Source organism: Macrotis lagotis, chromosome X (genome assembly GCF_037893015.1).
Source record: "Macrotis lagotis isolate mMagLag1 chromosome X, bilby.v1.9.chrom.fasta, whole genome shotgun sequence".
Lineage (NCBI taxonomy): Eukaryota > Metazoa > Chordata > Mammalia > Peramelemorphia > Peramelidae > Macrotis > Macrotis lagotis.
In genome coordinates, this window is record NC_133666.1 from 70,678,692 (window position 1) to 70,750,780 (window position 72,089).

Consider the following 72,089-nt stretch of genomic DNA (forward strand, 5'->3'; position numbering starts at 1 on the left):
TCTAAAGCAATTTATATATGTTATCATCTTTCACTCTAAAAACTCCCCTGTGAGCTCTGTCCTCTGGTTATCATTGTCCTCATTTTTCAAATGAGGACACTGAGGCATAAAAAAGGCAAGTAACTTGTCCATAGTCACTCAGCTAGTAAGATTGTTAAGACTGACTTTGAAACTGAGTTTTCTTGAGTGGGTTTCAGCTCCACTGTCACTCCTTTGCATAGCAGTCTAATTACTTTATGAAATATGCACATCCTCTCCATTGGAAGATTTGGATTGTTTTGTCCATGAGAAGCAGTGTGACAGGGACTGGAGTTCTGGAATGGCAGTCAGGAAGACCTGGATTCAGATTTTACTGCAGTAGTAGTTGTGTTCCCCTGGATAAGAGATTGTATTTGTTTGCAACTCCATTTTATCATCCAAGCTCATGAGGGGTTGCAGTCCAGTGCTTCCCACATGGGCAGAAATACAGACTCCATCCACGGAGTGTCTTTTTCCTTTTTCTCCCAGCTCGTTTCCCAGTTTTTGCTGCTGATTGTTCTCCTTCACAACTTTCTCTTGTGTGGTCTCTGTTTGAATCTGCAAACAGAGATGGTGGCCTCTCTGATCTCATCATAACTGGTTGTGCAGTCCATGATTCATAGCACAGTTCAACTCCACTCCCGTAGAGATGGGTGTCTCTGCTCCAGTCCCCTGTCACCATAGCAGTGGGAGGAGAGGCTCAGCACACGGGCACGCACACACACAGCCACACCCTCCACCACACACAGACACAGACACAGAGTCACTCACACACACTCAGGCTCACCAAACATGCCAGACATACACTGGCCCCCACACACACGTAACACATTCACTCATATACACACTCAGACACACACTTACACAATGATGTGCAGCTGCTTTTGATTTCCCTGATTTCCTAAATGGTGAATGTCTTTCCTTTAGAGAATTCCATTCACAAAGGTCTCCTGGTGCCAAAGACAAGACCAGGCTGAGAATGTGCACTTTATCATGAACTTGCTGTGTGATTTGAGGTAAATCAATGCTCCTCTGTTTTCTGCAGAGTATTATTTGTATAGAGTTTTTGTGAGAACCATGACCTCCATAGAAAGTCAAGTACACAAAGCATAGGGATGGGCTCCTGTGGGAAAGACTTGAGGATGTTCATGGCCCTTTTGCCTCCACTGGGATATAGGGCAACCTGAAAGACTACTGTGATCAGAAACGTCAACAAGAATGGAAGTGTCCAAAACAGGGAAGGCCAGAGTTCCCCTATTGTCTTCTGCCTTGGTGAGAGCATATCTGGAGACCTGGGACAGTTCTGGGTACCAGATTTTAGGGAGGACATCGATGATCTGGAGACTGTCAAGGTAGGCTACTGAAGACCCTGGGCAATTGAAGGCATGTGAAGGAGTTGGGACTATTTTACATGAAAAAGGGAGGAGGGTTGTGATTTGAGCTATCTGAAGGAGGGCCATGTCTAGGAGGCCTTAGCTTTCTTCTTTGTCTCCTCAAAAAGCAGAACTAGATTCAATGGGTGGAGGTTCCAGGGAGGCCAACTTTATTTTAGGGCAAGGGAATCTGGTTCTATTTATTCAAGCATGACATCCCTGGCCCCTGTCACTGGAGATTGGCTGGGCACCTGTCTAGGAAGAACTTGGACTCTGCGGACTCTGAAACCTTTCTTAAATTCAGCATCTCAGCTTTTAGGAATTCTTGCTAAAAACTTTTCACAAGATTATCCCTGATAATGAGAGTGTGGCATCGATAGCTAGAGCATTTTAAGTGTTCACTGTATTCTAGGCACTGTGCTAAACCCTGAGTGTAGCAATATAGGTGTTCTAGATAATCCTTGTTTTCAATGGGGACAACAACACATAAAAGAGAACTAGAAAGAGAGGGAACATGCATGTGATGGCATGGCTTGGGGTTACTCAGAGAGAGCCCATGTGGAGAAGCAGTGTGGTGTTGGAAAGAGCATGGAACTGGAGGTCAGAAGCTTTGGGTTCTAGTCCTGAACCTAATATCCATCAACTGGGTGGTCTTGGGTTAGTCCATTAAAGAAGAAATGATTGAAAAAGCTTTCAAGTGCCTATAGTGTGTGCCAGACAAAGCAAATACAAAGCAGAATCAGTCCTTGTACTCAAAGAGCTTCCATCTTGTCATGGGAAACAAGGTGTACATAAATAGATTGAAAATAAATACAAGTCAATTTTGTGAGAGAGGGCACAAGTAATTGGAAGAGTAGAAAAAGCCTCTTTAGAGAGGGTGTCATGGAGGAAACTGGGGATACTAAGAGGAGAGTGGAAAGAGTATATTCCAGACAAAGTCATTAAATAGGAGATAGACTGTTGTGCGTGTGGTGAATACTCTAACCTTGTTCTCTCATTGCAAGACTGGCTACTTCTCTCTCCAAAGGGGTGTCCCAATGCTTCTGAGGAGTTGGGCCTGTAATGCTATTGTATTTTATTTACATAGTGTAATACTTTTGACTCAAGCCCCCATTTTGATGTGTTTCCTCCATACTGACCCCACTAGTGACTAGAGCTTCAATTCCATTTAAGCAACTATTATTAGATTTTACCAAAGAATATTTGCTCTGAAAATATAGGAAGAACAGAAACACAAACATTTATTTCCCCCTCAACACCTCAGAGGGTGCAATTTCCCCTCTGATATTCTCTGTCTAATATCCTCTCTCAGTCTCTGGGGTGATTTTGAGAGGAAAGATGGGGAGTTCTCTTTTGGCCTTGTTGAGCTTGAGAGCTGTTATAGACTGTATCCAATAGGAAATTGGTGGTGTAGGAGAGAATGGAGTAGGATATAGAGATCTGGGCATCAAGACCATAAAGGAGAGGGAAAGAAAAGCGAGGGATGAAAAGGAGAGGAGAGCAATAGGGAGGAGGAAGAAGAGGAGTCTGGAGAGAGTTGGGGGGAATTAGGTGAAGCATGGCTGAGGAGGAGCAGGTCTATAGCTGTACCCCCCTCATTTTGAGAAGGGCAGTTCCACCTAGTTCTGAGAAAGGGGCACTTGACTGCCTGGGCTGGGCAAAGTTGAGGTCTAATCAGACATAGTGAGAGCGATTCTCACTGCCCACACCCCCTGTCAAATGAAAACAACAGCTTGGGAGGATGGTTTTGTTATCACTCTTTTTAAAAACCCCTTTGTATTCTAGTCAATTACATTATGAACTTAACAAACATGAACCAAAATCTGAGATGAAGCTAAGCTTCTCCCCTTCATACAATTTGTTGTTTCTTTTTTTGAGGGGAGTATCCCCCCGCCCCCGGCCCTTCTTCCTTTCTGCCCTCCTTTTCTCTTCTGTTTCTTGTTCATCAATTTGTTCATGGTCTTTCCCTTCTTTTCCTCCTTTTTTCGTATCCTTCTTACTCCTGGGCCCAACTCTCTGGGTTCCCTAAAAGAGAACAAACCCTCCTTTGTTATAAATAAGCAGAATCATTCTAACCAAGGGCACTCATTGGTCTCATCTGAAACTGGCAGTCTCCTCCTGCCCTGCTGCCTGGGGGGGCATTGTTCTTCAAAGAGATCCTTAGGTTCTGCTCCCAGCAGTCCTTTGAACCCTGACCAAGGTTTCAGTGTACAAACAGAGTACACTCAAGGGGAAGACTTGCGCAAAGGGAAACACTTTGATCTAGCGCTGGCAGACCCATCACCTCACTCTCTGCTCCAAGAGCCAACCTCTTTCTAAGTTAGGTGAGAATTGATTTCTCTGCTTCTTTCGAGTAACGCCTTGAGTAGCTGAGGGCAGAGCCCTCTGGAAAGGGTAGGGAAGGTCCTGCCCTAGGAGACAGGTGGTCCCATCGGTAGAGACTGGCCTCCAGCATCTTGGTTTCAGCTCACTCTAGAAGCCAGTGAGCTCTTGGAGTGGCTTGTCATGGAAGAATCAACAGACTGACTGTGCCAAAGGAGAGATAACCCTCCCACAAAGAGGCTGGAGAACCTGGTCTGTAATTGTAAGTGACTTTGGGGACAGCTAAAGGAGAACCATGGACGGTATTGTCTATTTTTAATATAAATATTTTAGTTGTTTTCCAATTATATACATTTGTAGTTTCTACCAATCATTTTTTGACAAAGTTTTGCATTTTACAATTGTTCCCCCCCCTCCTGACCCCCACCTCCCAACAGAAGGCAGTCTGATAGTCTTTACATTTGTTTACATGATATGCATATATCAAAACTGAATGTTGAGACAGTATTGTCTTTTTTGTGTGTGTATGTGTGGAAGGGGTAGCCAGAGAAGAGGAAGACTTTTCCATTCAATGGGGTATATCTTTCCCAGATTTTTGAGTGGGGGGCTCAAGCCAGGAGGATTTCGCACATCCCAGTAACTCCAATCCTCTGTCCAAAGTGACTATGCATGAGATGAAATGATCTTACAGGGCTGCTTAGATTCATTCTAACTTGAAAGTCTTCATTATTGGGGATGTGTCAGTCTAAGTGAAGAAATTGGTGTCCTAACTTAGGTGGAAAGCAGGAGCACTAGAGGTTCTATTTGGTCAAAGACTCTCTCTCCTTGCCCTGTCCCTCAAATAAAATGGAGGACAGATTCTCTTCCTGGAAGTTCTGGGCAGGGATGAAATTTCAGAATGAAAGAAAGGAATCCACTCAGGTGAATTTAGCAAGAGGATGGGCATGCTTAGCCAGGCCACATAGGGAATTTATGGTAAGGAAGACTAAGAAAACTCCCACATTAATAAAGACAGCTGACCCAACACTGCTCTCCAAAACTGAAAAATCTCTCCCAAAGGATATGTCGAAGTCCCCAAACAGCACCAAACCATCACTTTGAAATCAAGTCAAACTGTGATTGCCAGTGTGTCCATGAAGTACCTTCAGGGACAAAGTCATATTTACCCATAGCCCACACCAGAAAAACACCGTCCTGTCAAGGCTGCTCTGCCCTTTTAGGGCCGAGTTTATCAAATTAGGGCACACCCAACATTTTTATGTTAATATTTGTTTTAATACAGTTTGTTTCTCTTAGCCTTATGAGGAAGAGTTTTCTTGTGGCAGCAGATTCCCAGGCTCCTCCAGTTTATGCTACTGGATTCTGTTGGATTAGAAGAGTGTTGTTTGTGAGGTTGGCCGAGAAACCTGAAAGAGAAACTATCAGATCACTAGCCAAACAGACTTTTTAATTTGCAGTTCAGGGGAGATGCCCAGAGAGAGACCTCTCTAAGTACAGTCAGTATGATTTTCCTTGAGGCCTTCTCCACAGAAGAAGCAACAAAATCAAAGGAAAAGCTTACTCTGTTTGTATTGGCTACCCTAACAAGATACAGGAAGACAGAAAAGTATAGAAAAACAAATTTATAGCTAAGAAAAACCCAAAGAATTTTTGCAAAAAAAATTTTTCACTGCAGCCTTGCAGAGTTGTGGATATAATGTTAGACCCAGAGTCAGGTCTACCTCAATTACCTCTGTAAAAGAGTAAAAAATGTAAACCCCATTTTTAACATGCATACCCTGGGTAAATCTCTTAATCTATCTCCAGCCTCACTTTCTCTCCTCTGTAGTAAAATGAGATGGATAGCATGGATCTCACAGAGCACCTCCTTGTCGCAATCAAATAAAGTGCATTTGTCAAGAACTTTGCAAACTCTTAAGTTCAAATGTTAGTTATTGTTTTCATCATTAACAGTTTCTAGGTGCCATGTGATCCAAGTAATTAAAGTGGGATACACATGCTATATAGATCAGGCCATTTACTATAATTAAGAAAATCTGTTCAACATTGTACACCCTAGCAGCAACATGGGGGCAATGATCAACCTTGATGGACTTGCTCATTCCATCATTGTACCAATCAGGTACAATTTTGGTGTAGCTGTGATGGAGAATACCATCTATATTCAAGATATCTATTTTTTTGCAAGGCAAATGAGGTTAAGTGGCTTGCCCAAGGCCACACAGCCAGGTAATTATGAAGTGTCTGAGGTTGGATTTGAACCCAGGTGCTCCTGACTCCAGGGTGGGTGCTCTATCCACTGCACCACCTAGCTGCCCCCACCATCTTTATTCAGAGAAAGAATTGTGGAGTTTGTTATCTAATTATATAATTCTGCTATCACTTAGACTTTATTTTTCTTCCTTAAGGATATGATTTCTCTCTTATCACATTCAACTGAGATCAGTGGTATACCATGGAAACAATGGAAACAGACTAACAGACTGCCTTCTGGGGGGGGTAGGGAAGTGAGATTAGGGGAAAATTGTAAAATTCAAAATAAATAAATTTTTAAAAATCTGTTCAAATAGCATATAGAGGACATTTTCACAGGAAAACATTCTATTTTTTGCTTTGACTAGAGTTGTCTGATAATTTTTTAAAATTTTTTTAAAAGTTATTTAAGGCGGGTGGCTAGGTTACACAGTGGATAAAGCACCAGCTCTGGAGTCAGGAGCACCTGGGTTCAAATCCCATCTCATACACTTCATAATTACCTAGCTGTGTGGCCTTGGGCAAACCACTTAACCTCATTTGCCTTGCAAAAACCTAAAAAATAGTTATTTAAGGCAATGGGCTTAAGTGACTTGCCCAAGGTCACACAGCTAGGCCAATATTAAGTGTCTGAGGTCGGATTTTGAACTCAAGTCCTTCTGACTCCAGGGCCGGTGCTCTGTCCACAGCACCACCTAGCTGCTTTCCTGATTATTTTCAATGAAGATTGAGTTATTCAGGTATAAACTCCATTTCAATATTTTGCATAGGCCCAGACTGTCAATGATTTCTATTTTATAATCAGAGTCATTGCGGATGGGATAGAAGAGGGTGGCAAAAATGTTTTTCTCAGGGTCCCCCCTCCAAATTCAGATAGTTTTGGGTTTGCTGGCCCTCACCACCCTAGTTTTAGTTAATGCAGTCTGGTCTTCTGCAGATGGCATCTTTCAAGGATCCTTCTGGGAAAGGAAGTTATGGAGGAAGTAGGCACTTTCTAGAGGGAGAAAAACAGAATTGGTCTTGCCCAAAGCCTCAGGTGGGTGATGGAGTCAAGCTCCTGGCTCTGGTGTCGGGCGGTGGCAAGAAGCTAGCCTTGACAGGTTAGAGATGGAAGCTTTTCTGGCACCAGGGTTGCTCTCTCCACCCTTTCTGCCTCTCTTATGTTTTTCTTGCTGGTTTCAGCATACAGCAGATTAGGAAAATCTGTTTCTTATCATGTGATTTGTTCAATTTGTTAAGTAAGGTTGCACATTCACTGCCCTTAATTTGTCACTCATTCTATAGCTACTATGTCCTTTTGGTTATGGTTTTCTCACTTCAGGATCAAAACAGCCTCATCCTGTCAGTCCTGAAAGGTTTACTTGGTTTAAATGGTAAGCTCAAATATAAGAATAAACTAACAACAGGCCTTTACTTAGTTCCTTTAAACTGGCCAAATCTCACTTGTGGCTCACAGTCAACCTGGGAGATGAATGCTGTTGTGATCACCAATTTGAGATGAGGAAACTGAGGCAGATTAAGTGTAACCAGCAGAAACTTGAGTGTGAAAGCTAGAACCTGAACCTAGAGCTTCTAGCCTTAAGGTCTTTCAGGGCTCTATTCACTGTGACTATTCATCTGAGGGTGGAGGAATAGTAAGCTAGCAGGGTCCTGGGGATGTGATAAAGCATAAATCCATGCCCTAGGAACCTGAGTAGCTGCTGCCACAGTGTTTCAGAATAGAAGCCCTGGGGTTTTGGGTGGGTAGGCCTGTCACAGCCATTCTGCCTTCAGGAAGGAAAACAATAAAGAAACACTCTAGAATTTGGCATCTGAAGACCTGGATGTGAGGTCCACCTTATAGCTGGGTGAAGGACACCAAAATATTTGACTTTGACAGCCCTCAGTTTCCTCCAATATAAAGTGAGGTAGCATATGGAATGTCTAGAAATCTGAACTGGCAGTTGAGAAAAATTTGGATTCAAACTACATTTTTATCCCTTTTACCTGGGCAAGTCAATCTCTTTGTAGCCTTACTTCGTCCCCGAAGTAGTAAAATGAGGCTATCATCTCCCACATGGGGAGGGTGTGGCTGCTATAGAAATGTCAGCTATTTTATTATCATTGTTAGGACACTGAGGGCCTTCTTTGACTTCTACTCCAGTGCCTTCTTGACATGGCTTGGACGTGACCCTGGCCCATACCAGGGGAGCATATGCTCTGGTAGGTTATCACAAGCCTGGAAGCCTCTGGGTCTACGCCTAGCAAGAGTCTGCTTTCTGAGGACTTCATCATCTGGGTCCAGAAAAGCATCGCTGGCTTCCTGACTGCATGTTGAGGAAATTTTGGTGCATGGAAAGCCATGAAATCCAGAAGAATACAATATGACCCTTCTATAATGACAGTGGCAGAGTGGTGGGAAGGGAGCCAAAGGAATGAATTACTTTTAGGTGACAAATCAACAATAACTTAGATGTTGGTATTGTCCGTGTGAGATTCTTGTCATCCAATGACAAACAAACAGACACACGCTACTGCAGAAACTCAGTTGCATTGATTCTGATATAGTTGCCTAATAGAGACTACTATGGGTCCATTATCCCAGAGCCAGGCTACTGCTCCATTTCCTTTTTTAGGGTTCTAGAGATACCCTGATGGATTAAGGTGTCTTTTCTTGATTATCATTAGTTCAGGTTCTTCCAATTCCCCTTCCTATTTGCTAGGAGTGACTAGCAGTATAGTTCCATGTAACAATAGCAGCTAGTTTTCAAAAGTGAGTATTCAAAGGCATGGCAGAAATCGAAGTACAGAAATTCCTTTCCAATACCTTAGGACTACTTTCTCCCCTGTACCATTTTGGTTTCTAGTCATAGTTGACTTAGACTTAGCACAGTTTCTAAGTAGCTTTGATTCTACCAAGTTCATGTACAAATGTAGCATCACTGCCAGATGAGTTCTTGTCTTCTTCATTCAGGACAATAAGATGCTTAATTGATGATGCAAAATTTGGATTCGACTGATCTTTAAAGACTCATGAAATTGAAGCCTCCATGTTAATGTCCTTCACCTATAACAAAAGTATAAATATTGAGCTAATGATCTAAGGCCATTTCCTCAGACCTGGATGGGGAGGGACTTTCAGTGAGGAAGTCAGATCTCATAGAAAGACTGAGGCTCCATTTCTGATTCCACAACTATAGCCAATCAGAGTCTCTCTTTCCTCATGTCATTAGTAGACTGTAACCAGTTACAGAATGTCTGCACATACTTCAGAGTCTCTTCAAAGCATTCCCATTCCACAAGGTCATGCCTCTCCTAGAAACAGCTTCCCCATGATGCAATGGCTAGAGTGTTGGAAGCAAGAGTCAGAAGACCTGAGATCAAGTCCTGCCTCAGATACTTACTATCTATGTGACCCTGGACAGATCACTTTACCTCTTTCAGCCTCAGTTTTCTCATCTGTAAATTTAGAATAATAATAGCACCTATCTCACAAAGGGTTTGTGAGATCAAATGTGATAACCTAAAGGATTTACAAACCTTAGAGCACTGTATAAATGCTGCTGCTTCCCTTTTGTTATCCGAGGGAAAAAATGAACTAAATTTCCCAGAACATTTAGTCAACTTGAATCCCCATGTCGAGGATGAAGAGGTAGAGAAATGTCATGAAAAAATTGACAAGGCTCATCAAATGAAATCATCAAATAATTTGATGTTTGGAGACTTGAATGAAAAGGTGAGGATGGTAAGAAGTGAATTGGAAAATGTGAATCAGGAAGGAACAACAAGAGAGGATACAGACTACTCAGAAGCTTGCATCTAAATGTCTAAGAAGAGAATGAGAAGGGACTGGATCAAGAGAATATTTAAATAACATCATAAAAAGAATTTGATTACTTCTTAGCAGGCAAGAAAGAATTCATTATTGGAAAAGAAATATGAGAAAATTTACAGCATGCAATTATAACAAGTCCATCCTGACCTATGTAAAGAAGTTATTGATCTTGAAAAATGGGATATGATTGGAAGAAAAGACATCGGAACAAACTATAATTTCACACAGAAGTTGAAACCAAAGCAAAACTTTTGAATGAATCAAAAATTAAGCACCTACTATGTGTAAACTCTCGTCAAATGCAAATGCTCCAAATCAAAGAGTCAGACAGTTCTCGCTCTTATGAAGTTCAGATTGTAATGGAGGAGTTAGTAAATATTGAACATTTTAGTTAACAAGTAAATTGGAAAGATTCCATGATCCTTAGGTTAAAGCAGCTGTAGCAGGTGATCAGGCCTGTTCTTTAATGTCACTTCCACTGCTAAAGTGACAAAAGTTTCTGATGTTAAAATATTTGACAGGATTTTAGTACAAGGGTATACCTAGCAGGCAAATAGAGATATGGTCTGAAAACTCGGAGAGAGAATAGACCTCAATGTCTAGATCTGGAAGGCATTGGGTCAAGACAATAATTGAAACCAAGAGAATAGAGATAATCATGAGGAAAGAGGGTAGAGAGAGAAAAGAGAGCCCAAAACAGGAGAGAGCAGTGTTATTGGTAAGAGGGCCTGGGGACGGGTGGGGTTTGATAGTGTCCAAAGCCGCAGAAAGATCAAGAAGGATGGTTACTAAGGGGAAAAAGGATCTGATTTAGGGGTTGAAATCATTGGTAAAATGAGAAGAGTTTCACAAGAGTGGTGGCATCAGAAGCCAGTTTTCAAGGAATTGAAAAGAGAGTGAGTTGTAAAGAAGTGGAGCCAAGTGGAGATAACAACTTTCGAAGTTTGACAGGGAATGGGAAGAGGCTAGCTTGTAGAAATGACAGGATCGAGTAAAGGGTTTTTAAGGATGCCATAGACCTGAGCATCTTTGTAGGGCTAGTGGTGGGAGAGGATGGAAGGGGAGAGGTGAAAAGGAGTCAGTAGATAATAAGGCTAAGGATTTCATTTTAGCAGAGTACTCACCTATGGAGTCATAGGGAGATACAATTTGATTGCCAACTCTGAGAAAAGGGCCTGGGCTATTTTTCATTTGTGTATGTCCCTCAGCACTTGGTACTAGATAGATATTGCATCTGGCAAGTGTTTGTCAGATTGAGCTGAAACAGCTCACAAATAGATCAGCTGGTATGGAAACCAAATGACAGATTCTGGAAACCAAAGACAAGATGGTGTCCTTGGGAGTGATATCTTGAAGTACAGTGTGGATGGACATAAGAATGACCTCCCAGAGAAAAGCACAAAGAGACCAACCACAAGGGACTGAAAAATTTGTTTCCAAGAAGATATTGGGGCTAGTCTTTCATGTAGTTTGAGTGGTCATGTGGCCTGGGGGACGCGCTTTGGAAAGCCTCCCCCCACCAAACTTCCTCTATTGGAATGTTCCATTGTTGGAAATGCCAGATTCATAATAGTAGCTCATATGTACAGGGAACTTAAAAATGTACAAAGCTTTAGTTTGGACTTCTGGCTTGCTCACAATAGTTCAGCACTCTCCCTTTGCCATCATGCCAGGACCTGTGGCTTAAGGAACTGAGTCTCCATATGGTCCTTGTTGGGCAACACTTTAGGACTTTGGGCTGCCAATGACTTGTTTATCTACATCAGTGCAAGTTGTTTCTATTGTGGGAGTTTCCTAGGTCAAAGAAAGCCTAGGTCCAGATAAAAAAGACAAACTTCTTGTTAATTTTGTCTAAATTTCTTGCAAACAAGCCTTTAGAAATTTTAGCAATTTTTATTCCAGGAATCGAAGCTCATATTGCTGTTTTTCATTCAAGTTTTATTGAAGCCTTTTGTTTTTCCATCATAACCATTTTCACATTCCAGTGTCCCTCTTCCTCCCCTCTGTTAATTTGTGAACCTTCCATTGTGATAATAAAAATTATGTGACATAAACAACACAACCACATCTGCCAGTCTGTTCTCTGCTCCCATAGTCCTGCAGTGATCCAAGGAAAGGGGAGGGATAGATTTCCATATTTCTTCTCCTGGGCCAGCTAAGATTACATATCTACATATACACAGCATTTGGCTTCATTTAAACATTTATTTTGCAGTGGTTCTATAAACTTAGCCATGGAATGTTGGCATTGGAAGGAATCAGTGCCCCTCATTATAGGGTGGATGCTCCTGAGAAGTGACATGGTTTGTTCAAGGAAACTAGGCCTGGGATCCAGATCTTCTTGCCTATTACTTTTTACAATGAAACATTCAATCCATCAGGTCATTGATTGGAGATCCCATATATGCTCTGAAGAATCAAACTGCAGTCCTTTTTGAGTCTTCCCTTCCCAAGTCCCATTTTCCTCTCATTGACAATTTGTTACACTCTGGCTGTTGGGTTTAGATGTCTCAAATGACAGGAATGAAAAGTGACAGGATTCACAACAATAAAAATATTTTCATCAAAAGGCAACAAATATGACGTTTCTATCACACTTGTGTGTGATTTTCAGAAGCCACTTCGGTGATATTATGAAAAACGCATCCATCATGTTCTTGGAAGTAGTCATTTGTCATGGAGATATGTCTGTGGCCTTGAAAAAAACTCAGACCGTACCTGTGGGCAATTCAGAGACTGCTGCATTGGGCTAACTTGCTTAAGAGATGCTTTTGGTTAATGGTCCTTTCTTGATATCCCTCCATCCTAAAACACGTGGTGACTATCTCCTTTGCTCATTCATCAAACAGGTTGTCTTAATGAGGGAAGGAATACATGAGTTATGAAATGAATGATGGAATAAATGAAGGAGATAGACAATTTCCTCTGACCTAGAGGTCGGGAGACTGGATGGAAAAATTCAATAGCAGCAGGAAGGAGTTAAAAAGAATTCTGTCTGGGTGGATGTACTGTACTCCAAAATCTGAAGTGAGGCTAGGACAAAAGTCACATGTCTTTGATCCAACTGGTCGGGGGAAGTGGGGAGAGGAGGGGAACAAACATTGAGCCCCAGCCCTGTGTCAACCTCTGTAATTAGCATTTTACAAACATGATCACACTTGATCAGGTCAAGGTTCCCAAGTTGGGAGGTTTTCTTTTGTTACTTATTATCATGAGCATGCATTTTGACAGGTCCCCTTCCCCACCTCCCCTCCCTCCCCATCTAGCAAGAGTGTAGGGAAATTGTTATTGGAGTTGTTTAAATGACTACTCCAAAGACATGGAATTGGTCTTGTGATCTAGGCTTTCATTTCCTTATAATGAACGAACCTGGCCAGAGACTCAGGAAGGGTTACATAGTCAGCTAGAGGGAGGAGGCAAGAGAAGGAAGAGGACAAATTCTTTTGAAAACACATCATAAATCAAAGTCAGAAGTTGTTTATATGTATGTGTATATTTGGGTAACGGTGTAAGGGAGGGTGTTGAGGGAGGAATCATTTCTGTTACAGAATAATTCTCATGTCATCTTTTCTTAGATGACAAATAAGAGACACACTTAGTGAATCATAGGTGGTTTCCCCCCCCTCAGTACCAGTCTTGCTGTGTGACTCATACTGCAACATAATAAAGAGGGGCAGGAAAGAGGTTATTAATAAAGCCCAGGAAAAATCCATGGCCCCACAAAAGCTAGCCGAGTCAGACAACTGAGCAGTTGGAAATCTTCTAGCCAGAGGAGGAGTGGGGCTATCAGAATACAATCTGACATAGGAGGGAGACTTTGGAGACAACTGAATGGAGAGTGTTCCCTGGGTAAGTTTGGAGGGGAAGTCATCGTGAGGGTTTGGGGGAATCAAGCTGGCATGAGTAAGCAACTCATCTAGTGAAGCTAATTCTCTCAAGCTGGTTCTTCCTCGGAAACATATTTGACTGCCTCTGGCACCTGTTCTCAAGAACTTCCCTGGCAGAATGTGTTCAAGGAGAGTTTCTTGTTTAGGGATGTGCAATGAGTAGTGACCACAGTTAGCTCTTTCGTTTGTCAGCTTGTCTTCCATTCATTGGGCATTAGAATCATCAGTGATTTATTATAGCTAGAGTTAAAAGGTTTTCTGTTCCTGTTGCTTCCCAATTAAGATTGCAATCTATTAAATGGGAATGATAAAACCTGGAACTTGCCTCAAAGGGCTATTGGAGACTCAAAGAGGATCCCAGGCTTTATGTACTCTGCTAGGCAGTTAAGTGACTGTTCCTACCTGGCCCTTAGGAGGCAGCTTTGAAGCTCTAGTATTGGGAGGTAGAGGGAGTTTGCATGCCAAGGAAATATGGCCTCCCTCCCCCATAGTCTTTGTCATTATTGTTAGGTTTTTCTTGTTCTTTTCTTCATATTCAGGCTTTCTCTTATTATGACTGATGATCATCAAACTATCTTGTGTAAAGTACTGTTTTAACAGAACAGATTATGTTGGATGAGATCCTATCTAATGCGTGGCTTCCTCCCCCAGACCACCAGTTGCCTGGCATTATACCCTGGAGAAATGTATTGGAAAGCAAGATATCCCAAATGGGTCTATTCAGCTTTTCTCTTTGTGTTACTGGGACACAGCTATTCCTCATGCAGTCAGATAACAGGTAAGGCAGCGAAATGCCAGGCACACCTTCTAGTCTCTGCTTCATTTAGAAGGGACTGAGTAGATTTTTCTGGACTACTCTACTTCTCTAGAGGAAGTTCTGAAGGAGGTAATGGGCCTGGAAACCCTTGTTTCTGGAGGCATGTTCCTGCTAAAAGTCATGCTCTTGACCCTTTGGTCTTCATTTCAAATTAAATAACTGCCCCCCCCACCTCCCGCCAGCACAAGCAAAGCCCTATGGCCTTCTAGGTTGTGTTGAGAAGTGACTGGCAGAGGCAGCTTCTCTGGCTCCCCCAGCCAGAGCCCCTTGAGTTGTGCTGGTAATTTCAGTAATGGCTCATGGGTGTCCACAGCTAGGTAAGATAGATGTAGTAAAGTATAATGTGCTAAACTCCGGAAGGAAGGCAGGGCAGGGTTGGAGAGCAGGGCTTTCTGTTGGTTTCTCAAATTGGATCCTCAAGGAGAGTCTATCTTATGGAAGTGTGGGCTGAGGGAAGGCCAGGTCATGTTTACAGTGAACATTTGTTGGGCTCTTACTATGACCACAGAAGACAAGGATACTACCTGCTCCCATCCCTCCAGGGGTTAGTGCCTTCCTCTATCAGAATATCTTCTAGTTACTCTGTCTAAAGTAAACAGGTAGTGCAGGGAAGAGAGTTCTGGCCCAGGGGTCAAGAGGACTTGAGTACAAATCTGATCTTAGGTACTTACTAGCTTTGTGACCCTGCACAAGTCACTTCAGCTCTATATGCCTCAGTTTCCTCATCTGTAAAATGAGGATAATACCAGCACCTCCCTCCCAGGGTTGTTGTGAGGATCAAATGAGATCAGATTTGGAAAATGCTTAGCACAATTCCTGGCCCATTGTAAGCATTAGATAGATGGTAGCTAGTATTAATATTGTCTGTCTAGAGTAGTTTATATGTTATAAGAAGACCTGAGGGCAGGGACTGTCCTTTGCCTTTCTTTACATCAGCACTTGGGACATAATGGCTGTTTACCAAAGATTGATTCCTTAACTGGCCAGCCATGTCAAGTACCTGGAAGACAAAGAAAGGGAAAAGAGAGTCCCTGTCCTCAAGTAGCTCCCAGTCTTCCTATAGGATGCACTATACATTTTTGTTAAGTGATTGACTGAGTGACTGAAGGAGATTCCATTTGATCACATGACTAGGGAAAATTCAGTCTATCTTTAATTTTAAAGTTACTATAATTTGATTTTTTCACTTAACAGACCTTTACTTTCTCTCTCTCCTCTGAGGGTAAAAGCCCTTGGAATAAATAATCAAAATAAATTCAGTTTTCCTTAATGTCCAGTGAATTCCCAAGGCTAACTGAGAAAGGGGAAATGAATCTCCCAAAGGAGACATTCAGCTTGATGGAGGAGAATGGCAGACCTCTTTGTCTTGTGGATGGTGGTGGGGAGGAGAGGATTACAATGAGTCACTGGTCTGGAATCCCACTTGTTATTGGTATTATAGAGGGAATTCCATGGAATCCCTGAGATCCTGAGCACCACAGGGATCTTGGACATCATTTCTTCTTTATCTCTCATTTTATGGATGAGAATATGAGGTTGAAAGGTCAAGTGGTGACCATGCTGAGTTTTAAGCATGGTGCAGTGGAAAGAGTGTTGGCTTTTGGAGATAGGGAACCTGGGTTTAAATTTGGCCTCTGCCATGCCATTACTTGGACACTTAGTTCCATGAATCTCAGTTTCCTCAGATGAAAAATGAGGGAATTGATGAGATGGCTTCCAAGTTCTCTTGCATCTCCAAATCTTAGAATCATTGAGTACTGCTCTCCATCACACTGAAGGACAATACCATGCCTCTCTTGGCAGGTATGGTTTGAGGTAGTCCCTTTCTCCTTGGTGATTCTGGGATTCTATGAACCTGCTAGCTGGTAGGGTCATTCCAAGTTCCTTGGATGGTTGTCCACCTGAGTTATGGGATTCGGCTTTCTCCAACTTCCCAATACTGGCAGTTATATTTAGCCATTGTTTAGAACCTCATGTGATGAGAAACACAAATTAACCACAATGTCTCATTTTCTCAGAATTCTGGTTAGTGGAGGTAAGCCAATAGACACTCTTAGAACTGTTTCTCCTGCTTTTGTCATTTTGGGCAATGTGGCCCAAGTGCCATCTGCTGGTTAATGATAACAGGCGGTCCTGGCTAGCAGGACATCTGCTCTCTCTTTGCCTTGAAGGCTTCAGATTAGACCTGGCAGGGAGCCAGAGCTCAGTTCTCTCTCAGTAGAAATAAACAAACAAGCAAATCGAAATGGATGCCTTCATGAAAAACTTGGCACTCACCAGGATGGACAGGATTTTTCAGGAAAAACCCCAAACCCAAACAAAATATGGTGAGAAGGACTTTAAGGAAGCCTTGGGTCAAAAGAGAATTAATTGCATAAAGTAATTTTGAAAAAAAAAAGTTGCTTGGTGACTTTTGCTGGAAGAAAAACAGGCCATTTACATTTATTTGTGAAGGGGAAAACAAGATTTCCTAACTCAAAATTCCCCTCTTGTGTTGTACCTTCAGAGAATGATAACAGGCTGGACCCTGCCTTTCTGCAATAGTAATGCTCTGCATTAGAATCAATCCTGGGGCTGGAAGGAACCTCAGACCCTCTAGTCCACCTCCCTCAGTTGATTCATCAGGAAACTAATTCCCAAAGAGAAGAAATGACTTGTCCAAGGTCATAGAGTGAAAATGTGGCAGAACATAGATTTTCTGACTTTCCTTCTTCTACTATACTATGCTCCTCAATTAAACAGAGGAAGAGAGTTGCAGAGACTGGGATCACCTCAAAGCTGGTATAACCTTGTCACCACCAGAGCTATTTGTCTCTATATCCCAGGGTCCAGCACATAGATGACGCTGACTCGATAATATACTCTCTAGAACATGAAGCTTTGGCAGACTGAGTCTCAGACTGATTAGTTCCTTTATTTTAGTGATGTCTTTCCAATTGCATGGGAATTGTCAACTCTGGAGGAAGGGACTTGAGCTTATACTTTGATGCCTCTAGTGCTTCTTTCTCCCAATGCAACTACTCCGGTGGGCACAGTACCTGTCCATAGTCAGTGCAATCCGCCTCCTTCTCGGCTGACTGACCAGACAAATTCCTCATTTTGAATGGGTTCTATGAGTAACATTCAATCTGGTAGCTGGTATACTTTCATGTGCTTTTCTTCCAAGTAAAACACTGCTCCTTTTATACAGAGTTGCATCCTGCAACATTCAGGAGGAGAATTATTAAGGAGCTCATGACTGGGAGCAGCTGAAGGTGCCATATGTTGATCCGTTGAATGATGGACCCCTGCAGGGGCATAGGCGTCACTGGGAGGTGATGTGGGCAAGGAAAGCTATGTTAGTGCAATAGTTATGCTCCTGAATAGCTGGATGTAAATCAGTTCTGGGGGATAATTGGAACCTTCTTGACAAGCTCCCCTCATATACTTATCAATTTAAGAATCCTATTGTCAACAAATTATTCCTTTTTTTTTTCCGTGGAAAAACCTAGCGCTTTTTGATGGTTGACTGAAAGTAAGGGACACTGAGTTTCAAAGGATTTCTACAAAGGTAGTGGGAGCTATTGCCACTGACTCAATTTGTTTGTTTTTCAGTGGATCCTCCCCATAATCTGAAGATTGTAGATCCTGGCTTTTTAGGTCACCTCAATTTGCAATGGCAGCCCCCTCTTACATTGGGCATCTTCCAGAACTGTACGGTACAATATGAATTAAGATACAGGAACATTGACAGTGAAGACTGGGAGGTAAGAAAACCCGGTCTCTGCTTGTTGGGTCTAATTGTTTGCATGATGGGAAATGGGAAATACTGTTCACTTTCCTGTAGATTTGGGACTATTTACTATAGAAATAACTTTCCCAAGGTCATAGCATAGTAAGGGGCAGAGATGTTTTTTGTATGGAGGCTTTTCTCCACTACCCCATAATTGCCTCTTAAATACAGAACAGAATGACAGAAACCTAGGCCCAAGTGGTAGTCCTGTTGAGTCTCTGTGATCCATTACTTAGCAGTCAGTCTTCCCCAAGCTACAACACCTCCTCTATGTTCAAAACCTCCAGATGCTAAGGTTCTCTTGCAAACCAACCTCAGGCCCAATTTGTAAACCTTGTGCTGGTTTACAGGGATCTGCACCACTAGAGCCAGGTCTCCTAACTTCTAGGCCAATATACTTTCCACGCTGCTTCCTTCTTTCTAGATTATATTATAAAATATAATTTTCTTAAAAATTAAATTTAATATAGAGCTAAACCTCAATTAAATAAAATTTAAATGACTGGAACCTCCTATTACCTGGACTATATTCTAGTGTTAGACTTTTAGGGGAAAGAGGGATATTGCCTAGGGATTCATGGCTAGGAAAGCTTTATTTGAGCTCAAGTGGCACTTCAGAGTAAGAAAAAAACCCTATAACCTCCAATATCTACCAGAGAAATTTGGGTGTGTATTTTGAAGGGAGGTGGGAGATGAATGGAGCAAGGGGAAAAGGGGGGGCTTAACATTGCTCTTTCTCTTTACCGTCATTCAAGACTATGGACTAACTTCCTGGGAGGATGGGCCATTCTGCCCAGGCTGTTTCTCTAGTTACCTCCTGGCTTTACTTTAGATCAGGGGAAGGAAACTTCTTTTCTTCCAAAGGATATTTGTATATTTATAATATCATTCATGGGCCATGTGTGATCAAATATTTAATTAATTCACTCCTAAAAGATTTACTGACTTTCGAGTCCCACCTGAGTTTTCCTTGGCAGCGCCAGACCAATATGGTAATCACCAGGTGAATTTTCCCTGCTCTTGCTTCAGGTGATGCTTGAACTTTTCACTGTGCATGCAAATATATATATACATTTTTATCAGTCTATATCTTCATCTATAGGTATCTCTATCCTTGATATATTTATTCTATTATCATCTACATATCTGTATCTATATCCTCTATTTCTATCTATATTATCTGTATATTATGTTATCATCTCTATATTTATATCCATATCCTCTTTATATTTCTATAATCCAAATCTCTGTATCAAGCTATTATTATCTACCTGTCTGTTTTATTATCATATATATCTATATCATCTATATATTTATATTTTTATATATATCTTTCTAGATATTCTTACCTTTTATAATTTATACATTTGTCTGTTATCATCTATATATCTGCCTATCTGGATGCACGTTGTTAAGTTGTGGCACCCTCTGTAAGATTAGGGTTGGAACATCTGGAGTTCCATATATAACCTTTCAAAGGTTTCAATGACTGAAATATGAAGGATAGACTATGCCACCAATCGATCTGGGACCTTTGCTCCTAATAGTTATCAGGAGTGCCTTAGAAACTGGGAGCTGTGCAGGAGAGTAATGATGTCTAGGGTCTTATTAATGTGGTTCTTTATTCCAAGGCTACTTCACAGCTTGACTGTGTCATTTTTTTAAAAACTCCAATTAGACCATTGTTACTAAGAAGTTGAATTATGAAGACGGTTTTAACCTCAACCAGGGAGTTGAAGCAAAAATTCAAACGCTTCTGATGGGCCATTGTACAAATGGATCGGATGTTCACAGCAAATGGACACAGACTTCTTTCTGGATTCCCTTGCAAGGTCAGGAGACAGTTTTCCTTCAGATTGAATCTTGCCAGATCAAAGTGAATAGGAAAGGATTTACCTTGGGTTTATTAAATGACTCCATCTTTGCAAGAATGATGGTCCTTGATTCCTAAAGTCACTTTTATTGGAGTAGTAATATCCTTGACTACTCTGATTAAGCTTTCAGAACCTTTTGCTATTCTTCTAATGTATGAAGTCAAATCCAATGAGAGCCAGGAGCCATGGAACCATACATAAAGATGCCAAAAGGCCTCAGAGTGGCCTGGAAAAGCACTTATTAACATTATTTGAGTTTCAGTTATCTTGTTAAATATTTTCCAATTAGATTTTAATCTAGTTTGTACTGCACTCAGAAATGGTGCGTGGGTCACTTGTTTGACACTTAAAATCACAGAAAGGAGAACTCTTTGGCAGTTTAGAGATCAATCTAGTTCAGCCTCCTCCTTTTATGTGGAAGGCAACTGACTCATCCAAAGTCACATTGAAAAGCAGGAGGATCCAGGTCTCCTAACTTCTAGGCCAATGTACTTTCCATACTGCTTCCTTCTTCTTTCTAGATTTTATTATAAAATATAATTTTCTTAAAAATTAAATTTAATATAGTTAAACCTCAATTAAATAAAATTTAACTGACTGGAACCCCTATTAGCTGGAATTTATTCTGGTGTTAGACTTTTACGGGAAAGAAGGAAATGAGAACAAACTAAGCTCCCAGCAGTTAACAAAAAAAAAAAACAAACCAGTTTCAAGGAGAATCTTGGGGAGTCCATGCACTCTGAGTCCCATCTCCTATGGATATCCCATCTCCTGACCCTATCAGTGGTGATTAAATGCGATACACAAAAATGTAAGCTATACAGACTTCTAGCTGGACCCAATGCTTCCAATGTGATCCCCATGCAGTCACCATCCTCTTTCACAATGCAGACGCTCAAGCCTTGCTACATCCTCATTCTGCATAGAACATAGAAGCCAAAGGTCCTTATGATGCAATGACAAGAAAACATTGCAAGGAAACAAATTATCTACTCCTTCACCAGTTATCTAGAAGTTTGAATCAATGGGAATATACCACACCAGCCAGTTGAGGTGGTCATCATGATTAGAGTTAGATTTTGCCTGTTTGCTCCAGCATATTATTTATTTACTCTAATAGAAATTAATGCTCTGCCTATTTCAGAAGGGGGTTGTAGACAGGTAAACATCCATTCCTGGTATATTCCCTGAAAACTCTTTTTCCCCCTGAACTTCCAATCATTTTGCATTTATCCCTGTTAAAAAAAAAACTCTCTATAACTTTTACACACACATTCATTTTTAGATTTTTGTAAGGCAATGGGGTTAAGTGACTTGCCCAAGGTCACACAGCTAGATAATTATTACATGTCTGAGGCTGAATTTGAACTCAGGTCCTCCTGATTCCAGGGCCAGTACTCTATTCACTGTGCCAACTAGCTGCCCCATAACTTTTTTTTTGTTTTTCTTTTTTAGATTTTTTTCAAGGCAATGGGGTTAAGTGGCTTGCCCAAGGCCACACAGCTAGGTAATTAATTATTAAGTGTCTGAGGCCAGATTTGAACCCAGGTATTCCTGACTCCAAGGCTAGTGCTCTATCCACTGCACAACCTAGCCGCCCCCTGCTGCCTCATAACTTTTAAAGAGATGATAGATCCATAGACCTGGTCAGCGTTTTCAGTTTAGATTACTCATCCTGAAACAACAGGACCCAAAAGGTCTTGTCATAGGAGCCGGGGCAGAACATTAGCTATTTTGTTTTTCTAAACACTAATTGTTTCTGGGCAGTACAATGAATGATGACAGTACTGAATACTGATATAGCCCTTCAGATACATTTATATTTGAGTCTTTCAGCAATGTTCTGCCTTTCTTATGGCATTCAACAGTGAGGTCAGTTTTTAGAGGATGGGATTGGGAGGCAATCTGGTGATTTCATTGGCAAAGTGAACTTCTAGTGGTTAAACCTTCCACTGATACAGACAGACATCTCTAAAATTGTCTAGTCTTAGAAAATTGTCTGGGGCACTGAGGGGAGAATGTAAGTGACTTGTCCAGGGACACATAGCCAGTATATGTCAAATACAGAATTTGAATCCAGGTCTTCCTGTCTCTATTCTTGCTGCCTCTTAAGGTGGGCATCTTACAGGGGAAGAAACTGAGACTCAGAAAGAGGTTATTGACTTGTCTGAAGTCACGGAAATGATCGCTCTTAAGAGGCAGAATTTTCCCCTGAATCTCTGCCTCCAGGTTATCCTCTACTCTATTGCCACTCTTACTAGAGTAAGGTGACTAGGGTGATACCAGTTAGGGAGGCCTTGATGAAGGGTAGTAAAGTTTACTAGAAAGAAATTCAATGCTCAGTTCTTCTGGAAACCTAGATTCACCAATCATATTCCTCAGGAGCTTGTATTTTGGTGAAATGAAGCAAGTTCACATTTTAAACTTTAATATGTTAGCTAGCCTATGTTCAGAGAAACTTTTCTCTAGCTTTGTAGCTTTTGTGTGGGCAGAAATTAAAACTAATACACTCTTCCCCAGAGCTTTTGTATGTCATGGGCCTGGATTAAAATGAAGGTACTCTACAATTTGGAAAATTGTCTCATGAAGTTGGTTGTTATGTGAGATGTAAAGATGACCAAAGAGAGTTACTTGAAGTTGAAAGAGCAGCTTAGTGGCACAGTGGATAGAGTACTGGCCCTGGAGTCAAGAGGATCTAGGTTCAAATCCAGCCTCTAGACACTTTGCACTTTCCATCTGTGTGACCTTGGGCAAGTCACTTAAGCCTTCTTGCCTCACATCCAGGGCCATCTCCAGTCATCTTGATTCCTATCTGGCTATTGAACTCCAATGGTTTTGGAGGATAAAGTGATGCTTGTGACTTAGCACAGCACCCCCTCACTCAAATCCGATTCACTTGCTTGTCATGTCATCACTTCCCTGATATAATGGTCTTTAAGAATGAAGGACAAACAGCAAAACAAACTGAAGTTGCAAGGTGATTTCTCAGTGGAGTCATCAATTTACCTTTCCAACCTTCTAAGGGCCCATCATTTTTCCATTTCACAGGAGAGCCAGAGACCAAAATCAGGGAAATGCAATGTATCTATTATAACTGGAAATCTCTACACTGCACTTGGAAACCAGGAGAAAAAATTCCTGAAGGGGCAAATTACAACTTGTATTATTGGTGAGTATTCATTAATTGAGATTTTTTTAAGAGGAGTAAAATGACCAAAAACAGTTTCCACATTATGTGTAGTCATTGAGGGACATTGAGTTGAGGTAATCTTCTATTATTTGTTGGAGTCATTGGTTCATAATAGCCTGCTATTGTTTATAGTCCAGAGAGCCTTAGGTCTCCACTTGGAAGAAACCTCAAGAGCCATCTGTTCCAAGCCCCTCATTTTACAGCTGAGGTCTAGAGTAGAGAAGTGAGTGGCCCAAGGTCATACAGATAGTAAGTGATGGGGATGGGATTTGAGCCCAGGTTCCTTGACTCTAAAGTCAGTGGTTTGTTGTGTTTAGAATGATCACTGGAAATGGGTGCATAAGAAGGAGTAGGAACCAAACCTTGATCCGTAGTTCTGGTCACTGGAAAGAACTTTGTATTAGATGATCTGAAGGATGTAATCATTCTTACCATGGAGGAATCAGTTCTTATGTATCTTCTACATAGATGGATTTATAATGGGAAAGAGTTTTGCATTGTGACGATCCTGGCTTTAAATCCATTCATTCATTCAATGAGTACCTAATGTATCCCAGGGGTTGTGCTGTTCCTGCCCTCAAGGAGCTTCTATTCTACCAGAGGGAAGGAGTATGTAGAAGGAAGAGAGAGGAATATTGTGGAAGCTCTACACAATCGGGAAAGGCTGTTGAAATAAGTGGCACTTGACTTGAACCTTGAAAGTAGTTAGAGACTCTGAGAGGCAGAGGGGATAAGGGAGAACCCCAAAGGGAGGAGGTACAGTCTGTACAAAGACAGGAAGACAGCAGAAGTCACTTCTGAACCTTATATACCTACTCTCTTAGCAGAGGATCCCCATTTGATTCTTGGCTAAGAAAATAGATGCCTTTTACTTGGATGTCCCAGTTTGGCTTTCTCCTGCCTCTCAAAGTCCCTTGGTATCATCTCCTTGTCTACACTTTACTCCAACTTTTGATGAAGAGGTGGTCCCTCTCGTCACCAAGACCGTGGCCTGCCCTTATTGATCCTATTCCCTCTTGTCTTCTTTCACAGATTGACCCCTTAATAATACCCCTCATCTATCTTCAATTACTCCGATTTATTGACTCGTTCCTTGCTGCACACAAACAAACCCAGAATTTTACCCTTCTAAAACAAGCCAAACTCTTCCTTGACCCTGGTTTGATTCAGGCCACATAAAACAAGTGACAAAAGCCCTTTTCTGAACAGAAGGGCTCTAGCTTTGAATTAACTGTACTAAGTCAAGGGTCCAGCTTGACAGAGCTCTTTAGAGCTTCTGATTTTACTTCACTTGAGAGACATTAGAGGAGGTAAGACTTTACAGCAGAGGTGGGGAACCTTTTTTCTTCCAAAGACCATTTAAATATTTACATCATCATTGTCTGGCCATACAAAATGATCACCTTAAAATTAGCCTCCTCTCTTTGGTCAAACATTTAATTCATTCATTCCTAAAAAGCTCCTAGATTTATTGAATTTCAAGTCCTATTTGTGATTGCCTTGGCAGTGCCAGACAAAATGATTTTGTGGACCTTGTTCTATAGGCTGGCTGTTCCCCAACGATCTATAGGCTGGCTGTTCCCCACCCCTGCTTTAGAGGATGACTTTAGTGGGGGACCTAGTTGATCACAATAAAAATAATATATGATAAAAGCATCAGAGGGGCTAGGGCAAGGGCAAGGGCAAGGGAACAAGTACCTATGATATACCAGGTGCTGTGCTGAGCACTTACCAAATATCTCATTTGATTGATCACTTAATGGGAGAGACAGAAGGCTTCCCTCATCAGGGGCATTGGAATTGAGCTTTAAGGGAAGGCTTGGATTTCAATAAACATCATTATTCCCATCATGCCAGTGAGAAACTGGGCTATGGAGAAAATGCTCAGATCACCCAATGGGTCTAGAACTTAGGTCTTCCATGTTGCAGTCCAAAGATATATCTGTTAGACTGTCTTAGACCAAATAAGTGCTTCATTCTCCTTCCTGTCAGTTGGTCACTTGGCTCAGTTTCAAAGGGATTTTCCACTGTTTTTCAATGAAGATCAAATTTCATATTGTGAGGTGTTCCATGAAGGGGATTGGGGTGTGATTGGGTAAGAGGAAACTCCAAGATTCAAGTTTTTGTTTTCTGGAACCTTGAGTGCTAGAAGCCTCCCTCCCCTTTCCCCTTGTTTTATGATCAGAAAGGAGTTGGATTTTCCAGGGATCTGGCACAATTTCTTTTCCATTCCTGTTCCAAAATTGTTTTCCATGACTAGTAGAAGCCATGCATGAGCCCCTCACATTCAGTTAGTACATATTCTTTCATCTTTGGCCTCCTTTAGCAACTCCTCCCAGACTAGTCTGTTCATGGATGTTGCAACCTCTCATGTTTTGGTCCAGCAAAGTTTCTTTACAAAGCAGTCTTTTGTCAGTGTGGTTTCATACTTAAGAAAATCATTGCCCTGGGATCTTGGGAAGAGGTCTCATTAGCCAAACAGTATCTGAATTTGGCTAAAACATCAGGTTTGGTCTTAGAAACCTCACTACTTAAGTTATCATGACTGGACACTGGAGACTGGTGTTTCTGGTGATGAGATCTAGGCTGGTACAGTCACATCTTTCAGTCTTGGGGATGATGATGGAAGTCCAAATGAGAACTTGAATGTGGGAGCTCTCGTGGGGGGGGTCACACAATCACAGAGCTTGGTGGCAGCCCAGAAGCCCTCAACTCCAACCCCCACCTGAACTAAATTATCTCCTACTACATCCCAGGCAAGTGATCTTATGGCCTCTGTCTTCAGATGTCCCCTTTCCAGACAGGAGGCTTCTACTATCTCTAAGGTCATCCTTAGAGGCTTTGTGGTGCTTCTCCTTAGTAAAAAGACTTTTTTCTGATGCTAAAGCTAAATCTTCCTCTCAGTAACTTCCACACTTTACTCCCTCTTATGCCTTGTGAGTCCAAAAGGAATGACTCTAACCCCTCTTTTCCACATGGTGACCCTTTCAATACTTTAACTCTGCTATTACATTGCCCCTGTCTTATCTTTTCTCAGTTAAATATCCCCTAATGACGTCCATCTATCAATGTGCATCCCTTCCCTTCTTGCACAACTCAGTCTCTCAACTACTTCACGAATGGCTTTTGGGAATGCTGTATCATCTTGTGGCCAACCTCATCAAGAGCTCCCCCGTAATGAGTCAAGTTGGTCTTCAAATGGCAGATAATATGTGTCACCGTGTGATATACTCACTCCAGGTCTATACTCAAAAGCTTTCCAGTTTAAGGATGACTTTTTGGAACTTGTCCTTCACTAGCAGAGACCCAAGTAGCTCAGCTCCTCTTCATACTACTGTGAGTCAGAGAATGCACTTCGATATAAATGTACAGACATGGATCTCAAGATTTCCTTTAGATCTCAGACTCCAAATGATATTAGAGAATCTTAGATTTATAGCTGGAAAGCAGCCCATATGTCATCTAGTCCACCTTCTTCATTTCACAGAGCAGGTAAATGAGTGCTAAAGAAGATAAGGGACTTAGACCTCATGCCCTGCCTGCGTGACCTTGGCTATCATTCCAAATCCTAGCACTTTTTCCAATGTCCCAGCTGTAGCTTTATCTGTATTTGCCCAAAGCCAAAAAAGTCTCTTCAATTTGATGACTTGAAGTACAGATAAACTGGCCCCAACCATGTCAAGCTGATATTTGCAAGTGTTCTACTTGTGAGTCCATTACCTCAAGAACTTTCAGAGTGGCTAGGTGGCACAATGGATAGAGCACTGGCCCTGAATTTAGGAGCACCTGAGTTCAAATCCGGCCTCAGACACTTAATCATGACCTAGCTGTGTGGTTTTGGGCAAGCCACTTAACCCCATTTCCTTGCAAAAATCTAGAAACAAAACCAAAAAAAATTAAAAAAAAAGAATTTCCCCCTCATAATAATTCTGTGAGGTAGGTAGGAGTCAGATGGTCATCATTATTTGAGGACTAATGATGTTGAAGTCTAGAAAAGTTGAGAGACCTATCTGACATTGCCTAGTTCATTTAAAGACTGATCAGACCTTAGATTCAGGTCTCCTGTTTTGTATCTCAGGTTTCTTAATGCTAGACTCTATAGTTAGAGATGGGGTCATTCATTTGCCAAACATCTATTGAGTGCCCTCTAAGCCTCTCTGACTTCTAGCTTGGTGGTGGAGCAGAAGAGAGCAAAGAAATCAGGAAAACTGAAGGGAGGAGGTAGCTTTGGAGACAAGAAAGGCTCTAAAAGACTTTAAATTGGTGGTGAAGGAGAGGAGAGGATTATTGGTATAAGGAACTGTGGTACACAAATGGAAAAGCATGAAAAGACAAGTGAGTCTGACTGAAAGGGAAGTAAGGGGAGATGCAGCTAGAAGAGAGCATTGAGGGGAGTGTGGGAGCCTTGTTGTATGATAGTGTAAAAAAGTTTGGACTTTAACAAGGCTGCAATTAATCACTGAGTGTGGATATTTTAGATAGTACTCAGTAGCATTTATTCAGGTTTTCTCTCTGTTGGAAATCATTTATACCCATAGAGTTTCCCTTTATTTCAAGAGGTAGCTGGGTATTACTCTTGGAAATTCTGTTAACTTTCAAAGGCTGACATGGGGGCGCCACTATATCACTTATGCATAATATTTACCTAATGTTACTTGACTCACTGTGTTTCTGGGTTTTAAAAAATGCCAAATGTCCTAGTGATCTTTGATGTATCACTTGCATGTTAAAAGCATTATGGAATACCTTCTGACAAGTACTGGCATGAATTGATCATAGAATCAGGAAATTTTCACTTAGTAGACCACTGTCCTTTCTTTTAGTGATACTTAGTCTGAATACAGTTGGCACAGGAGACTGAAAAATGTGACTTGGGAAAGAGAAGGCTGAGGGGCAACTTGGTGGTCTCAGAGTATATCATGGGCTGTTAATAAAAAGAGAATGGTTAGAGCAATGGAAAGAATACTGAATTTGAAATCAAGAGGTCTGGATTAACCTTTGCAGGTCATGACTCACCAGTTGTGTAAGGTTGGATGGGTTCTTTGTCCTCTGACCCTTCAGAATGGACATGATAATTCCTGAAAGAACAGGATGGATCTGAGGAAAGTGCTGTTATAAACAGGATGGGCCTGGGTCAGTGTGAGCTGCTCTTATTTTTTTTTTTTGGGAGATGGAGAGGACAGAATAAAGAGAGACTGAAAGGGTCACCTGATAGATTTAGCATCAAGATAAAGAAAAGCCTCAGAATGCCTCCATCGTACAAGGGCAGGCTGGGAAGTTCATCCTTCAGTTTAGGGTAGACATCCATGGAGGGAAGGTGGTTTAAGTTGACTCTGCAGGGGAGACAAGGGAAATGACATAAATGACCTGCAATCCCTTCCAGTTCCAAAACTTAGAGGATCCCAGATGAATTGATGATCACACTGAATTTCTTAAGTGTTTGGGTAAAGGATTTATACATATTCAGCTTTTCCATAGCTTTTTAGTTTGAAACAATGATACCCAGAAAAATAAGTGAGATGACGAAGAACAAGAATCACATAAAGAAATAGATGTAGATATACAGGGAATTCCTCAGTTGACTTCAATTTTCGATTTGAAAGAAAATGGCCTCGGAGCACATGGAATGGGGGATGAGTACAATGGGGTGACATCACTCTAGATGAATAGAATTAGGTGTGCTAGGGCTCAAAAGCAGCTGGATACTGGGGGAAGGTGAAGAACCACTGACAGTATTGGGTCTTGACCTATGTGTCTATTTGTTTGAGCTATATTAGGGAAGATAGGAGAATGTTTTTTTTTTTTAGGATTTTGCAAGGCAAAATGGGGTTAAGTGGCTTTCCTGAGGCCACACAGCTAGGTCATTATGAAGTGTCTGAGACTGGATTTGAACTCAGGTCCTCCTGACTTCAAGGCTGGTGCTCTATCCACTGAGCCACCTTGCCACCCCAAGATAGGAGAACCTAATCAAGGCTAGACCCCAGGGCTCAAGCAGATGACAACAATCTGGCAAGGGCAAGGTAGAGCTGTTGAACTCTTGGTTTATTTTTAAAATGTTATTTTCAGTTAAGCATTGAACTCTTGTTTTACTTTAATTTTCTCTCAAAAGAAGACTTGTCTTTGGAATGTAAAGGACAGAACATACAGAGCTAATGAGATGGCCAAGCTAAGTAGAAAGGTAGTAAAAAAGTAGACCTTAGCTGTTCTGGATAAGTTCAACTTGGTTGGCCTAGATGAACCACATCCTCTAGTACTATAATTCCTTGGAAAGACATGACCTCTGGATTACAGTAACTTCTATGTTCCAGATAGCTTTTTCTTTTTTAATAATTTTCCTGTTTTAAAAATTTTATTTAAGGGAATGGGATTAAGTGATTTGCCCAAGGTCACACAGTTAGGCAATTATTAATTGTCTGAGGTCATATTTGAACTCAGGTCCTCCTGACTCCAGGGTCAGTGCTCTATCCGTTGTGCCACCTAGCTGCCCCTTCAGAAATATTTCCAAGACTGTGAGTTACGGAGAAGGTACAAACCTGCATTGGTAGGTAAAGTTTCCTGATCCGAGGAGTCCTTGTGTCAATGAAAGTTCTGGTCTAGTGCCTCTCCCTGACCACATGGCTAATGGGAGAAGTAACAAAGGTCATGAAAATGGCGTGTTTACATATTTACATGTTTATGGAAGAGGAAAGAGAACAGATTCTACAAATAATAGACCCATGAGCCTGACTTCAATTGCTAGAGAAGTTGTAGGACATATTATTAAAGTGATGGCTATTGAATTTATAGAAAAGCCATCAGTGATCATGGAAAGCTATCATGGCTTCATTAAGATCAGGTCATTCTAGACTTACTTTATTTCTTTTTTATAGCAGGAATCCTAGATTGATAGATTAGAAGAATTCTGAAGACATATCTCAGTTGTGGAATTTCTCAGGAAAAGATGGAGGGATGTGAGGTAGACATAGTCCAGTTGAGAAGATGTAGAATTGGCCAAATATTTTAGCAGAAATCCTCTTGACGCTTTGTACCAGGAACCTGTCCCTTGGCTCTGTGCTGTGGATCTTGTTTGACCATGACTTGGCTAAATACATCAGTGTTTTACTTAGCAAAAGTGATGATGTTGATGCAGATTTTGGTTCCATGTCAAAGCTAGCCTTCAGCCAAGAAGATTTATGTGTGTGCTCACAAGCAAAGTATAGAGAGGAAGGAAAAAGTGGATTTATCATAGAAGTTCTGTGAAGCCCTATCTGTGGCATTTAAGAGACCTGGTAGCTGAGCACATAGCCCATCACAAATGGCAGAGAAACCAGTTTCATTAAAAAAAAATCCCAACCTAACAACCCACAAATAAAATAAGTATTTCCATATACAATGTTGAATGTATGTTTGAAAGTATTTGTCTATAATATAATCTATAAGAATAATATTTACACTGACCCTGTACAAGGAGGAGGGATGCCTGCCAACTGGGGAGTATCCTGCCAATTGGGAAATGTCCAGACAAGTGGTGGCATATGATCTTGTGCTGTTAAGCTCTTTAAGGAAAAATATGGAAAGATGCATAAAATATGAAGAATGAGATCAGCAGAACCAATGTTCTGAACCAAGAGAAAGTGGTATATGATAACAGTCATATTGTCTTATTTATTTTCATCCATATGAACATCTATATTTTTAAGTTACAAAATTTCCTTATGTCCTCTCTTCCCACCCCCTCCCCCCCAGTGGCAAACAGACAGATTTGCATTGTACATTCATATTTTTTATAAACATGTTCACAGATTAGTCTTTTTTCAGTATGAGGAATTAGGATTAAGGGAATGAGATCCATGAAAGATAATTAAGTGCTCAGCACATTCTGTTGGTTTTTTGTTTTGTTTTTCTTGCTCCGGATGGGGATAACATTGTCCATAGCCTGTCTGATACGGTTGTCTCTGAACTGCTGAGAGGAGCTGCTTCCATCAAGGTTGTTCATCTCACCATGTTGTTGTTGATGTGTACATAGTGCTCTTGGTTCTTCTCTCTTCACTCAGCATCAGATCCTGCAATTCATTCCATGCTTCTCTAGAGTCTGACATTTACAGTTTCTTATAGAACAATAATATTCCATAGTATTCACATAACATAACTTGTTTAGCCATTCCCCAATGGATGGGCATCCCCTCAATTTCTAATTCTTTACCACTACAAAAAGAACTGCTATGAATATTTTGGAACATGTGGGACTTTCAATATAATTTTCCAACCTGGACTGCTTGTATATTATCTTTAGACTCTCCTTCTGTGTACTTCTGTACATTAAAAGAAATACCTTTCATAGTCATCTTTTCTTTCTTTTGTTCTTCTTTCATTTTTTGCAAGGCAATGGGGTTAATTGACTTGCCCAAGGTCACACAGTTAAGTTTCTGAGGTTGGATTTGAATTCAGGTCTTTCTGACTCCAGGGCTGGTGCTCTATCCACTGTGCCACCAAGCTTCCCCTTTCTTCTTCTTCTTTTTTTTTTTGCAAAGCAAATGGGGTTAAGTGGCTTGCCAAAGGCCACACAACTGAGTAATTATTATGTGTCTGAGGCCGGATTTTGAACTCAGGTACTCCAGGGCCAGTGCTCTATCCACTGCACCACCTAGCCGCCCCTCTTTTTTTAGGGTTTTTTTTGCAAGGAAAATGGGGTTAAGTGGCTTGCCCAAGGCCACACAGCTAGGTAATTATTAAGTGTCTGAGCCCAGATTTGAACCCAGGTACTCCTGACTCTAGGGCCGGTACTTTATCCACTGTGCCACCTAGCTGCCCCCCTCTTCTTCTTTCTTGAAAATATTAGACTTTCCTCTACCCCTCCCTCTAAACTGAGGGACAAAATAAAAAAAAACCTTTGTAACAAATATACATAATTAAGTCAAGCAAATCCAGACATAGGTCATACTCAGATATGTTGTGGCTTGCTTCCTTGGGGCCCACAGTGGTGACCTGCCTCCCAGAGGGGAGCTGAGAATAAGGAGTCAAGCCACTACTGCCTTATGCCTCCAGATCAATTTTATTACTGCTTAGCCATACTGTTAGGTCTTCCAGGGTAGAACAAAGAATAATGAGTTAATTGGGTGGGAGGAGCACAAGCGGTGTCTATATGCAGCGTCTTGTGTTACAGGATAAGGGGGTACGTTAGGGAGGAGGTGGTAAAGCACAGCTGTGTCTAGTGCCCTTGGTCTGTGGGGCAGAATGACCAGCTCCCAAGGACTCCGGCATACCTTATCTCTCAGGGCGGCGTGCCAGCTCCTGAGACTGTCCAGGTGGCAGTCTGTTAGAATAGCCTGTGTTCCCACACAAATATATCTCACCTTGACACTTTCATCCGTCTGCTTCATCCTTGGTCCTTTGTTCAGAGTGGGACTGTCTATCAGAGTTCTTTTTCTTGATACTGTTTCAGCCTGCCTTCCTTAATGTTTTCTTCTATAGGTATGAGGGCCTAGACCATGCTCTGCATTGTGCTGACTACATAGAATCTGATGGAAGACATGTTGGATGCCGGTTTCCAAATGTGAAGCATGCAGAATATCGAGATTTCAACATCTGTGTCAATGGATCTTCATCAGCCCTTCCCTTGAGGGCCAACTATTTTTCTTTTCAACTTCAAAATATAGGTAAAGACAATGAAATGATCAAATTTTTCATCTGTCTGGGTCAGGGCATTTCTGTTCCCAGTTGCTGCTGATGGCCTTGGGAAGTTTTCATGCTCTGTAGAGCGTGAAAGTAGAAATTTTAAAATGAGGGAAAAAAGAAATAGCCCATGCACAAGGACCTGAGGTATGTGTGTTCTTTGGAAGTAGGTGGACTCCATTGGCGAATTGAACCATTTTTGCTCCATGTTGATCTCAGTTTGTTGCCTGCCTTTTAGCAATTAATCTGAACCCATAGATTCTAGGTTAGGACCTGTGAGGCCCCAGGGAAAGCTTTTTCATTCTTTTTTTAAAAAAAATTATTATTTTTTTTATACTATTGTTGCTTTCCATTTTCTGCCTACTGGCCAAGTCCTGCTTTGTAACAAAGAAAAATGGCTAAGCCAAACAAACTTAGCTAGGAAAACAAACTCATTTCATAACTATCCCTTCCTGCCTCTCTTCTAAGAGGAGGGTCACACATCCTTTTTAACTCTTCCTCATCACAGTCTCAACCCCTGATAGTCATCCAAAGAAGAATCTTGAGGAAAGTCATGTTGACCATATTTGGCAACTGTCTCCCCCCCACCCCCATACCTTCCATCTCAAAGGCCCACCTCGGGGGCTCTTGCATTACAGTGTACACTGTTTATTTGTGACCCAGCCACACTTTGTTTTCCATGTGACTGACTTTAAATGGCTGCTTCCTAGAGTTACAACCAAGTTTTGATTTTGTGTCAGGTGTCAAGGTTTTTATTACTATGGAGCTGTGGGAAATGATTTCATTTGTTATTCTTCAGATGATGGTGTTACATTAGGCACTATCAATATTAAATAGAAAAATTATTAAAAAACTGATGTACCAGGAACATGAAACCATATTTTCTGTGAGACCTGTTTTAAGTTATTTACTCATATTTGTTGTTGTGCAGTTAGCTGGCACAGTGGAGAGAGTGAAGGGCCTTTAGTCAAGAAGACTCATCTTTTAATCTGACTTCAGACACTTACCAGCTATGTGACCCTGGGCAAGTCTCTTAATCTTGTTTGCCTCAGTTTTCTCATTTGTAAAATTATCTGGAGAAGGAAATGGTAAGCCATCCTAATATCTTTGCCAAAAGCACCCAAAATGGAGTTCCAAAGAGTCAGATACAACTGATCAATAACAAATCCATATTTGACAATGAAGGAACAGAGCTCTTGGGCAAGTCACTTCCCCACCTTGGCCCCATTTTCTTCCTTTGTAAAATGAGGGTATTGGATGCAATGATCTCTAAGATCTGTCCAGTTCTTATCTATTTGTCTATGAACCTGTGCCTTTTTGGTGTGATTTTGTGAAAGTATTAGCTCTGTACTTGTTCCTCTGCTTCTTATTGCTATGGAGGCATGGAGTCAGGCCCTCTTCAATTGTTCTGGACATGGCTTAGTGCAAGTCAGACTTTATTTACTAAAGAATAATCACATTAAAATCCTCAGTTCTAACTTGGGATGGGCTTCAGTTTAGTTCTCTAAAGATACAGAAGCAAAATGGAAAAAAGTATTCACCCTCCAGGGGCTTACATTTTATTGTATGTGTGTGTACCAGATCATAAAATGAGAGAGAGAGAGAGAGAGAGAGAGAGAGAGAGAGAGAGAGAGAGAGAGAGAGAGAGAGAGAGAGAAACTGTGAGCAATCAGGAGAGGATGAGTGAGCTTGGAAGAGCAAGCTTTGGAGACTGAGGACAGCAGAACAGTAACTAACAAGTTCCAAAAAAGGACAATTTCCATCATCCATCAGAATGTGTAACAATCAATGACTTCTGCATCAGTCCCTTAACCCAGGAACTAGATACTGGGGACTCTTTCTTCCCACACCCCCACAATCATTTGTCCTACTATTTCCTTGTTTAATTCAAGCACTCAAGGCTGAGAGGAGGTAAAACTAGAGTGTGATCAGTTGCCTGTTCCTTCCAGTTTTACATGTGCAAGAAAATCTAGGTTGAAAAATGGAAATTCTCTCCTACCAAAGTGGGGAGATCTCAGTCTATTTGCTCTTTCCTTCCTGCATTCTGTCCCATGGTGTATGTATCACGTAGGTGTGTATGTGTCTGTGTGTGTGGGTGGGCTGCTTAATATGTTCCCCCCTTCCAAACCCAGCAGCAAATCTCTGTCTTCCCCAGAGTGCTAGTTAACTCTGGCCTGGGATGTTCCTTTTAAGTAGATTCAATGATTCCGTTAGTCTGCACTAATCTTCTCTCCCCTTATTTGCTCTTCTCTCAATCCCAGCTCCTCTCCTGTAGATTTTGTCAACAAAAAGAATGCATCATTTCGTCAAATAAAATCTAACTCTGTTGAACTCAGGGGAACAATCTGATTTTTGGGTTTTTTTTTTTAGGTTTTTGCAAAGCAAATGGGGTTAAGTGGCTTGCCCAGGGCCACACAGCTAGGTAATTATTAAGTGTATGAGATGGGATTTGAACCCAGGTACTCCTGACTCCAGGGCCAGTGCTTTATCCACTACGCCACCTAGCCGCCCCTCAGGGGAACAATCTGGGCAGGGATTTTCTAGTATTGTACAAGATTTCCCTAAAGGTTTTCCTTCTCTTTTTTAAAAATTTAGGTTAGTTTTTTTCACTTGACTAAAATCTATTTTTCTCCCTCTTTCTTATCCTTCCAATTGAAAAAAACCCAAGCGTTTCTAATTTCTAAAGTATCAAATAAAACAAATTCCTTCATTGGCCATGTCCAAAAACCATATACTCTCTTGTACCTGTAGTCTATCACTTCTCTCTCTCATGAGTCCTCTGAAGATGTTGTTGCTCATTGAAATGAGAAAGAAAGTATTCAAGTCTAAAAAGAGTATATCAGTAAGGAACCTCAGAGTTCCAGTCTCATCTAAGAATCAATTGGAGGCTAGTTCTGTGTCCTCTCTTACTGTTCTTCTCATTGGAGGAACTGCTTCTTCTCATCATGGAACTGCCCAGAGTTTCCAGTTAGCAGGTCCCTTTGTCTGGTTCTCTCCTGAGCATATACCCAAATGAAAATCTTGTCCTGATGGTGGATTCTGGATATACTAGGGCAAGCATTATCCTGCCTGTGTATATAAACCTTCCCCCACACCCAACTTTCATCACCGTTTCCCACCATGGTCCTGCCTACTCAGGCTCTCCTTATGAGAATAATCCTTATTCAATCTCTTTCTCCTTAACCAAATGGCCATAATCAATCTGTGCTTTTGCAGAAATCCTTTCTGAATTTTCCTCTGGGAGAATGATGTAGGAAGCCTACAAATCTCTCTTAAAGAACTAGGTTATCTTGCTACACTTTAACCCATATGTCCAGGTCTGCCAGATCACAGGGGGATCAGCCATGTTGAGGTTGGGTAATCCTGAAATTCCAAGTCTCCGGAAGCAAATTGTCATACTTGGGCCTTTTTATTCCCTCTGATGACCCAAGAGCCTGTCTTGGAATGTGGCTAGCCACATGGGAATGGCAACTAAAAAGAAAGATCCTAGTGTCTACTGTGTAGTAGAAACAGCAGCAGCAGTAACAGTAATAGGTTCTTCACATTCAGCTTTCAAGCAAGGTAACCTTAGCAGAGGCAAGGGTAGGTATCTTCCTTCCTATTCATTGAGGATCATTGGGGTTGGTATGGTGGACTACCTGACAGAGTGCCCTGGCCCCCTCCAATGATGGCATGACTGCTCTTGACTAGAAGTGGTCTGGGGGCTTATTTCTTCTCCTTTGCTTTTCAGTGAAACCTTCTCCCCCTGAACAGCTCAATCTGACTCAGAGGAAACCTGAAGAGTTTCACCTGGAATGGAAGCCCCCTGAGGGGCCCATCCCCTCCCAATGCCTGGCATATGAAGTTCAGTTCCAAGAAGATGGCGCTTCCTGGCTGGTAAAATTGTGTTTGCTTTCATCTGACCCAGCCCTGTGCTTTCATTGGTGTGAGGATACTCCCCCTTCTGCTAATGCTGGACCACAGAGATGCAGAGGCCCCCAGCTTCCAAACAAGACCTTGACTCAAAGATAGGATCTCTATCCATCTCTCATAATGTGTATTTCATTTTAATATAAAGTGTTCTTATTTAGGAGAAAAAAGGAGCCTTTTGCTTCCCTCCACTGATTATCTAACTCTACATAGTTTGTTTGTACATAGGTAGGTATGTACTGTCTCTCTCATTAACTTGTGAATTTGGGAGAACAGGGACCAAGATCTCTTTTACCTTTCTTTCTATCTCAGCCCAGAGCACAGTAGATGATTAATCAATGCTCTCTATCATACCAGCCAATGCAGACCCTTCTCAAGGCTTGGGGGGGGAGGGTAGAGAAAAGGGGAAGTGGGAAGAGAGACCTCAGCTATAGGAATATAAGCTCTTATTTCCAGCACTGCTCACTGTGAAACTGCAATGACTGGTGACTTTTTGTAAGTCTAGTGGAAGAAGTAATGTCTCCGGAGCTCAAAGACTGGGAGTCAAACCCTGCTTTGACATTTGCTCTAAGTGTGATTTTGGGCAAGTCCCTTGGGCAAGGCACTCTATGCCTCAGTTTCCTCATCTGTAAAGTGAAGGGGTTGGACTAGAGGACCTCTAAGATACCTTTTGAGTCCAGACCTATGATTCTATGTAAATATGTATAAATGAAAAGCATGAATTTCTTTCTTCTTCTTAAACTGGTACTGACATCCTTGTTGGGTTATTTCAGTTGTGTTTCACTCTTCATGAACCCATTTGGGGTTTTATTGGCAAAGATACTGAACTGGTTTGCCATTTCCTTGGCTGGCTCATTTTACATATAAGAAACTGAGGCAGATTGGGCTAAATGATTTGCCCAGGGCCACATAACTGGTACCAGCTTGAATTCCTATTTTAAATCACATTGGTGTCCAATTTATAGGCAGAACAAGGAATAGGTAAGAATGGCTCTGATCTAATCCCATCATGGGGGAAACTGACTCAAAGAAGGGAGGGCACTTATCTAACATCCTACTGTGAGTTCATGTCAGAGCTATGTTTGTCTCTTGTCTCTTGTCCCACTCCTGTCCCTCCTTCTACCTCATCATGGTAGCAGCTGTATTGTATTCAAAAAAGTGTTATTTGGGATGAGATTGATATCTGGATCTTAGAAATGCCAATGGAGGTTCAGGAACACAAGCAGAAGCCACAGTCTAACATTTCACTCTAAATACGGAGAGAAAGAAATGGTTTCATTCCTTGGCTGGGATGATCCTCAGCACTGCGGACACATACATCAAAAGGCAAATCGCTTCTGTGTCCTTTGAATTCAGATTGTCAGCTTCCAGATACCTAACCCTAGAACTGCAATTTGGAGCTTTGATGTTTAACTCATTTCCATGAATGAATTTCCACGAATTTCCAGCTCGTTTCCAAACTCTAGGTTCTATCAATGGCTCTATTAAACACACAATGACTATCTTCTTTTTATTCCCTCAATAAATTTTCTTAGATGATTATACACCAACACTCATCCCATAGTAGTTGTAATCATCATTTATAAATATGCTTGAACTTTCTATTTTGTGGTTCCAAGTTAGGTTTGCCAGAGCTAGCCAGTGACACAACCCCAGAAGATTCCTGCAGTGAGATGGTCAGAGCCAAGTCACAATATCAGGCCAAGTGTCTGGGCTGTGAGATCAAAGCACCCCAGTGTGTGTTTTTCTTGTTTTTCAGTCCAGATCAACAGAAAAAGAAATGATCACCCTGCAAAAATCAAATGGAAGTAGAAGATTCTGCGTCTGGGTCAGAGACAAAGTGAATATTTATTGTGCCAATGAAGGGTTTTGGAGTGAATGGAGCTCCCAGCGGTGCTTAGAAGGTAGGAGATTAGGGAGAAAAATGGAAAAACCATTGGGGAGATACATCAGACCATTTGAGGTTTTTGCCAGATCCTAGAGTCAAGAGGACTTTTGATGTACCAAGTAAATCTTTATTAGGGACCTATCATGTGCCCTCCTCTGGGTTTAGGCTCTAGCCACGCTATTGGCACGTAGAATCCTTTTCATTCCGCTCATGCCAAATTTCCAAGTTCAGATAATGTGTTAAAATTACAGTTGTTGATTGTAGATATATTGATGTTTCCTTATTTTCCCATGTGATCTCTTGGGCACCTCCTTTGGAGTAGACTAGAGCTGGCCATAGTCTAGCTGTTTCAGCAGAGCACTGGTTTCGGTAGCCCAGCCCTAAGTCTCAAATGTTTGGAATATAGCTCCAAGACAGGCCAGTCATGCTGGGTTTGGAGAGACTGTTCATCTGGTTCAATGAAGAGTGATGATTTTCTTTTCTTTTTCTTTTTTTTGATCTTAGTAACTCTCAGAGACCATCTGGTCTGAGATCAGGATTTACTTTTACTTTTACTTTGCCAGAATCAGAGATCTATGAAGAAAGCAAGTCAAAAGTTTAAATTGCTCTAGTTGGTTTTGTGTGTGTGTGTGTGTGTGTGTGTGTGTGTGTGTGTGTGTGTTCCCCCATGTGCTCATACTACCAGACTTCTCCGGTGGTGTAGTAGATAGAGCACTGGCCTTGGAGTCAAGAGGATAAGAGTTCGAATCCAGCCTCAGACACTTGACACTTACTAGCTGTGTGATCTTGGGTAAAATGACTTCACCCTGATTGCCTCACATCCAGCACCATCTTCAGTCTTCCTGATTCATGTCTGGTCACCAGATTCAGATGGCTTGAGAGGAGAGGGTGAGGCTGGTGACTTAGCCCAGTCCCTCTTACTCCAATCCAATGCATATACTTGTCATGGTATCATCTTCCTGAAGTCATGGTCTTCTTCAAGAATGTAGGACAAACCTCAAGAGACTTCTCAATGAAAAGAGCTATTTTTATCATTTTGGGTTGAATAAGGGGAATATGTGAAGACAGCAAAGGCCTTGTAAAAGCTAAATTCAAACACATGTCTGTACAGCTAAGTGTCAGCTAGATTGTTTCCTTTAGATGGATGAAGGCAGTGTGAGACAGTTGTGTGGGACTAACAATTGGAACGGTCAGTCCTGGTTTTCCCAGAGATGTCACTTGAAGCAGGGTTCAATTTACTCCTGCCCTGGTTGGATATGATTGTTGGGCTGGAAGTCAAGGGGAAAAAGCTCACAATATTTTTTTTTGGTGACTGTCCTCTAGGGTCAAGTGAAGACCTGATATCAGAGAAGACGGGTGCTTCATCAACTTTACTGTCATGAATATAACTGTCAAAGCTCTGACGTGCCACCAATGTATCACTGACAACTTTGTTTCTAGAAACAAAACCTTACATCTTATATTCTAAGCAAATAAACAGTGGAACTTTCAAAACTAAAGAGCATAACATTTATCCTCTTCCTTTGTAAATTTCAAATGATGTTTTTGAGGGTTTGGGGGTTTTTTTGGAGGGAGAGGTGGAACTGTATGAGTACATTTCATTTGGGATCTTGAAAGAAACCAACGAAATCAGACTGTAGATAAACACTAGTTCAAAATGTGTCCTAAGCATCCATAGACTGAAAGAAATTGTGTGGCTAGTTAGAAGCATAATAAAATAATAATAAAAATAAAAAGCAAATGTAGGACATGGCCATTAGCTAGGCCATGGAGCTTCCAAGATGACAAAATTCCATTTTGATGAACCATTTGGTTTATTACTTTGCTATTCTATGAACTGTAATGGACCTTGGGCTTCTATAACTTGACTTTTTTCCTGTTGCTCCAGTGCCTGCTTTTCTCTGAGCTATACAATTCATAAAACCAGGAAGTGATAGACTACTGACACTTTGAGAGAACTCCCTTGGGCTTCTCTGGCCTGATTTACGTCATTAGCCTGGGACTAGATACTCTTCACTCTGGTCAAAGAGTTATGGGTAGAGAGTTATCTCATCCCACTACAATTTTTATTGTTTTATTTATAGTCACCATGACCAAAACTATTGAAGGCTGAACTTATTTTTTAGTAAGTCAGCAAGGCCTGCTGATTAAGGTTTGGGAGGCCTATCCCCCAAGAATCTCCAATTACCAGTCCTTTGCCTTTGGGAACAGCTATTAGAATGCACATCCTTATTGGGCTGAGGGGTCTCTTAAATCACTATGAAGAACCATAGCAATAGCATAGCAACAGTAGCAGCATTAGTATTTGATACTTGACACATTAAATTCTGCAAAGCAGTGTTTATATGATCTCCTTTGAACTACTCAGCCACCCTCAGACAGAGGTATTATAGACATTATTGTCCCTACTTTATAGATGAGGAGGTTGAAACAGGAAGAGATGAAGTGATTTACTCAGGGTTATACAGCCAGGCTGTGGTAGGGGTGGAATTTGAACTAGGATCCTTCTAATTCCAAGGCCAGTATTGTATAAGCACTGTTTTATTTATTCCCTGGCAGAGAGCAGGACTGTGATGGGCATCAGATGGGGGTAGAGGAGAGGCTTTGGAATAAGACTTATTGGGCCTGGAGTTGCTTTTTCAAGGAATTGGCATAAGTTTGGGAATGGACTTGGCCTGTTTAACATGTTGTTGTGGACCATGCCCATTATTATGATTATCAATGCCATTAAAAACTCAGGTTTCCCTGTGGTTGTTAAAGCATGGGCATCTGGCAATGCTGTTCCCTTGGACAACCTGCCCTGTAGTTTACAAAAGAATTCTGAGTTGGGGCAGCTAGGTGGCACAGTGGATAGAGCACCGGCCCTGGAGTCAGGAGTACCTGAGTTCAAATCCAGCCTCATACACTTAATAATGACCTAGCTGTGTGGCCTTGGGCAAGCCACTTAACCCCATTTGCCTTGCAAAAAAACTAAATAAAAGAATTCTAAGTTAATTCAAGCATCTGAATTGCTTTCTCTTATTTACAGAGTTTAAGAGAAACACTGAACCTATTTGTCCAGTACCACTAGGGCTTGTATTTTATTTCTTTGAAACAACTACATACAGTCACAAGTTCGATTTTTAAAAATTGAAACCAAGTCAGAGAATCCAAAACTCGAGGTTATTTGGGGTGATTTTTTTTCAAATGAAGTGAACAGATGATACTGTTTCCCTTCAGCAAACTACAGAAGGCCCTGGCCTAATGGAGTGATGTAGGTGTCTGGCCACATGTAGCCTGCTTTCGATTTTCTGTTTCAGTGATTTCAGCTCTATCCTCAAGAATATGGTATATGATATATGATGGCAAACTCCCATCTTAGTCCTGCCCCACCTTAATATTCAAGAGATTGTCAAAGCAGAGCCTACCCTTTAATCCTTGTTTGTGATTTTCTTTCTTAGAGCAACAAGAGGATGGCCAGTGGCTTTTCTTCATCTTCATCCCAGTCATCTTAGTCATGCTAAATGTTATCCTTGTGGTTTTCTTATTTGTACAAAAACAGAGAGCCTGTTTGAAGCAGGTAAGTTATGGGAGGGGCCCTCTGGCTGGAACCTGAACTAATATAAGTCTTGACAGTAATGCTGTTCTTATCCACATTCGTGGGGGATGAAGTAGAGCCTTGCTTACAATGTGATCATTTCCAAAATAAGTCTCCTAGGCATGTTTCTTGAAGTGATGCTATCATTTTGCCTTTGACTCATGAGACCCTATTCATTCTTAGCTTCCGGGAAGAGATTGACCTTCCAGGCAATGGGAGGGTAACAGAAAAGTAAAACTGGAAAATGTTGACATATCCTGTAACACCATGAGGCTGTGGTGACCAAGCAAAGCAGTGTCTACTATGAAGAATAGAGCTTTCCATCTTCTTGGGGAGGCGGGGCTTAGACAGATTAAAGAAAAATGAAAGGGACTTTCTGGGACCTTTGGGAAGAGTGGTCCCCAAAATTTGTTTGAAACTTTCCAGGTGGTGCGGCTAGGTGACACAGTGGATAGAGCACTGGCCCTGGAGTCAGGAGTACCTGAGTTCAAATCTGACCTCAGTCAGACACCTAATAATGACCTAGCTGTGTGGCCTTGGGCAAGCCACTTAACCTCATTTACCTTGCAAAAACCTAAATGAAATAATATAAGATAAAATAAATATTTCCAGGAAAGGTTATGCTTTGGGGCTGCCCATCAGGTTCTGCTCTGGTCCAAGCATCTCCCTTTTATATGACAGCCCTTCAAGTACTTGAGGGTAACTAGAAAGACCTAGGCCATTACCGAAGTAATAACAGTCTTCAAAGCTTTCCAGGATTCATATATTCCTCACCTAGCTAGCTAGGTGATACTGTGGCTAGAATGGTGGACCAGGAGTCAGGAGACCTGAGTTCAAATTTGGGCTCAGCCATTACTGGGCATAGGAACAATAATAGTCTCTACTTCCCAGGGTTGTTTTTTTTTTTTTTTTAGTTTTTTTTTTCTTTGGCAAGGCAAATGGGGTCAAGTGGCTTGCCCAAGGCCACACAGCTAGGTAATTTTTAAGTGTCTGAGACCAGATTTGGTCAGGGTTGTTTTAAGGATCAAATGAGATAATAATTATAAAGTGTTTAGCACAGTGTCAGGCACATTTGCTGTTGTTCATTCATTTCAGGTGAGACCCTCTTGAGATTTTCTTGGCAGAGATACTAGAATTGTTTCCCATTTTCTTCTCTAGCTCATTTTACAGATAAGGAAACTGAGGCAGACAGAGTGACTTGACCAGGGTCACACAGCTAGAAAGTGTCTGAGGCTGGATTGGAACTCAGGAAGACAAGTCTCCTTTCAATTTTGTACATTATGGTGCCACCTAGCAGTCCCTGTGTGCCTGCCACACAATAGGAACTTCCTCACTGTTTGTTTCTCCTTTTTTCTTTTCTTCTGTATTTCTTTCATTGGGTCTCTCTTCCTGAGCAATTCTGGGTCCTCACTTTCCCTAATTCCTCTCTCAAGGTTATAACTAATGGGATAGATGCCAGTGTCTGTCAGCTCCCTGCTCTGATGACATGACTAGCCCAATACCTTTTGGGATCATCCATTTCCTTCGTCCCCCAGTGCTTTTCATTAGCTAGCTATAGATAGATAACCTGACAGACACACCTGTATTTTTATTGATACCGTCTCTCTTTAGACATTCATAGATACCCTTTATCTCACTTTCTGTACTCATCAGACATCATTGCCAGTGGGCATCTCTACTGCATCTCCATTGATAATGGAACCTCTTTTCAATTTCAGATTCTTGGCAGAAAGGAAGTCCATTTCTACCAGGAGGCAATCTGCTGAAAAGCCATTCTCCTTCCAGCCACAAGCCATTCTCCTTCCAGCTGGCTGCCCCTTTCATAGCAGTTAGACATTAAACCGTTTTTGTGGACCACCCTGAGGAGTCTTCTTGCATCCATCCTGTTTCCCTTGGGATCACCCCTAAGAGCAGCAATGGCATGTTTCAAATGACAGTAGAATCCAAATATGTATATTTACATATATTTGGAGGGAGTTGTTTATGGAAGAAAAAAATTCCCTTTGTGTTGCAAGCTTTCTAGTTCCTATGAATAAGTCTGCTTCTTATGAATCTTGAATATTGCACAATGGAAAGCCCAGGGACAAGGCTTTTTTTTTTTTCGAATGATCTGTTCTCAAAAATATGTGATTTCTTAACTTGTACAAAGCTGAGCCACACAGACTTTGCCAAATCCTGATGAGTTTCAAGTTCATTAAAACTTGCCCTTTAGGTAAGTTCCTGACTGTGAATCACATTGTTTGGATGAAAATCTAACTGCAGGCACACTGGAGTGACAAGGAAATAATTTTGATATTCACACCCATTCATCAGAGCCTGGCGCCTCAGGTGTCAGGACTTGGCTAAGTGTTTGAACCTGGTAGTGTGAGGGGGTGCACAGATGAAATGGAAGAGATGAGATGACACAGAAGTCAACTTTGAAGATATAAAAGAATCCACCTACTCTGAAGAGAAAGCCGAAGAGTTCTCTGTGCTTCCTGATAGCTCTTTCCAAGTTCCGATGGAGAGGGGTCTCCTCTGGAATCAAAAGGAATTAGTAGGAAAATTATCGAGGAGATATTTTAAAAGGACACCAATGGACAGAGAAAATTCTCTCTGAAGAGAATCTAGTCACTCATCCACATGTGGCCATTTCCTTACAAACATCGTGACTTATGGATGGTGACTCTCAACAATGGGGATGGGACTGGGTGGGTGGAAGGTGGGAGTTGGCCCCATCCATTTAGCTGGCATAGAATTTGGGACAGAAGGGTTGATATGTAGAAAGAATCCACAAGATACAGTTGTAAACCATTCCACCCAACAACATTGTGCCTTCTTCCAAGGTAGACCCAATCAGCATGTGATGGGATGTGACCTTGTGTCCCTAGGCCCCTTGGCCATCTCTCCTTGGGAGCCTTCAAACAGGGGGCAAAAGAAGATATGGTCCTTGACAATCTAGCTGGAGAGAGGACAAAACTCAAGACAAGAATAATGAGAATAGACATTTTCTAGGATTTTGAATTTTCTGGAATGTGTTATAGACATAAAATCATTTGATTTTCACAGTGGCTCTGTCAGGGCCATCCTCTAGGTTTGTTTGATTTTTTGCTTTTGATTTGGTCTTGATAGAATTCTATCACTTTCAGAACAGCAGCTTGTCTGCAGGTGGGATCCCACAGGTGAGATCCAATGTAGGAAGACATTTATTCAGCGCCTATTATGTGACTGGGTCTGTGCTAAGTAGAGAAGACACAAAGAAAGACCCCCCCCACCTCAAAAGCAGTCTCTGCTGTCAGGGAACTCACTATTTGATTGGGAGACAACATACAAACCCTTTGGTCCCAACAACATATGGAGAAAAAGGCACCAGAATTAAGGGGGATCAGGAAAGACTTCTGGCCGAAGATGGGAGATGGGACTTTAGCTGAGGCCTAAAGGATGGTGATGGGGGAAACAGGAGCTCTTCCTGCAGGATGTATCTCCTCTCCATATTCTTATCAGGTCTTAGAAACCTCAGAGGAAAAGACCTAGGGGGACCATGCTTGAAATATTGTGCAAAAGAGGAATTATTAGCAACTGAAGTTGCAAGAAAGCAGATTTAACTTTACTCTTAGTAAAAACCTAAAGGGAAAGTAAGCCAGGAGATAGTTGGTCTCCTCTCAGTGGGCTCAAAGTCAAGCCTGGATGACCATTTTGAGATTGCCTCACTTTCCTCATCTCTAAAGTGAGGGCTTGGACTAGGTGCTCTCTCAATGGACACAGATTCATGGGAAAGAAGAGGGAGAATTTTCAGGTAAGGAAATTAGCATCCGCTAAAATTCCAGTGGATTTATGAATTCATCTAAGTAGCTGTTGCTTCTGTGCCCAACCTTCCTCTGTAACCCTCATCTGGTTGTCCCACAATAATGCTTGCAGTCTTCCACAAGGTCTCTTGATGCCATAAGAATGTCAGTGGGCACTAGGGCTACCCTCATTTGCCTTTGGTCTCAGTCCATGACAACTTCAGAAACCCTCACTTCTACTTAAAAGATCTGTTTACATATTTGAAGGAAAATAGAGTATTAAAAATAACGGGCAATGGTCTTCTGCTAAGTGACACAGTAGATAGAATGCCAGACCTGGAGTCAGGAAGACCTGAGTTCAAATCTTTTCTCAGACCCTTACTAGCTGTGTGACTCTAGGTGGGTAAGGCACTTTACCCTGTTTGCCTCAGTTTTCTAATCTGTAAATGAGAATAATATCATTTACCTCACAGAGTTATTGTGAGGATCAAATGAAATTATATATATATATATATATATATATATATATAGAGAGAGAGAGAGAGAGAGAGAGAGACGAGGGAGAGAGTATGCTCTTTGAAAACTTTAGAGCCATCTATAAATGATAGTATTTCTTATTGAACTAGCCTTCAAACAATTGGTTAATTTTGGTTAAATCAACATGGTCAATTCAGGGGGAGGCAGAAGTCAGGATGCAGTCAATTGTTTTAGTAACCCCTCATGGACCAAGAACATGAAGGTCTCCCCCTCTTCACCCTCTCCAAGTACAAAGTTGTCAAAAGGAGGGAATGCCAGTATTGAGTCTGAGGCAAGACCACCATTTTGGCATTTCTGGTTTATTGTGTCACTGCCCTAAGAGGCAGTGTGGAATAGAAAAAGGAGAGCATGGTAGACTTTGGACAGGAAGACTTGATTTACCTTCTGGTACCTACTTTACATGGTGACCATGAGCTGAGAATGAGCTGTAGGATATAAGTTCTTTGGAAACCTTTAAGCATACCAGTGATTACTATTACAACCACAGTGAATCAATGAAACCATAAACCCCAATTAAATATAGTCAGATACTTGGGTCTATCCTTTGGGGGCTCCACTGGCAAGAACCAAGCCCACCTTCAGGTGTTCCAGTTGAGGTTCCCAAAGATGTCTTTGCAGCATAAATAGCTGAGACAGTTCCAGGGGAATTCACATTACTGCTGTGTGGTTTGAGTTAGTTGTGGTCTAGCCTTGCAGTCTGGCTTAGAAGCTGAATCTTGGAATGCAATCCTTTTCCATGTTCAGGGGCACAAAAGCAGTTTTTGGGCTTCCAAAGGTCATGCATAATTCCTTTCCCATAGAATCCAGGGTCCAAAGGAATGAGTTTTCAGAAGGGTCTTTCCCTCAACCCCACCCTGCTTCTTGAAGTCAGAAAGACTTGCTTCCTTTGCTAAATTAACAAAGCAGAAAAATAATGAAATCCAATAAGAAATGGTGGTTTCTCTTTCAAATCTGTTTTGAATGCTGATGATGTTGGATAGTTGAAGGTTTTAGAGTTTTATTATTTTTAAAACTTTATAGAGATTTGAAGATTTTAGTGGCTGACTCTGGCTCTTGAATATTCAAATGTCTCCTTTCCCTCCAAAACTGGCTCTATCTCAGACCTATCAGAATTACTCTTTTTGCTTACAGAGGAGACTATAACTGCTAGTAATTGGATTGGCTAAAGGGGATTGGATTGGACTCCTCAGGATCTCCAGTGCAAAAGGGAAGAATTACTCATCCCCAAGGCAGGTGTTTTGTCTCTAGATGCCTGGTTCCCCCATGTGTAATTCTTTAGAAAGTCATTCCTCAGCGGGGGTTGGGGGGGGTGGTCGTGTGGTGTGGTGTGTGTGCTGCTGCTGCTGGTGGTGGTACTGATTTCCTCCCTAAAAAGAATTCCCTAGAATGTTCTATCTGAGTGCATGTTGGGGTACCATAAAGAAGGTCAAAGTCTGATCCTTTCTAAGCCCCTTACTTGCTTTGCATGACCCTGACAGGGCAAGTAATCACTGAACCTCAGTTTCCCTATCATTAAATAGCAACACTAATGCTTATCACCTTAAGAGGCTGGCTTGGGAAGGGCTCTGTACCTATAAACAGTCATTGTTATTACTTGACTGAAAGCTCCTTTTTTTGTGCAGGGGCCCATATCTTTTCTCTTGAATTGTATTTTCTCCAGTACTTGTTAGTGTTATATCATGAACTAGTGGATGATGTTCTTTCCCTTGTTAATGAAAGCATAGGTGGTTTAGCAATTCTCTCTAAGAATTTTTCCAGGGAACCTTCTGGGGATCAAACAGTTTACTCCATGTTATAAATGAATGAAAACAAAAACCTGCCAGAGTGGGAGAAAAATTGTACATTTTATTCACAAATCTTACAAGATATACCTTACAAGGTGCGGGTACTTCACCTAGGCATGAGGCACAAATTAGTCTTCAAAGTCAGGTAATTTATGGTGCTCAGAAACTCTTTCCCCTCCCTCTTGGATGTTCATAGGCTCTCAGAGTTTGAGTTACAAACTCAAAAGAGGTCCACCCATTCCATGATATGCCCCTAATATGATCCCCCCCCACATCATATGACACGTGATATGCTAAAGAACCCCAATCATCACAGGGGGTGTGTGGATTAATATTCAATTACCTAACTGCAAAAACTCAGTAGCATTAGGTCAAGATCTCTAGGTCACTCTTGACCAGTTGAGAACAGGTTTGGGGTTTGGTATTCCTGGAATGGGATTAGGAAAACTCTTCCAGTTTTGTGATTGGCTGGGCCATTCCCCCTCTGTAATGGATTCCCTAAGGGCTCCCCTCCACACCCTGTGAAGACCAACACCCTACATTTCTCACACTCCAGAATGGATGTGAGGGTTAGGGTAAAGAGGACATGATGCTACGCTCTGATTCTGGAGGTTGGGAACATGGCCTAGAGCCTAGAATGTTTTATTTGGCATAGGAAACACTGGGTTTGAAAATTGACTTCATATTTATTATCTTTGGGACCCTGGGCAAATTACTTCTTTGAGCCTTGGTTTCCCTATTTATATAATGGAGACAATCAGAGCAGTCTTGTTGTCCAGGTAGTCAGATAATTTGTACACTCATTACAATGAGAATTACAAACCTTAAAGTACCACATTAGAATTAGCTGGTATCTCTATTCTTGATGGAATTGGTGGAACAGTGTCTATAGCTCTGGGCCTGAAGTCAGGAAGACTTCAGATGTAACCTTAGAGAGTTTCTAGATCTGTGACCCTGGGCAAGTGTCATTTTAACCTCTGTCTGCCTCAACTGGAAAATAGGATTAATAATAGGTAGATTCAGGGTTGTTGTGAAGATCAAAAAAGAATATTTGTGAAAAATATGCTTCTCATGGGGCACATATTAGGCTCTTTTTCAATGCTTATTCCTTCCCTTCTGCCTTCCTTCCAACTAAGGGTTTTCATCAGGAGCATTTGTTTCACTTGTCTGTGACGTCCAAATCCAATAGCCATTTCACTAACCTTTAAAATGATTTGAATTTATAACTATTCTCTTAATCCATTTCCTTCTTTAACCTTTATCTTTGCTTTGTGATCTCTCGGTTCTGGTGATAAATGATAGATGATTTATTGACTAACTAGGGAACAAATGATGGAGCTGGAATGGTGGTGCTGTTTGGCCCCTCCCCCCTCCATTCTCCCTCCCAAGAGTTTAACTAGCAGCTGAATGTGGTTAATCCCTAGCCCTCTCTACACCCACCCCTGCTTTCTTTTCCTGAGCTCCAGGTCCATGTCACCTTCTGGGCACTGCAAACTGTATAGCCCTTAGGGATCTCAAACTTAACCTTTCAAAAGGGAATTCATTCCTTCTTCTCTTTCTCCTTCCCAAACTCCTCCCCAAACTTTCCACCCTCCTAACCCTCCCACAGACCCTGGTTCACAACCATGTTTCTTATTATTTCTAGTCTCAGCATCATTTTCAGTTATAGAAATATCACCACCTTTTCCTCCCCTCCCCAAGTGAGAAGGGCCTAGAATCTCTCCTCTCCACCCTCCCCCACACAGAAGCTTTACTTGAGGTGGGGAGAAGACCATCCAAGCCAATCGAGTCTGACCAGACCATCCATCAATCCACATCAATGGTCCCTCAGCTCCGCAAAGAAAGCCAAGAGGTCCATTTTCTCTTCCCCAGGGCCAAGTTGGATCACCAGGAGACAAAAGCTGTTTAGTTGATGTCTTCTTAACCTTTCTATTTCAGTCAGAACCTCAGGACTTATTATGGGCAAGGGAAAAAAAGGGCCCAGTCACACTGAGGGAGAATGAAAGCTTGGAGGGCCCTAGTGCTGGGCACACGGACAGACAGGGTAACAGATTGGACAGATGGGAGCACAGGGACAGATGAGGGTATATGAACAGATGGGGATACACGGCAGACGGGGGACACACGGACAGACGGGGGACACACGGACAGACGGGGGACACACGGACAGAAGGGGAGACACGGAAGACAGGGGACACACGGACAGAAAGGAGACACACAGACAGATGGAACACACGGACAGACGGGGAACACACGGACAGACCGGACACACGGACAGACGGGGAACACACGGACAGATGGGGAGAGGGTACACACGGATAGATGGGGACACACGGACAGACGGGGGAAACACGGACATATGGAGGACAGACGGGGGACAGACAGATGGACAGACATGTCCCCGTTTGTCCGTGTGTCCCCCGTCTGTCGGTGTGTCCCCCATCTGTCCGTCTCCCATCTGTCCGTGTGTCCCCATCTGTCCTTGTGTCCTCGTCTGTCCGTGTGTCCTCCGTCTGTCCATGTGTCCCCTCCCCGTCTTTACGTGGGTCCCCTCTCCCCCTCTGTCCGTGTGTCCCCATCTGTCCGTGTGTCTCCATCTGTCCGTGTGTCCGCAGTCTGTCCGTGTGTCCCCCGTCTGTCCGTGTGTCCCCTCTCCCCGTCTGTCCTTGTATCCCCCATCTGTCCGTGTGTCTCCATCTATCCATGTGTTCCCCGTCTGTCCGTGTGTCCCCCGTCTTTCCGTGTGTCCACCATCTTTCCGTGTGTCCCCTCTCCCCGTTTGTCCGTCTCTCCCCCGTCTGTCCTTGTTTCCCCGGGGGGACACACAGAAAGAAGGTGAGAGGGGATACACGGATAGATGGTGGACACACGGACAGGCAGGGGGACACACGGACAGACGGGGATGCACGTAGAGACGGGGGACACAGACAGGGGGACACACAGACAGGCCAGGAGAGGGAACACTCGTGCAGACGGGGGACACATGGAGAGACAGGGACACTCGGACAGATGGAGACACACGGAGAGACTGGCGGACACACGGCCAGACGGGGGCACATGGATAAACCGGGGACACATGGACTGAATGGGGGACACACCGATCAATGGGGGAAACACAGATAGTTGGGGAGAGGCTAAACACGGACAGTCGGGGTACACACAGACATACAGGGGACACATGGACAGATGTGGACACACGGACAGACGGGTGGCACATGGACAGACGGGGGACACACAGACAGACGGGGGCACACGGATAGATGGACCGATGGGGACACACAGCCAGATGCGGGACACACAGACAGATAGAAATGCACACTGTTATTATTATTGTTGGTTTGTTACAACGATTATGATTTCTGCAGGGCTTTATCTGTCTCCCTTTTCTGACTTCTGTGCAGATGGCCCTTGCCCCATTCTCCAGCCTTTGGTTCAGGCAGAAGCATGTCAGTCCATGCTGTGTGTGTACTAAGAGCGGGTGGCTGTTACAGGTTTCTTGCTTGACTAAAAATCTTCGAAATATTCGGCCCTCTAGCAGCCCTTTAACTTGGAGCGTTAAACTCCTTGGCTGCCCTCAAAACTGCTCTGATTGGGAAATGCCTACCACAATAAATTAAAATACAACAGAAGCTAGGTAGTATGAATATGTGGTTTTCTAAGTGAATATGGCAATTTTTAGGCTGCAGGGATCCTTTTTGAGTTTGACCCAACCACTCTTAGGGACTTCTAATGCAGTGAGATCAAAGCCTTATCTCCATATTGACTTAGAAAAGTGCATATTAAAATTGTCTCTGTTCTATTTTATTCTTATTTATTGTGTTAAAAATTTCCCAACTACATTTTCATCTGGTTCTAGAAGTGTGTTCTTTACTAAGTGTGCTTAAAGAAATTCACCCTGGGACCACTAAATAGACCTGTAGTCCATTGGTTTCAGAATGTAAAGTTATTCGTGTTTGGTTGGATTAAACATTCACCCACATCAACATAATCTGCTTTGGCCTCATGTTGGTTGACACCTCTAAGCGTTTGCGGGTAGTTTTGTCTATGGCGCTTCTCTGAAGCAGATGGCACTCCCAATGGCCAGAACCAGATGAAGAGGTCATTGGGAAGTACTCAGCAAAATACATAAGTTAATAAGAAAGAGAAATAAATTTGTTTGGTTTTTGGCGAGGTTTCTTCCTTTGTTTTTGACCCCAATTTCTTGCAGGGGCTTTGAAGGAAAATCCAACTGCCTCTGCTCCATGACCCTTTTCCCACAAGGGTGCCCAGAAGCTTGGACCTGATGCTGTGTGAGAAGGCTGGTCTCTACCAGCTTCAAAACGAGCAGACCCATCCAAGTTCTTCTTCTGGTTGGCTTGCAATGTACAAATTCTTGTTTTGTGCAGATGTCCAGATAATTCCCCCAAGCAGTTGCCATTTTGACTTTAAGCACAATGCTCCAGTTTGCTCCTGCCCATGGTGAGAGATACATCTTTGCTGTGAAACTGATGAACTATAAAATAAGTGTCTGTGTGACTTTTGGTTGGTCTTTTGTCATTGCCCAGGCAGGTCATAGATAAGATCTGCTCTACTTCCTGTACCAGTTTCTGCTTTGCTTTCTCAAGCCTAGAAGGTGTAGCGTTCCCACTGTCGAGATTGAATCAGAGATTCTGAAGAAACACCTTTGGCACAAGGTGAATTTTTTTTTAAAAGAATTGGAAGAGACCCCAGTCCAACTCCTTTGCTTGAGACCAAGACACAGAAACTTAAGTGACTCATCCAGGTGTTGCAGCTGAAATGGAGGCCAAATGAAATGAGTTGGGTTTCAATATTCTAATAATGCATTACTAACAACTTGTGGGGTTCCCTGTACATCAATAATACTGTTATAGGTGGAGCACATCTCTCTTTTCTTAATATTTTCACATTCATGCACCTCAAGGAGCATCTATAAAGTGTATTTGCCAGATGCCAGCTATTGCTCTAGGTCCGGTTGTATAAAACCCACTAGTCAATCAGTAAACATTTATTTAGTGGCTACTGTATGCTAAGACTTATACCAACTGTTACAGATCCAAAGAATGGTAAAAGACAATCCCTGACCTTGAGGAGTTCACAATCTAAGTGAGAGAGACAAGATATGAAGCAGACCAGGAGAGAGTGGTAATAAGAGGGTGATTGACAATGTCAGACAGCAGAAAGGTCAATCAGGGTGAGGAATGAGAGAAGACCTTTTGTTTTGACAATTAAGAGATCATTAGTAGCTTTGGAGAGAGCAATTTCACTGAAATGTTGAGGTCTTAATTTAGAATAAAGAGAGTGAGAGGGAAGAAAATGGAGGCCCTCATTATTGGTGGCCTTCTCAAAGACTAGAATTTCAAAAAAGAGGCTATGGGATACCAACTATGGTGGATGGGTGGGTGGGTACATGGATGAATAGATGGATGGATCGATGAATGGATGGATGGATGGAGGGCTGAACTTCTGCTCTCATGGAGCGTATATGGTGCTGGTCTTCTATTTGTCTTCTATCATGTGAAATAGAGCCCATATTTCTCTAACACTTGACTGTTTCTAAAGTTTTATTTCAACTCTTAGGAGGTAGTAGTTTAAATCTCTTTTTCTTCATCCTGAAGCTGCTGAGGCAGTTGAGATCATGATAGGCTTGAGGGTGAAATGTAGTCTGTTCTACTGCTATTAAGTTCAGAAGCCAGGATTCAATGGGGAAAGTCCTGATGGGGTTTTCAAGATACTCAGACTAGCTCTCCAAATCAAATCTGGGAATTAGCTTTGTAAGTCAGTTTTAAAGAATTGTAAAGAGTTAATAAGGAGTTAAAATCACTCATTCAGTTGCTTCTGTTTCTGTCTCTCCTTCTCTCTCTCTCTCTCTCTCTGTCTCTGTCTCTGTCTCTGTCTCTGTCTCTGTCTCTCTCTCTCTCTCTCTCTCTCTCTCTCTCTTTCTCTCTGTCTCAGAGATAGGTAGAAAGACAGACAGACACACACACACACACAATGTTGGAGGCTGTGGAGAGCTGTGAAGAGAATGAGGGCTGAATGAGAATGAAGAAGATGAGGGTCTAGAACCATCTCCCAGTCTTGGCCCTACCTCAATGACCTGTGTGGCCTTCAACAAATCTCTTCTGGCTCTAGGCCTCAACCTGGCTTCTAAAGACAAGCATGAACTACTTTACAAAAAGAAAGGACACAACATGCCAAACAAGGCTCATTTTTGTGAGTGACTTTTCTTATTTTATCACGCATATTTGTTACAAGGAATTTGGTGCTTTTTTCCCTGAAGGAAGAGGGAGATGAGAGAATGGGTGAGGTCCTAAAGTAGAAAAAGATGATAACAAGGAAAGAAAAGGTCACTGAGGACTTTTTTTAACATAGAGAAGGACACAGAAGGTAGACATGGAGGGTAGTTTTAAAAGTTACTAGTTGAATTTTTAGAAGTAAAAAAGAAAATCTCTGAAAGATCTGTTATTTTCTGTAGAACTTGTTTTGTTCTAGTGGTATGGAAATACCTATTATTTGGTATTAAGTCTAGAATAAAAATAAATAAATTGATTTGGTTTTCTTTGGGAAGCAATCTGGTTTAAGTCATTTGCCAAGGGTCAGTGTCTGAGGTCAAATTTGAACTTGGTTCTTCCTGATTCTAGGGCTGGTGTTCTGTTCACTGCACTACTTAACTACCCCAAAATAAACACATTGAGAAAAAAATTCAAGGGCTGAATTACTTCTCTGACTACTCCAAATCCACAGTCTTCTTTCTGTGGGCAGAAGAAGCTCCCTGAAATCTCCCCTGCTTCTCCCTCCCTCTTATTTGAAATGAAAATTCATGACACATTTCTGCTATAAAACAAATTACCATGAGGTGGCAGCAACGTATTGAAGATGGTGCCAGAATTTGCACTCTATGGTCCCATTCAAGCTCCATCATCACTTTACATTTGATCCTAACATCCTGTTGCTGGAACCTTTCTTAAGATGAAAAATATTCTGACCACAATAACAATTTGCATGAAGCCCTTGAAGGACATGAATAGGCAAGGTTTCTTTCATAGATGAGATTTTGGCTAGAAGGTTCTTTGTTTCATCTGGTCAAATCATCTCCAGTTGTACCTGAGGCCTGGAGAAGGAAATGGACTTGCCCAAGGTAACACAGGTAGTAAGGTTAGAAACCCCAACCTTTTGTGGCCTATGATGGATGGTGTGGTGTAGTGGCTAGGGCCTAGGAAAATCCTCTTTTGAAATCCTGTCTTAGACTCATATTTGCTGGGTCACTCTAGACAAGTAACTTAACCTTATTGTACCTCAGTTTCTTCATCTATAAAATAAGCAGGTTGGAGTCAAAATCTAGGTCCCCTTTTTATTTCTGACCTTATACCTCTAAGCATACTATACCATGTTGTTCTAGGACACATCTGTCCAGACGTCATGAGATAGATGATTGCTAGGAGATATTTAGAACTGGCCAAGTCCTTCTGCTGATGTGTGAGTCCCCCTGGGGGATCCATATGAGTATGAGGGGAAAAGGCTGCAAAGATTAATAGAAGAGAAATGACTCGCAGTGATCTGAGGTGGATAAGCCTTGAAGGATCAGCATCATAGGGCTTTTGCTTCAGGATAGTACCTTGAATGAATTCCCAATCTCCATTTTGAGTCTCCTCTTTATGAATGAGTTGTTTTCAGTAAATTGGTTTCCAACCATAAGATAAGCACATGCACAGTATGATTTGTTCAATATCATGTTATATTCTTAAATAGTCAATGAGCATTTGTAGACCTTCTGATATGGCAGGACACTAAGAGAAAAGGAGGAGTCACAATTTGATCAGTTTATCATATTGCTTGCAGAACTCCTCTGACTTAAGTTGAAGATTTTATTTGACATCTCGATTCATTTAGAGGTGCAAATGAACCCTAATCCTAACCCTGCTTGACCTTTCTGCTGTCTTTGACATTGTCAATCACCCTCTTCTTTCCACTCTCTCTTGGTCTCCTTCATAGCTTGTCTCTCTCACTCAGATTGTGAACTCAAGGGCAGGGATTTTCTTTTACCATTCTTTTATGTCAAAAAATCCTCAGTGACCTTTTCTTTCCTTTTTATCATCTTCTCTACTTCAGGACCTCACCCATTCTCTCTCTCTCTCTCTCTCTCTCTCTCTCTCTCTCTCTCTCTCTCTCTCTCTCTGTGTGTGTGTGTGTGTGTGTGTGTGTGTGTGTGTGTGTATTTATATGCTCAAAACAGGTGGTTTCCCTGTAGGAGGAGGTGCCCTTGCTACAGACATTTCCTCTTAGAACTCAGGAGCCATCTCTAGAGCTAGCCTCTCATGATGCTTAGTGTGTGAGTTGTGTCACAATTACGAATTCCTGAGGGCACAGACTGCCTCAGTTCAACTCAGTATCTACAGCACTTAGTGAGGGAGATGCGTAAGCACATAGTAGGGGCTTCACTTTGCTTGGAAACCACGCTAAGACTTTTGGGACATTGTCTTTTCCAGCATTCCTGTTCCCAAAGATCTAGCTAGGGAATAGAAATGTGCACATGGATTGATGTGGGTCAGAGGGGAGGAGGTATGATGGAAACCTCCCGTTACTTGTGGCATGGTGGGGACCCTGAGGAGAGAAACTAAGGGGCTTCCTGGTGAAGGGCATTGTGCCAGCTAGTGCAAAATTTGCTTCTTGGAGAATAGGCAATAAGACTGGCTCCTCAGTGCTGCCTGACTGAGAATATGGGAAGAAACTCAAAAGAATGGACATAGGCAGAAAGGATACATTTAGATACTGGGGCATCTGAGCCCCAAGCTGGAATGTACGGTTCATTTGTCAGGAGATAGGCAAACTAGCTCAATGGAGAGATTAATTAAACAATCAGACATTTGCTTCTCAATGCATGCCATCAAACGTGGACTAATCCAAACATGTAAACGATACCCTCCTCTACCGACAGACCAGCAGCTTGTTTCTTAGATGGCTCAAGAAACATGAAGTTTCTTCTGTACCCAGTCTTTAAGGTGGGCATCTAGTAGATCTGTTACTCTGGCCCGCTCTGAAATGGAAATGAGAATCCTCCAGTCATAAAGCTGGGAAGCAGAAAACCCCGGGGCAGGCTGAAGGCTAGGGACTCTCTTGGAGTTCTTAAAGTTTTTAGTTAGGAATGAATGTTTCCAATTTGTTTCTCATGTAATTAGATTGGTAGATTATTACATAAACTCCTGATAAAATTGTTTTTAATCATTATTTATTTGAACATTCTTTTCATTTTAAATTTTGTGATCCAAATTTTCTCTCACCCTCCCAGGTAAGCAATATGATAAACTGATCAAATTGTGATTCCTCCTTTTCTCTTGGTGTCCTGCCATATCAGAAGGTCCACAAATGCTCATTGATTATTTAAGAATACAACATGATATTGAACAAATTATACTGTGCATGTGCTTATCTTATGGTTGGAAACCAATTTACTTAAAATAACTCATTCACAAAGAGGAGACTCTTTGGAGTTAGTCATGCTAAGCTGACAAACTTATTCTTCTCTCTTTTTTAAAAAAATTTTTTCTTCTTTCTTACTGAGATAATAAAACTTATTTTCAGTACACAAGGTCCAGCGACTGCTGGGTTAAATCAAGTTCCCCTGAGAAAAGTGAGTCATTTTGAGCCTATATCTCAAGTGGAGAAAGAACATACTGGGCAGGGCCCCACAGGGGGTCTAAAAATAGCATTAGCAAGTTCTTTATTTTTTAAATTTTTCTAGTGAAAATTATTCATTTCTTTTTTCTTTTTTCTTTTTGGTTTTTGGCAAGGCAGTGGGGTCAAGTGCACAGCTAGGAAATTATTAAGTGTCTGAAGTCGGATTTGAATTCATATCCTCCTGACTCCAGGGCTCTATCCTGTGTGCCACCTAGCTGCCCCAAAGGTAATTGTTTGCAATTTTTTCTTATTTAGTATTTTATTTTTCTCCATTTATATATAAAAATAATTTTCAACAATCCTTTTTAAATTTAAGTTTTGATTTCTCTTCCTTTCCCTACCTGCTCATTGAGAAGGCAAGCAATTGAATCTAACTTATACATGTGTAGTCATACAACATATATTTTCTATTTAATCATGTTATAAAAGAAATCATAGGCCAAAATAGCACCCCTCAACAAAAACTAAAAAGTATGCTTCAATCTATGTTTATATTCCATTACCTCTCTCTCTGGGGATAGATAGCATTTTCTTCATAAGTCCTTGGATCTTATTTGATTTGATTTGATTTTTCAATTACCTGTAAAAGTCATTTTCAACATTCACCAGTTTGTAAGTTTATGATTTCCACATTTTTCCTCCCACCCTCCCTTCCTTCTCCATGGTAGTGAACAATCTGGTAAAAGCTGTACATAAATAATTGTGCTTAACATAAATCCATGTTAGTCATGCTGTGAAAGAGGAATTAGAGCTAAGGGAAAAACATGAGAAAGAAAGAAAAAACATAAAAATAGTTTTAAAAGTGAGCATAAAATGCTTTACTTTGTATTCCAACTTCATCATTTTCTTCTCTAGATGTCAATGGCAGGTCTTTCAGGATTGTCCTTGATCACTGAACTGCTGAGGGGAACTGCATTCATCCTAGTGAATCTTCTTGCAATGTTGCTGCTAATGGTACACAGTATATGTCACTTTGCATTAGCTCATGTACATCTTTCCAGAGGTTTTCTGAGAGCATCTAGTTTATCATTTCTTATAGTACAGCAGTATCCCATCAGAATCATACATCATAATTTGTTCAACCATTCCCCAATGGATGGGCATCCCCTCAGTTTCTGATTCTTTGCCACCACAAAAGAGCTGCTATTACTATTTTTGTACGTATAGGTAGGCCCTTTCCCTTTTTGTTTTTTATCTCTTTTGGAGTATAGGTGTAGAAATGGCAATGTTAGGTCAAAGGTTTTTATAGTCCTTTGGGCATAGTCCCAATTGCTTTACAGAAAGGATGAATTGGTTCACTTCTCCACTAGCCATTCCCTAGTATCTCAACTTTCCCTCATCCCTGCCAACATTTGTCGTTTATTAGCCTACCTAATAACTGCAAGGTAGTATCTCAGAACTGTTTTAATTTGCGTTTCTTCAATAAGGAATAATTCACAAGCTTTCATTTCTGAAAAATCAGAAATTTATCTTCTCTTTGAAAGTTCTACTAGTGCTCTCTTGCTTCCTTGCATTCCAAATCCATGAGATTTGAACCTAGGTAGGGCAGTGGTATGTTTCTCCAGGAAATATACTGGATCAAGTTTGTGTGTGTGTGTGTGTGTGTGTGTGTGTGTGTGTGTGTGTGTGTGTGTGTGTGTATACATATTTCAAAAACCCATTTTCCCAGTGTCCATGCCTCAGTGGGATTAGAATGTGCAGGAATGGGGAGGAAGATTCCAGATAAAATAGAGTTTACTGAAATTGACATGAGTTGTCAGCTATTGTTCCAGGCCAAGGCTAGACAATCCATCTTGATGGACTGTTGCTGCCTTTTCCTCAATATAAGTGGAGGGGCTGTCTGTTCATGTATGAAGACCACAGAGATGTGGAATCCCAATTAGGAGCAAAGGAGTGTCTTCAGTCAGAAGTCGCCTGTCTCGCCAAGCAGCATATAGAGCCCACGGATAACTACTGTTTTTGGCTTACTTGGGGAATAGCTTTTTGAAACTGAGGGGAAAGACAGCAAAATACCCGTAAATTACTGAACAAAATTAATGCAGTTAATAAGCCACTGATTATTGCATAGGCTCAGACCTTCCTGAGAACAAAGCAAAGCATGAGGCCCAGTGCCTAAGAAGACAAACACCTAGAATAGTTTGCTACAGAACAACGATCTCTGAGAAGCCCCCCTGAAAAGCATTGACGCTTTCCCTCTCCCCTTCCTTTGTTTCAGGGTGTAATCCTATTAGGAATAAGGATACTGGTAGGATGGGGGAAGTTACAGATCATCTTAGCTAAAAGGTAAAATTTTAGGCTAATATCTATATATGTATATCTATATGTATATCTATATGCATATATCTATATCTATCTCTATATCTATCTCTATCTCTATATCACTATATCTATCTATAATCTATCTATCTTTCTCCAGGCTATTTTAGACTAATATATATTCATAAAGCAAGACTTGAGTAAAAGAACAAGGATGTTTCTCATCTCTGATTGTTTCCATTTGATAGGAAGTAAAACAGATCTCTAACTAGGGTAGGGCAAATAGACCTTAGTCCAAGGGGGCAACAATGGCTTCAAATGATGACTTAAGATAACAAGCCAACAAACCTTTGACCAGGTTAGCTCTCCTCCCTACAGCAACAGTACAGTATCACTAGATTGTTTTCTTCTCCCACAACTGAATAGAGAATACATATCAAGCAATAGCCCTTGCTAAGGAATACCAGCCCCAAAGATGTTTATAGAATCCACAAACTTATAGTATTTAATCAGCTGACCTAAAGGGAAGGAATGTGGAGCAATGGGCTGGAATAGTCAGTTCTATGGGACTGCTGATATGAAAGGATGATTGACTAACTGATATTAGAATTCAGCTGATCACTTCCATTGTGAGTATCCAATATAATGCATTAAGAATTTTGTTGTAAAACAACAGTGACTGATTACCTGGCAAGGTATTTATCAGCCTTAATGCAAAGAAACCATTTTTTTCCTAATCTGGCACTTATTATCAAAATGGCATATTTCTTTCCCCTTAGTGACCATTCGGTTCCCACTGATAATGTCTGACAATGAGGGGCCTTTAGTCCTAAATCTTCCTTATGGGTTGCCCTGCAGAGTGATTAAACAAAACTAATCATAGGGACAAAATACTGATTTAAAAGAGGAAAGGGAACAAAATAAATCCTAATTCAAAATATTTATATCTATAGTGGTGACACAAATAAAGGGATATATCCACTTAGCTATCAACTTTAAATGTTAATGGATTAAACAGTGCAATAAAATGAAAGAGGAACATAATTTTTTTTTTTATTCCAGAGATTTTCTTGAAAAATTTTCCCTATGGAGTATATAGAAAGTTCTTAAAAACCTTTAAATTTGTACAACTTTAAGATTTTTTTAAGTTTTTTGCAAGGCAAATGGAGTTAAGTGGCTTGCCCAAGGCCACACAGCTAGGTAATTATTAAGTGTCTGAGACCAGATTTGAACCCAGGGACTCCTGACTCCAAGGCCGGTGCTTTATCCACTATGCCACCTAGCCGCCCCACGATTCTTTATTTTCAACCCTAATTCTAAATGATTTGTATAAGAAAAGAAAACCCTATATACAGTGTGTGGTTTAAAGGAAAACATGTCTAAAAGGAAAAGACTTAGAATAAAAAGAAATTTACCATGCATCAGGTAAATTAAAAAAAGCAGGAGTTGCAGTCATGCTCAGATAAAGCAAAAACCAATTTACAACATAAACAGAGATAAACAAGGCCATTCTGTTATGCTGAAAAGAGCCATAGGCAACAAACCAAGATCAATATTAAGCTTCAGTGCTCCAAATGGCAGAGCCTCTAAATCTAAGAGATAATAATATAAAGGGAAATCACATTTAGAACAATTACCAAATACACAAGATTTTTGAGAAACAGTATTTCAAAGCACACTTGTAGAGATTCAAATGTGAATAGATCCTTAAAGGACAGAGGACCTTAAATCTAGTCTAATACTAGAAGGCTAAAGCACAGTTAATACTAGAGGAATTGATTTCTTCCTTTTTTCTTTTTCTCTTTTTTTAGGTTTTTGCAAGGCAAATGGGGTTAAGTGGCTTGCCCAAGGTCACACAGCTAGGTAATTATGAATTGTCTGAGGCTGGATTTGAACTCAGGTACTCCTGACTCCAGGATAGAGATCCACTGCACCACCTAGCCTCCCCTAGGAATAGATTTCTAACCCTAATTGAGTATTCATGGCCAGGCTATGCCAATATAATAATAATAATAAGAAGAAGCTAAGTGGCACCATGGATAGAGGGTTTGGACACAAAGTTAGAAAGGTTTGAATTTGAATCCTACCTCAAACATAGTAGCTATGGGACCTTGGACAACTCAAACTCTGCCTCAGTTTCCTCATCTGTAAAATGGTGATAATAGCACTTACCTCACCAGATTATTATGAGAATCAAGTGAAGTTAGTGTTGGTGTGTGTTTTGGTGTGTGTTTTGGTGTGTGTGTGTGTGTGTGTGTGTGTGTGTGTGTGTGAAATTGTTCACTTTGTACGGTTAAAGAACTATGTTATTTGCTCTTACCAAAGCTCATTTACAGATTTAATGCTATACCAGACTATGAAATCAATTCTTTATAGAACTCCATGAAATAACCAAACAGAAGTCATTTCGAAGAGTAAAGATCCAGAATACCTACAGAAACAATGGGGAAAGGGTCGTGAGAAAAGTAAGAATGAAGGAATTTATTTCCAGACCTCAAACAACATATTTAAATTCTTTATTTAAAAATATTTAATCTGAATTTAACAAAAAATATCAGATAGAAGGGGTCTTTTCATAATAAAATGGAAAGAGGCTTTTGTATGACATGGAAGATCTCTATTGTGTATGGCTTGTAGGTAACTTGTACCTTTCAAAACTATCCTGCTTGTCTGTGTTTTGTGCTTCTATTCTTTTCTTTGCCTTTATAATTTTTTATTCAAGCTATTTGATGAATTTTCTCCCTTAAAATATTTATACTTGAACAAATTTTATTTTGCTCAGCTCTGCTCTGGGGTAGAACCAAAGATGGAACCAGTCTAACCTGAGAGTCTGCCATTACAGTGTCCAATCTGAGCAGAGGCCAGCCATTCCTGGAATATGGACTCACTTGGTTAGTAGAGGCACAGTCTTCTGAGTCAATGGTCCAGACACAGTATATAACATTCTATCCAATATCAGAGTTCAGGATTCAGTGGATCTTTCCAACAGGGCTGTATGGATTGTGCTACCTTATACCTTCTGATCACCTTACTTCACTAATTAATTCAATGTATTTTACCTCAAGCCCCCTTCTTTCTAACTTCCCTAGTATTGTCAAAAGTAGGCTTTTGGCATACCTTGGTCTGTGTCTGGGGCTTCTTCTTGCCTTGGGGCAAAAGCTCTTCCTGGGTTCTGGAGTGCTCTCAGCTTGTTCCTGGCCAGACTCCATCCCTGTGCTGCACTGAGATGGACAAATTACTCTCTCTTATTTTTCTGGATATTTACATCATGACTTGGTGTGGTATGGCTTTTAAATCAGTTTGGAGCGTTTTTTTTTTGGGTGTGGGGGGATTGAATTGCTTTCTACTATCTTGCATCTGCCTTGCATATTTTGCTATTTTAATGTTAAAGTTTAAATCATAAAAAGGTAGAGTAGGAAGGGGCCTTCATTCTCAATACCATAAATGATCTAGATGATTATTACCTTGAACAAAATATAAAACTTACATCAAAAGCAGAAACTAATCAAGACACTGAGATCAAATATTTGTGATTCCAAAATAATGTCTGATCTGATTAAAATCCAAGACGCATCTCTGCTTAAGGATGGATCCATGAAAATATGAAATATTTTGCCCAAACAAATGAGGCACCTTCTAATTAGGGGTAGATAATTGTTCCCCTTCAAAAGCTAACATTGTAGTTGAAGTAAATACCTACTGAGTGATTTACTTAAATGCACTGGATAATTCGTGCATTTTTAATTGAACAGTAATTTCAGTTAGCTGTGACCTAATTACAGCTAAACACATAGAAAAGTTCAAGAGAGCAGATTTAATTTACTTCTCTACAATGTGTGGTACATGATTAATTTCTTTAGTCATTAATGCCATTTCCTTTCCTGTTTGATTATAGTGAGAAAAAAGGATGTGGGGAGCTAACAGATGCCAACTTAGAGCAGCTTTTTGATAGCATTCACTTGTTCTTTAGATCCCAGTATGGATGAGACTGTGGCTCATCCAGTTTAATTTTCTCATTTTAAACCAGAAGAAACTGAGGCTCAGAGATGAAGTGTCTTGTCAAAACCAACATAAGTAACACATGGGAGAGCTGAGATTCACACCCAGGGTGGTTATTAAGTGCCTTCTTGGTGTACCATACTTGTTCCTTGCTGGCACACATAATGACTGACTTGACAGAATTTCTTTTATAGAAATAAATGTCTTGTTCTTGATAAAATAACTATTTAGTAGGTCATACAGTATCTTCACTTCACCTACTTTTACTTAGAAATCATCTAAAAAATAACTTCAGTACGTCCCATCACCTATCCCAGAACTGCAGAAAAACACAATGAGATACTGTGGACATTGGAAGAGTCATCCAACCAGAGAAATCAGAATGAAGAAAATAGAGGGAAAGCCTCTTGTATTCCCTTAAGTGGGGAAGCCCCAGGAAGTGAAGAGGTTACCCATTATTCTTGAACAAGAAAAGCAGGATAGAGTGGTGGCATAGAACACCACCCAGTGTCCAGAGCAGAGGAAATTGGAGGGAGGAGAGAGAGAAGGATAGAAGGCCACCCAGAGCTTGGACCAAGGGAAGAATAGTGTGTTGGTTGGGGGCGGGGAGAACAGAAGACTACATATCCCTCTGATTAGGAATAGACAAGTATAGAGATCTCTAACTGGAACTGAAGTCAGCCCATGATTTGAACCCAGAAACATTAAACAGAAGACAGTTGAAAGAGCCCAGAAAATTGGATTTAGAACCAAGCTACCTCATCCAAGATTTTTGGGAGAAGGAAAAGTCTAATCCTGAACTTAAGTCCAATTCAGAGAAGTGATACTGGAAAAATGAAGAAACACTGATGATAAAAAAAAAAGTATGGCTCCAGGGATGCTCAACATAATGAAGAAGAAAGAAGAAGAAGGAGAAGGAGAAGAAGAAGAAGGAGAAGAAGGAGGAGAAGAAAGGAGAAGGAGAAGAAAGGAGAAGAAGGAGAAGAAGAAGAAGAAGTAGGAGGAGAAGAAGAGAATATTTACATAGCATCTATATGCAAATGCAGAATTAACAAAATTAAATTTTAAAATAAGAAAATGTATCATGAATGCTTTAGGCTTTTTTTTTAAACATAAGCCATTTATGCGAGATGGGAAAAGACAGGTTCATGTCCAATTGATTATCCATCTTTATATACTTGTACTCTCCCTTTTCCCAGAGAGGCAGAACAGGGTCCCTGTTATCCTCTGAAGTAAAATTAAGGCATTTCTCTTAATTTGATATCTAACATTTTATCTATTGATTTTTACATTTAAGTTGAATTGTATTTGCAGGTAGTGTTATTAATAGTGAAGATTGACTATGCTGATATGAGCATAATTCTCTGAATTCTCTAAGCGGAATTATTTGAATTCTAATTTGTCACATGGCAATCCATTCACAAGCATTTCTCTTCTTTCTTTTCCCAGCTTTTCTTCCCTTCTCTGCTTGGACAGGAGGGGGAAACCTTGTAACAAAGATTCATTGTCAAGGAAAGCAGATTTCTGTATTTGCCACATCCAAACATATAGGTCTCATTTTGTATCTTAAAGTCATCACCTCTCTGTCAGGAGAAGAGTATGGGGGGGTGACCTCCTCTATCACATCTGCCATCTGGTGTCAAGGCTGGTTACTGCATTGATCAGACATATCTTTCCAAGTTGTTTTTCTTTTATATTATTGGTTTCTTTTTACAAGTTGCTCCAGTTCTTCTTACCTTAGTTCATGTAAATCAACCCAAATTGTTGGGAAGCTGTCTATTTGTCATTTTTCATGAGGCACAATAAGATTCTACACATGCTGTTCCTGGTTCACCCATTCCCTGGGCAACCTCTTTGCTTACAGTCCTTTGCGATAGTAATGTAACTATAAATTGTTTTATACCATGATAGTTTTCCCTCTTTCTCTGATATTTCTGGGGTAGAGGCTTTGTAGTATTATTTGAGTCAAAGGGCATATAGTGACTTGATTAGTGTATTCAGTTAAGGATATGAATAATTAACTTGTATTTCTATTTGTTTTGAGGATTTTTTTGGCTCAGATATAGTTTTTCTAAAGGTGCTATGTACAACTGAGAAATGTGTGTGGGTATGTAGGGGGAGTAGCTTGGTAGTGCAGTGGATAGAGCACTGGCCTTGGACTTAGGAGGACAGTAGTTGGAATCCAGCTTCAAACACTTGCTACTTGCTACTCACTAGCTGTGGGTCACTTCACCTTGATTGCCTCACATCCAGGGCCATGTCCAGTCATCCTGATTCCTATCTGGCCACTGGAACCAAATGGCTCTGGAGGAGAAAGTGAGGCTGGGGACTTAGCCAGCACCCCCCCCCATTCAAATCTCAATTATATTCTTGTCATGGCATCACCTCCCTGATGTCATGCTCTTCTTCGAGAATGAATAACAAACATTTTGTGTGTGTGTGTGTGTGTGTGTGTGTTTAATGAGACCATTATCAGGGAAACAATGTAAAGATTTTTGCTCAATTAATTGTTTCTCTTCAGATTTTAATTGTGCTGACTTTGGTTGGGGTAAAAATTTTTAAATTTTATATGATCCCAATTGGGTAGTTTATCTTCAAGGAGACTTTCTATTCTTTATTTGGTTATGAACTCTTCCTTTATCTATAGGTAATTTCTTCTCAGCTTATTTAATCTTTTTCATGATTTCTTTTGAGATTTTTGACTCTGTTCTTCTAGATAAAGTTCATCATATTTTTCCAAGTCCTTTGATAGTTTGATCGGTACATCATTGAGGAAGTACATTAAGAGGGTTTGGCATTTTTATTATATTGGCCTCGAGGGGTTAATATTCCTCCACTTATATAGATTTGCCCTTATTTGTGTAATGAATGTTTTATATTTGGATTGCAATAGTTCCCTTGTGTGAATTGGTAGGTAAACGCAAGTATTTTATACCATCTAGAGTTATTTTAAATGAAATTTCTCTTCCCCCCCTCCAACTAGGTTTTCCTGTAATATACAGGAATAGCAATGACTATTGAATGTGTTTTTAATATTTTGCAACTTAGCTGAAGTTATTCATTGTTTCAATTAATTTTTAGTTGACTCTGTAGGGTGCTCTGAGTAAATGATCATGTCATTTGCAAAAAAACAGCACTTTTGTTTCCTTTTCACCTTTGCATATTATTTCATTTTTTCTAGTACATATCAAAATATGGCAATCCATTTCTTCCTCTGCTTTCCAGTGTTTTTTTTTAGCAGAATTGAGTATCATATTTTGCCAAAAAGCCTTTTCTGTATCTAGTGCTATAATCTTATGATTTTTATTCTCATTGATATGCTTGATTATACCTATCATAACAATGCTTCCTTCCTGGTTTAACTTTAACCTGGTCATGGAGTATCATTTTTTTCATAAATTGCTGTAGACTCTTTGTTAAAGTTTTTCTAAAGGTCCTAAGTACAGTTGAGAAGTAGATGTCTTTTTTTAAGGGACCTTTATCAGAGAGTCTAAGTGCAAAAGTTTTTTTTCCCCTAGTTACCTATTTTTCTCCTAATTTTAATTATATTGGTTTAAATAACTTTTAAATTTTATATTTTCACATTTTATCTTCAGGTATTTTTATCACTCATTTGGTCATAAATCTTTTAAAGGTTTTATATTTTTACATTAATTTCCATTAGGCACATTGATCTTTATAGTTTTCTTTCTTCATTCTGACTCTCCTTGGTTTAATTATTAAAATCTTAATTGTATAATAGCAGGAATCTGGAAGACACTTTTGATTCCTACTTTTACAGATAGGTTAAGAAGTGTCAGAATTAATTGTTCCTTAAATGTTTGATAGACTTTGTAAATCCATCAGGTCTCAGGATTTTTATTATTTTTGAATTTAGGTATGATTGGTTCAGTTTATTTCATTTTGCCGAGCTGGGCTATTTAAATTCTCTATTTTTTATGGTAATCTGGACATTTCATATGCTTGGAATTTTTTATTCATTTCATTAATTTTTGGTTTAATTCACATGTAATGGGAGAAAGTAGTTTCTAATGTTTTCTTTTTTGTTGTGACTTTTCAATTTTTGATACTGGTAATTGGTTCTCATCTTTTCAAACATCAAAAAAGTGAATAGTTCATTTTATTATTCCCATCCCTCAAAAAAATCCCAAGTTCTTAATTTTATGTTTTGATTCATTCAATATTTGTTTTCAATTTAATTAATTTCTCAGAATTTTTATTTTGGTGTTTAATTGGGTTTTAAAATGTGTTAGTTTTTTAAGTTTTTATACACATTTAATTACTTGTTCTTTTTCTTTTTTGTTCATTAAAAAAGTTTAGAGATAAACATTTCCCTCTTTAACTGCTTCCTATAAATTTTAGCATGTGGTCTCATTGTTGTAATTTTGAGAAAATTATCTATTTTTTCTTTTACCCATTGATTCTTTAGAATTGTTAGCTTTTTTAAATCCTTCCTTCTTTGTAGGTTAACGTTTTTTTTTTAAATTACACTGTGTACAATAAGGATGAGTATATTTCTGTTCTTCTGCATCATTTGTTAAGGTTTCTATGTCCTAACCCATGGTCAGTTTTTGGACAGATGCTTTGTGTAGCTAGGAAATACATGAACTCCTTGTTTTAAAATACTTTCTATGGGTATCTTTCAATGTTACCTTGTTAATATTCCCTAATGTAGCCTTCTCTTCCCATAGAGCCATCCTTTAGAAAATAAAATTTAGAGAAAAAAGAGGAAAGTTTGAAACACTGGCCAAAAATGATCAATATGTTAAAAAAACTGACAATATATGCCATCTTTCTCCCCTCTGCAGATAAATAGGCAAAGGGGGCTTTCTATCTCTTTTTTTGGCAACCAAGCTTGTTTGTAATTTTCCAATATTCATTTTCAGTTGTTTTCTTGTTGCTTTCTCCATTTGCATTGTTGTAGATTGGCTCCCCTTGCTTCTCTTTGCATTATTTCCTAAGTCCACACTTTGTATTCATTAGATTCCTTGTTTCTCATAGCTCAGCAATGTTTTATTACAGGTACAATGATTTATCTATTCTACAATTATTGGGCATCTCTTTTGTTAGCAATTCTTAGCTGCCACAAAATATTCTGCTTTAACTATTTTGCTACAGTCTTTCTTTTCATCAATGACCTTCTTAGGATAGAAACCGAGCAGTGGCATCTCTGGATCAGTGGGCATATTGTCTAGTATTTTGTATAATTCTAAATGGCTTTCTAGAATGGTTGTACTAATTCTCAGTTCTACTAATACTGCAGTACAAAGTGCCTGTCTTTCTGCAATGGTTCCAACATGGACTTTGCCCATGTTTTCTAGCTGGCGACGGTAAATTAATTGTGGACTATGATATAAGCCTAATTTCTGCTCATATAAGAAGTTCTTTGTGAATTATTTTATATTTTCAGTTTGATCAAATAATGAGTTATTGGGTTCCATTATTCTTCATTTCACTCCTCCCCCTTCCCAAAACTCATGTGAGTAGGGAGCCTTCCTTTCTTCGGGTTTGAATTCTTGAGCGCTTGGCCACATTAGGCGCTTTAATAAACCCTTGGTGGTTATCTCCTTTGCTACAATGATCTATGTTTGGTTTTAACTAAGACCGAATGGTTTTTGATAATTGCTGCTTTACGATAGCGTTCCAGGTCCCCTTCATGCCTGCTCTCTCTTGCCCTCCTCCCCCATTATTTCCCTTGATATTAAAGCTCTTTTGATCATCCAAATGGATTTTGTTATGTTGTCTAGTTTTAGAAGGTACCCCTTTGGCAGTTTGATTAGTAAAATATTCAATATTTTTACATTATTTACATTTAATTTACATTAAATACCAAAATATTTTGTAACTGAATAAATGAACCCTCAATTTATTTTGTGCATTTGGTTATTTTGAATGAGATTTCCTTATTTTTCTTATTGTACAGAATTGTTGAGTTTTGTGGGTCTAGTCTTTTAGCCTGCCACTTGGCTAAAGTTATAATCTCAATTAAATTCGTTGCCAATTCACTGGGATTTCTGGAATCATTCTATCACCAATAGAGGCTGGGTTCTCTCTTTTCTCTGCCACTCTTTATGCCTTTAATTTCTTTATTGTATAACTTATTGCTAACATTTCTAGAATGAAACAAAACACTAATGGAGAAAATGAATGTGTCCTTGATTTACTTTGATATTTTATGGGCAAGTTTATAGTATGTATCCCCACTGAACAGGATACTTGCCTTTTGTTTCAGATAGATGCTTTTTCTGTTATTAAAACAATCTTTTTGTTGATACTTGGTGTGGGATTTTTTAACATAAAAGATTTTATTTTTTCAAAGGCATTCTCTGTTTTAATTGAGATGATTGAGTGGTTTTCAATATTTTTATTACTCTTCTGGTCTATGCTTTGGTCTATGGATGACCACAAGCTCCCTTTCTGTCCTGGAACTTGAAGGAGGGTTTTCTATTTCTTTGTGGCAGCAAGCTCTCATGTGCTACTGCTTCTCCTCTTGGGGCAGCAGGGTTGCCCAGTGGATAGAGCACTGGCCTTGGAGTCAAATGGACCTGAGTTCAAATCCCACCTCAGACACTTGACTGTTACTAGTTCGGTGACCTTGGGCAAGTCACATCATCCTGCCTACCAGTGGTCCCGATTCCTATCTGGTTGCTGGCCACAGATGGCTCTGGAGAAAGTGAGGCTGGTGACCTAGCACCCCCCCCCTTACTCCAATCCAATTCATTTGCCTGTCCTGGCATCACCTCTCTGATGCTGTGGTCTTCTTTGGCAGAACGAAGCTTCTCCTTTTCCTAGGCCTGGGACCCAGATCCAAGTATGGGCATAGGCAAAGCAACAGTGATAGCTGAAGGAGCTGTAGCCACGACTCATTCAATGGCTCACAAGGACCGCTCCTGGTTGGCTGGGGCCTGTGTCAGTCTGTGATCCACTGAGTCAGGGAGGTGGGATGAGAGGAGGCAGAGCTGAGCCTCCTCTCTGTTTGAAGGCATACATCTGGGACAAACACGAAGCCAGGTTTATGTGGCAATCAGAGGGGAGGTTCAGCTTTGCCTCCCCTGCTGCCCCCACATCCCCCTCCCTGCACCCCCGTCCACGCGTGTCAGGAGTTCCCGTTGACCCTCCGACTTATCTTAGGCTGAAAGGCTCCCTGTTGCCTGCACCTGGATGGTGAGCCCTACTCCTCTTTCACTCTGGGCCAGCAGCCCCTCCCCCACAGAGCTTCCAAGGTGTCTTGGTCTGGAAAATTATTTTCCTCTGTCTTTTTGTCAGTTCTGCCTCTCTGGAATTTGTTTGGAGCCATTATTGAAAGGTATTTGTTGGAGGGGTTTGGAAGAGCTGGGGGGAGGGATTCCCTGCCTTTACTCCCTCTCCTAGTTTCATCCCCAGATGTGTTTTTTTCTAACTAAGCCACAGATTGTGTAATTTTGTTTTCTTATCCAGTCTATCAATCTATCACTCTTACTTCACTGGATTCTTAAATGCATTCACACTTAAAGTTATGAAAGTTGCGTTTGTTTCTTTCATTTCTGCTTCAAGTTTTTTTTAAGGATTTTTAATCCTCTCCCTCACCCCATCCCTTTAAAATGGAGTATTTTGTCCCTATGATTAATTTTGCTTAATCTCTTTTAAGGCTATGCTATTCCCTCAGGCCTTCCCAGTTGCTGTTTGTCAACCCTTTTCTTTTTGTTGAAGTCTTACTTATGAGTTCTTTTTCTTTCTTCCTTTTCTTTAGTAA

General features: G+C 40.8%; 1 protein-coding gene across 2 annotated transcripts; it reads left to right on the top strand.

Moving 5' to 3' along the window:
• Nucleotides 1–13,468: 13,468 nt before the first annotated feature.
• Nucleotides 13,469–46,390, top strand: IL13RA2 (interleukin 13 receptor subunit alpha 2). 2 transcript variants are annotated; one of them, XM_074200725.1, is made up of 10 exons: nt 13,469–13,629; nt 14,319–14,445; nt 18,079–18,230; nt 19,935–20,088; nt 23,179–23,299; nt 32,771–32,955; nt 36,702–36,847; nt 38,640–38,784; nt 42,209–42,327; nt 44,064–46,390. In XM_074200725.1, the coding sequence occupies exons 1-10, from the start codon at nt 13,612–13,614 to the stop codon at nt 44,109–44,111; spliced, it is 1,215 nt and encodes a 404-aa protein (XP_074056826.1). In that variant the 5' UTR covers nt 13,469–13,611; the 3' UTR covers nt 44,112–46,390. The 2 variants fall into 2 exon arrangements, with proteins under 2 accessions (XP_074056826.1, XP_074056827.1); XM_074200726.1 differs by lacking the exons at nt 42,209–42,327; nt 44,064–46,390 and adding an exon at nt 40,092–40,262.
• Nucleotides 46,391–72,089: the final 25,699 nt, after the last annotated feature.

Bases quoted from the DNA above. Each gene is read 5' to 3' on its own strand.
- IL13RA2 (XM_074200725.1), top strand. The intron at 18,231-19,934 runs GTAAGAAAACCC...AACTCCAATTAG, and splicing joins TTGACAGTGAAGACTGGGAG to ACCATTGTTACTAAGAAGTT. The intron at 20,089-23,178 runs GTCAGGAGACAG...TCCATTTCACAG, and splicing joins TTTCTGGATTCCCTTGCAAG to GAGAGCCAGAGACCAAAATC.